We start from the raw sequence: 72,089 nt of genomic DNA, 5'->3' as shown, positions 1-72,089 counted from the left end.
AAAAAAAATAAAAAAAATAAAAATAATTAGCACGAGGTACTTATGGCATGATAGATTCATGTATCGGTGGTTCTGCCGGGCTCTCTTCACCTCTTCTTTGATACCGTATAACTTCCTAGTTGCCGTAACTTATTTTCATCAGTTTTCCCTCTACATTTGTGTAAACGTTGTTGTGATTAAAGGACAAGGAAGGGTTAAATCAGATTTCTTCCCCTTGCTAACATTTTGGTTTCAGTTTAAAGTAAGACCAAAAGGCATTTCTGCTTTACTCTTTGAAGTATATAAATCTATAACTCTAGAAGTTCTAGAGGCTAACAGCCGTGACCAGCTGTCGTATTTTGTTTGCCAGAATGACTAAGATGATGTGTAAGGTTGGGAAAGCTGTAAAATAATTATCACATATTGCTCCCAAACACCCACCTCATCTAGTATATTTTAGGTGTATTAAACGAGTCAGAAACAGTCGGAAACAAATACTGACTTGCCCACAATTCTCACTCTCTTCTGTTCACTGCTAAGTCTCAAGCTTCCATCTCCAGAACAAACCTCTTTGCTGAGTTCCAGACACTGGAGGACATCCCCAGACAAATGACTCAGGCTCCTTAGACCTTCTATGCTCCAACAATCTCACCGCCCCACACACACTGCCTTTCTTCCTGCAATCCACATCAGTCGAGTCAACAAAACCAGATCAGAGGTTAGTCTGGGTTCCTTTCTCTCCGATTCCTCACATCTACTCAGTCACTAAAGCCTGATGATTCTACCTCTTTCCTACCCATGTTCTTTTCTTTCCTCTCCACGTCCACAATGACTGCCTCAGCCAGTGTTTCCAAATGTCTGACACAATAATCTTCGTGATGCAGAAACAAGAAATCAGAATTTCCGAAAGCACGTTATTCTATAGTTTTTGTAACACCTTACTTAAGTGTTTTTTAAATAAAAAGATTGGCCACCATTAAAAACAATGTGTACTTTTTCTGTGATAGGGTTATAATAAACATTTGAGAGGTTTTCTGTAAGAAAAAGATATATTAATATACACTTAGTTATTACTATTATGAGCCAAAATATTGTGATCATATCACATCATTGTGTAGCATGAAAAATGACCTCTGCCTAACATAGACCCTTGATAATAATTAGAAGATAAAATAATTAGAATATAAAATTTAAAAAAGGGAACATTAACACAAAATAAATATCAATAAATGATTTTCTTTTGTTTTTATACTTGTTATTTACATTCCCCTTAGTTAACACACAGTGTAATACTAGTTTCAAGTGTAGAATGTAGTGATTCATCACTTACATACAACACCCAGTGCTCATCACGACAAGTGCCCTCCTTAATGCCCATCACCCATTTAGCCCATCCCCAGCCCACTTCCCTTCTAGTAACTCTCAGTTTCATCCCTATAGTTAAGAGTCTGTTTTATAGTTTGCTTCTCTCTCTCTCTTTTTTTTTCCACCTATGTTTACCTATTTTGTTTTTTAAATTCCACAGATGAGTGAAACCATATGGTATTTTCTTTCTCTGACTCACTCACTTATGTCACTTAGCATCATACTCTCTAGTTCCATCCATGTCATTGCAAATGGCAAGATTTATGGCTGAGTAATCTTCCATTGTGTATATATACCACATGGTCTTTGTCTAGTCATCAGTCGGACATTTGGGCTCTTTCTGTAATTTGGCTATTGTTGATAATACTGCTATAAACATCAGGGAGCATGTATCCCTTCAAATTAGTATTTTTGTTATCCCTTGGGTAAACACCCAGTAGTGTGATTACTGGATGACAGGATAGTTGTATTTTTAATTTCTTGAGGAAACTCCATACTGTTTTCCAGAGTGGCTGTACCAGTTTGCATTCCCACCAACAGTATAAGAGCGTTCCTATTTCTCTACATCCTCGCCAACACCTGTTGTTTCCTATTTGTTAATTTTAGCCACAAGCAATGATTTTATATCATTTATTTTAAAATCATTTTAAAAACTGAAATACAGTATCACAAATATTTAATATTTTAAAATTATTCTTAAAATTATAAATCATACATGCATGAATTTCCTTAAACAATAGTCTTTATCTTTGTTTTCTGATAAGCATTCCAGATGCATAAAAATGTCTTTTATTTTGTAATGAGGTTAGTTCAATTAGTTGGTTGAGGATGTGTTAAAAACATCTTGTAATTGGATGTTAGTGAACATGTTGCTTCCAATAAGTCATTTCCTTTTTTTAACAATGAAAATATTTTGTCTGCTTGCCTTGGTTTTTGCTTTGCCATTGAAATAGATATTGCTTTTTTACATTCGAATTTTAGATCCATTCGTGGTCTTTTATTAGAGCATTGTGTAACAACATTAATCTATTCTTCTCCTTGTATTTTTTTTTTTTTGGTCAAAATACTTGCAAAGACCTATAGCTTCTGGTGAATATTTAAACACTAGAAATGCTAATGAGCATTTGGTAACATTCAAATAACATAGCATTTAGATCTTCTAACAATCTCAGCAGCATCCCACAGGATTGCATGCCCAAATTGCCCATTAGGGACGTATTTTGCTTCCAAGACCTGTTATTTCTTAGCACAGCACTGAGAATTTGTATAAAGTATACTATGTGCATAAACTTATTAATATTTATTTCATTTGCAAGACTGACATCATTATTAGCAGACAGGGCCACAGAAACAAACCTACACCATGTCAACCACCATAAGCAAGGCTGACTCATTGGATCGTGACTGCTTCTCTCTTACATGCCTCTGCTCCAGTACCCAGAATGTCAGCTTCGATACTTGACTCTGTGGCTCAGTGTTTCCTGCTCTTGTTTCTGACTTGATGTTAAGCGGATTTCTTTGAGCCATTAATGTCTCTATGTTAGTAGTTAAGCTCTAATTTTTATTGGCGAATTATAATACTTTCTCTCATTTTTCTGATTTCTCAATTGATTATTATTATTTTTAGGTCTAGGATTTAGAAAAACATGAAATTTTTAAAGTAATGTTAGGAAGGAATACCTACATGGAAACAGTAGTACAGATTCCCAATTTTACAGTCAAATATCACTTTTCTGGTCTCTGGCCTCTTGCCATGTATCCTCCATTCTCTCCAGTGCTTATTCTGTAAAATGGCATGTATTTGCCAAATTGCATTATGATTTTCAAGTATGTTTGTATTTCCCCCTTGATGACAAATTTCTTAAAAGCAGTTGACTGAGTCTTATTTAGTTCTTTATCTCTGATGTCTTACGATGAATTGACAGATTTTAGATTCTCAATAAATTCTTGATGAACTTAGATAAACTAACTTAAATGTATTTGAAATAGAAAGATAGTGAGGACTTCTGATTCTAGAAGTCTGATGGACTGAGACAACAAGACCCCTCCCCACTACAGATTCCTAGAAATTCTAGATAACATATAACTAAAACCTCTAAAACATTGCTGAGCTCAGAAGAAAAAAAAAACAAGGAAGTCTTTAGATACCACAGAGAAAGCTGACAAACAGAAAATCCAACAAAACCTGAGAGTTAGGGTTGTAAGTTAGAAGCAGAGATTGCAATGGCAGGGGTTGGGACAGGGTAGAAGTCAGTGGGTAGGGAGAGAACGGTCAGGGAGTCTGGAAGGATGGTGCAGTTTCAGACCAGGAATTAAGCTTAGGTTTTTATAACCAAGTAAAGAAAGAAGGCCATCTGTGAACGTGACAAGAGCTTACTGCTCTCAAGAATGCTGAGTGGAGGGGCACCTGGGTGACCTCGCCTCAGGTCATGATCTCATGGCTCACAATAGGCTCTGGGCTGACAGCTCACAGCCTGGAGCCTACTTTGGATTCTGTGTCTCCCTCTCTCTGTGCCCCTCCCCTGCTCACGCGCATGCTCTCTCTCTCTCAAAAAAACAAATGCATAAAAAAAAAAAAAGAAAAATTAAAAAAAAAAAGAATGCTGAGTGGAAGGAATATTTCTTTTACGAAAAATTAAAGGCCAAGCTTCCAACATGCACAAAACTGGGGTCTAAATGTTAACTGAATCATGTGGTTCAGGAATCCCAAGCCCGAGAAATTAACATAAAATTTGGACCTGGGCCAGTAATAGCTCTAATCCATTTGGCAAAGCAAATGAAGGGCCACTCTGGAGGGAGTACCTCCATAACTCAGGCTGTACAGGACTTACATAGAAAGTGCAATCCTACTAAAGATGAACTCATCACAATTAAAATTGCAAAACATATGCCAGGTCATATTTTCAGGTGCTCCTTTATTGGCAGAATGTATAGGAGTGTGTTCTGGAGGTAAGAGATGCAGGAATATAGAACATAAAATTAGGTCAGGCAGAATTTATTGATATTGGAGTGCTCACCTGGTATTTTAGATTTTCTATATTGACTCAAACACCTAGAAGTGGCACTTAATTTAAACCTGGACTCAACAATAGCGTATGGCATGGTTTCTTTCTTTCTTTTTCTTTTTTTTTTTTAAGATGTATTTATTTTTGATGCAGGGAGAGCACAAGCAGCACGGGGGGCAGAGAGCGAGGGGGACAAAAGATGTGAAGTGGACTCTGTGCTGACAGCAGCAAGCCCAATGCAGGGCTCCAACTCACAAACCCTGAACTGAAGTCGGACGCTCAACCGACAGAGCCACCCAGGCGCACTACAGTGAGGTTTCTTAAAGTTTAATATACAGAAAATCACCTGGAAATTTTGTTAAAATGCAGATTCTGATTCTGTAGGTCTGGGCTGGGCCTGGGATTATGCATTTAGACCAAGTTCTGATTCATGGATCATGGCATTTTTTTCATGTAGCAAAAACCTACAACCAATAACCTAGAGAAGATTCTCAGGAGGTGAGGATGTTGGAGTGGACTTATGAGCTCAGCCACTGTTTATCCCCCCAGGAGGCCCTAGGGGATATCCCCTTCATTAAAATATAATCACTGCATTACTCAGGAGAACACCGGAATTATTGAAACAAGTGTAGTCATGTGACATGGGCCAGAGACTATGGTTGCAGATGATGCAGTGGAACTGGTTCCCTTATTTTGGTAGAAATGATGGATCCTGGCATGGTAGAGATCTGGTGGTGGTGTTTAGCCAACAGAGACATGTTGGACCCATTGGGATAAAGGGCAACCTATATTTTTACTCATATGGATCTGTGTGATGGCAAATTAATCAAGCTTATGAAAGAATAGAATGGATAGTCAGTCTGCTATGGTGCTAACTGGAATATAGAAGTGGAACTATTCTAGGTCCGGTGGGCAACATGATTCACGATACTCTAGTGGGGTTTCAAAGCCTCCTACCTAATTCTCAGACATAGCTCATTCAAAAAGACTTGGGGTCTCTCGATTGAGGAGAAAATCGAGGCCCTTTAATGCTGTCACATGTATATACTGTGACTGTTTCTCCAAATCATTTCCTGAGAAGCTGGTACCCATTCACTAGGGTGATCGTTCACTGGTGAAAGATGAATATGCAGAACTTCTAGGTGTTCTTAGATATTGGCTTCAAGCTGATTCTAATTACTGGAGTTCAAAATGCCTCCAGAGCTCACTGTTAAGACTGGAGACTTATGGATGTGACGTGATAGATGGAGTTCTGACTCAGGCTCAGCTCATGATAGGTCCAATGAAATAAAGAGCCCAACTGATAGTGATTTCTCCAACCCCTGAATGTATCGTGGAACTCAGACCTGCTTAGTGACTCATAAAATCTCCACATTAGTTATCTGATCTGTGGACTGACAGCTAATAGGATGCAGTGGGCCAAAAAAGAAATCATTGGAACTGCCCTTCCGTAAGGGAATTTGAGATGTATTTCTCCCATTAAGGACGTTTAAGTGCAGGAGGTAGTGATTCCTATACCATCCACCTTTAATGCTTATGTTTGGATGGTGAAAAAGTTATGTGGGTCTTTGAGAATGAAGCTTAATCATCTGGCAACTCCAATCTAAGTTGCTGTCCTGATGCATTTACTGGAGAAAGTAGAGGGATCTCCTGACATCTGGTATGTAGCTTGGATCTAGCAGATATTTTCTATTCAATTCCCATCAATAAAGGTCAGAAGCAGCTTACATTCATGTGGCAGGATCAGCAGTACACTTTCACTGTCTTTTCTGAGTCCTGCTCTCTGTCATAATATAGTATGAAGGGATCTTGAGCATTTTGATATTCCACAGAGTATTACTTTGGCTATTACAGTGATGATATTAGGCTAACTGGATCTGGTGAACAGGAAATATCAGGTATTTTAAATGTCCTAATAAAACACATACATGCCATAAGATGGGAGATAAACCCCATGAAACTTCAGGACACAACAAAGCCAGTTTACAAAAAAAAAAAAAAAAAAAAAAAAAAAGTCATTGGCCTAGCTAATGGTGTAATATCCTCTTCTAAAGTGAGACAAATGGCTATATCTTGCACTGCCTACCATGCAGAAAGAGGCATATTACTTGATTGACCTCTTTAGGTTTTGGAAGCAAACACTTCACTGAAGTGTTAGATTTGGGGCTCAGTCAGTAGAGTATGCAACTCTTGATTTCAGGGTTATGAGTATGAGCCCCATGCTGGGTACAGAGATTACTTAAAAAATGAAATCTCAAAAAAATGCAGGGCAACTTAGTGTACCACGGGATCTATTCCCAAATAATTTATAAAGATGTCAGTTCTGAATAAGTCCCAGACGAAGAAACTCTAAAAGAGAACCAGATGACGGTGCAAGTTTCTCTGCTGCTTAGATCTTATGACCTAGCTGTTCCAATAGTAGTCCGTGTCTTTGGTAGATAGAGATGCTTATGGAGATTTGAGTAAGACCCAATGAGAGAATCATGGCATAGAACCCTGAGAATTTAAAGTAAGGCTGTTTATTTTCTGCTAATAATGACAAAAAACAGTAATTGGTTTGCTAGAATGCTCTGGTAGAGAAACTGAGTGCCTGACCATGAGACAAGAAGTAACTATGTGATCTAAAACACTCACCATAAGCTGGGTATTGTTTGATCCACTAAATCATAAAATTGGATATGTACAGTGTGTTAAATGGAAGTGGTGGTTCTGGAATGCACAAATAAATTACATGAACAGGTGGCTTCAGCTCCCATGGTATCTCCTCCTACTCCTTTGCTGCCATACCCTCAACCCATAGCTACAACCTCATGCAGTATTTTTTTTTGGATGACCAATTAACAAAATAATCACAGGCCCAAACCTTATTTGTTGTTGTGGCATTAGTGTCAATACACTTTCCAATGAGAGAAAATATTTTACAGTGAAGGGAAAGAGGCAACAAGCTCATGGCCTCAGATTTCAAAGGCCTTACCTCATGGCTCATCAACTACAAGTTTGGTAGAATGATGAAATGGCCTGCTAATGGGTCACTTATGAAACCAATTGGGGACAACGTTTTGTAAGGCTAGGATGTCCTACAGCATGACCAGGTCATGTCCAAGGGCGTGACCAGAAAGCACTGTATAGTGCCATAAATAACCTACTTAAGACTTTTTGCTTTCTATCTATGCATCATTAGGCTTAATGGGAGTGAGATCATAATGCCCAATGTAGAAATATTTTCACCATGAAAAATGGTTAAGTTGAAAGCTGAGACTTCCCACTGGCCACTTGGGGCCTTTCAGGTCTAAGAGGAGAGTCACTCTACTGGCTGGAATAAATGCTTTGAATTAGCAAAGGAAAATGTTTTTTTTTTCTTCTGTATAATGGGGACAAGGAAGACTATGTCTGGAACTCAGGGTATTCACTAGGGTGATCTTCAGTATTTCCACGCACAGACATATTGGTCATGCGAGATGTGGTAACCCAATAAAAATAGTAGTATTTAGGACAGAACAAAGAGTAAAGACCTTATATTTGCGGAAACATGGTTTGTGGGAGAAGGGAGAATCAAACATGGAATAAGGGAAGGTAAATAAGACCCCTGTATTACTGGGTTTTATTTGGAGTTATCAGTATATACTGTGTGTGGGGGGGAAGTATGTGTGTGTGTTAACTCTGTCTTCTGAAAGTACTGAGAAGCAGTGGCATCAGAGGTTAACAGTGAGTATGCTTAACATCCATCTCGCGGTTTCTAACTATCATTCCTCACTAAAAGAAGTTGCAGTTGTGTAAGGAAACGTGAGAGGGTCCCTACCTGGAGCAAAAGGAAAGCACAAGGGGAACCCAACACATCTATTGTGCCATTAAGCAAGGAAGTGCTCACAGATTAGTGGTGTATGTCCAAAGGACACAGGACATACACCTGTCATCTGTCATACACCTTGACATCTGTCAAGGAAGGAGATCCCAGTGATCACTCTTGGGAAAACTGGAGCATCAGAAAGATGGAAATGATACAACAAATGGAATAAAATAATTTACAAGTTAACAGTTTTTTTTTTTTTTTTTGAAGGAGAGATTGAGAAAGAAGTATAGGAAAAGGGAGTGCTTTTCTTTATAAAGGAATACCGGCTGGTAAATTCTGAGACAGTGGTGTTTCAAACTCAGGAAATTGTGGAGCTTTCTCCACGTAATAAGGCTATAAAAAAACCACACAGCTAACATCCTACTTAATGATGAATTCATAACTAGATTTTCCTTAAGATCGGGCAAGGCAAAGACTTCGCTTTCATCACTTCTATTCAGCCTTGTACCAGAGATCCTAGCCATTGCAATAATACAATAAAAATAAATAAAAGGTACCAAATAGGAAAGGAAGAGGTAAAACTGTCCCTGTTTACTCATAATATGACTGTTTACAAAGAAAACTCAATGAAATCTAGAAAACAATTTCCTAGAGCTAATAAGTGAATTTAGCGAAGTCTAATATGCAGAAATCAGTTTTAGCAAACCAGTGGCAGGTAACATTTTTAAATGGTTTCATTTATAGCAACAAAAAAGAGCCTGAAATATTTAGGAACAAATATAACAAAAGCTGAAAGAAACTAAAGAAAACGAACATGCAAATGGAAAGGCTTACTGTGTTCATGTACCGTAAGGCTCAGTATTGTCACTATGATTGTCAATACACAATACAATTCTCCCCAAATAGACCTCCAGAGTCAACACAATCTCAATTAAAATCCCAGCAGGCTATTGTGTATAAACTGGCAAACTGGTTCTAAATTTTATATGAAAATAACAAAGGGCCTAGGATAACCAAAGCAATGTTTAAAATGAACAAAATTAGAAGACTTACACCACCTCATTTTAAGACTTACCATAAACCTTCAAAAATCAAGCTAGTTTGGTATTGGGAAAATGGTATATAATTCTATTGATTTTCAACACAAGTACAAAGGAGATTCACTGGGGAAAAGAAAGTCTTTTAAAGAAATGATGCTGTACTAAACTGGGGTGCTGGCTGGCTCAGTTGGAAGAGGATGCAACTCTTGGTCTCAGGTCATGAGTTAGAGCCCCACGTTGGGTGTGGAGATTATTTAAATAAATAAAACCTAAAAAAAAAAAAAAAAGAGAGCGAGAAAGAAGGATGCCTAGGTAGCTCAGTCATTGAGTGCCTGACTCTTGATTTCGGCTCAGGTCATGAACTTGTGGTTCATGAGTCCGAGCCCCGCATCAGGCTCTGTCCTGACAGTGCAAAGCCTGCTTGGTATTCTCTATTTCCTGCTCTCTGCCCTTCCCCCGCTGGCTCGCGCACTCTCGCTCTGTCTCGGTCTCTTAAAAATAAACATAATTTTAAAAATTAAAAAAGAGAAATGATGGTGTAACAACTGAATATTCACACGAGAAAAAATGAGCACCAACTGTTACTTCTCACCATACGTGAAAAGAAAGTTTAAATGTACTATATATCTAAATACAAAACCTAAAACTAAAAACTTTCTAAGAGAAAACATATGAGAAAATCTTTGTAAACTTAGCTCAGGCAATGTTTAAAATTTTTTCTTTCTTACATTTATTTATTTTTTAGAGATAGAGCACAGTGGGGGAGGGGCAGAGAGAGAGGGAGACACAGAATCCGAAGCAGGCTCCAGGCTCCGAGCTGCCAGCACAGAGCCTGATGCGGGGCTTGAACCCACAAACGCTGAGACCATGACCTGAGCCCAAGTCAGCTGCTTGACCGACTGAGCCGCCCAGGTGCTCCTCAGGCAAATATTTTAGATACTAAAGGATAGGATACTAAAGACACACAGCATAAAAAAAAAAATCGATCAATTGGACTTTACAAAAAAAACAAACAAACTTACTTTTTGAAAGAGCAAACAAAACACAAGCCAGACTAGGAGAAAATATTTACATTATATATATATATGACAAAGTACCTATATTCAGAATATAAAATGAAATCTTGAAATCTGGTAAGATAGAAGCAAGGTGAGAAAAAAAGTGAAAGATTTGATCAGTGTCTTCACAAAAGAAGATATATGACTGGGCAATAATCACACGCAAAGATACTCAACACCATGACTCCTCAGGGAAATGCAGATTAAAGTCACCATTACATATGAGCACACACCTATCCACAATGGAGAGTACTGACCGTCCCCACCACGTAGGGGGTGCAGTGGAGCTACTGGAACTTTTTCACACACCACTGCCAGTGATGTAAAATGGCACATCCATACTGGAAAACAGTTTGCAGATTTTTAAAAGTGTAAACATATACCTACCGTATGGCCCAGTCATTCCATTCCGAGGTATTTTCCCAAGGGATATAACAACTTATGATACGACAAAGGCTTGTACCAGAATATTTTCAACAGCTTTGTCTGCAATAGCTCCAAACTGGAAACGACCCAAATGCTCATCTACAGATGAACAGATAAGTAACTTGTGGTACAGTACACAAGAGAATAATGCCCAGCAATAAAAAGGAACAATGATGAATCGCTAAGTCATTATGCTAAACGAAAGAAGCCAGGCAAAAAACGAGTGTCTAGGGCATGATTCCATTTATGTATAACTTTGGACAAAGCCAACAAATCTGTAGTGACAGAAAGCACATCAGTAGTTGCCTGGGGTATGGAAAATGAGGAAACTTTTTGGGGTGATGAAATGCTCATATCTTATTGTGGTGATGGCTTCATCAGGGTACACACAGGCCAAAGGTCACCAAAGTATAATGTCAGCTAGCAAAGAATGCCAGCTGACAAATATAGAAGGAATGACAGAATCACAAAATCACTATTTTGTAACTCCTTCATGTAATGCCTGTGTAACTCCTTACACAGGCAAGGAACACCAGTCAATGCTCAAATAACTGAGTGAGAGAGATTTACTTGGTCTCAAGGTATCAATACACAGATTACTTTTTAGTTAGAAAGGAGGAAACATGCCTTTACAATGGAGCACATTGAAGGATGCTAACTTAACCACGGAGTCAAGCCTGGCATTACTCGCAGATATAAACCATCTCCTACATGGTCTCCTTACCCAGAATGTTTAAGATGAATGGCATAATGGAGAAACAGATAAATCTAGAACGTGGAACTTATTGTAGGCCCACAGGTCTGGACTCTATACAGAATTCAATCTAATGGAGAACAGAAGGAAATGCTAAGGAATACCTAGGTGGATGGAAATTAAAGAGATATACAGCCAGATTCAATACACAAATTTTGAATGGATCCTAAATCAAAGGTGAAAAACCACCTTGGAAAATTTGAATATCACAAGATATTATTGAATTAACGCTGATTTTCCTAGCTGTGGTAATGGCACAGTTGTATGAAAAATGTTTTTTGGAAATGTGTGTTGAAATATTTAGGAGTGAAGTGTCATGTCGAGTGTGATATAGATATATGTGCACATACACGCATACCGAACATGAATTTAACAAGACTTTTTAATAGTTGGTGAATCTGAGTTGGGGGGTATAGTGGCGTTCATGGCATATTAAACATTTTCAAAAGAAAAACAACAAAATAAATTTATTCAATAATTCCAATCACCACCAGCAGCTGATGTTATTTGAAAAGGACACAACTTAAATGTAATGACACAGAAAGGTTAGAAGTAAAGGAAGGAAAAAGATAATTAGGCATAAACTAATTTTTTATAGTTGTCATGTAGCTTCCTTAATGTCATCCAAAATAATTTTTTTTTCAATGAAAAAGTAATATTAGTCATGAAGTCAATACACAATAATAGAGAAAGCAGTTCTCCAGGAAGATGAAACCATTTAAAATTTTTTTTAATGTTTATTTTTGAGAGAGAGAGACAGATAGACAGACAGGCAAACAGACAGAGAGTATGAGCAAGGGAGGGGCAGACAGAGAGGGAGACACAGAATCCGAAGCAGGCCCCAGGCTCTGAGCTGTCCCCACAGAGCCCGATGCGGGGCTCCCACCCACGAACTATGAGCTCATGACCTGAGCCGAAGTCCGATGCTTAACCGCCTGGGCCACCCAGGAGCCCCAAGACAAAACCATTTTAAACGTGTAGGTGTTTGCTAAAGGAAACACTATTTGCTCCTAGTTTCCATAAGGAGAGGTCATGCTCCCTCTCTGTCACCTGACTCACAGCCCTCAGGAGTAACTTGTCTGACTGCCACAAGGGCACTGATAGATGGCACATGTAGTTCACTTTGCCCTTGCCTTCTCCCTCTTGGAAGCGAGCTGTCCTCAGGGGCTCTGCTCCTCTTAGAGGGGGTTGCCCTGGCCTATAGCTTCCTGCTTCTTTTGGGGTTTGTGTGCAGGCCCTTTTGGTTCTCAAATCAAGATATGTCTTGCAATGACGGTGATACTTTGTCCTTTGTCTTTATTTCTTGTTTTTTCTCAATATAATTGGACTCAGGTAGGAAAGAGGGTGTTATTTATTGGAGACTGCCTCAAAAACCCCAATGGCACACAATCACATAGCCTTAAATTTATACAAAAGGAGCAAAAATGAACAGAACTATGAGGAAAAATCGAGAAATCCATAGTCATGTTGGAAAGCTTAGAACGATATAGGTAATAAGTTTGATCTAAATGAAGAATACAGAACTTGGTTCCCAATAATTAGAGAACATACATTCTTTCAAGAATTCTAGAATATTTATAAAATTTTATCATGTACTAGGCCACAAAGCAAGTTGCTATAAATTTAAAAAATAAAATTTAGGTATTTTTAGTTTTTTTTTAATGTTTTACTTTATTTTTGAGAGAAAAAGAGACAGAACATGAGTGGGGAAAGGGCAGAGAGACAGAGGGAGACACAGAATCCAAAGCAGGCTCCAGGCTTTGAGCTGTCAGTACAGAGCCAGACGTGGGGCTCGAACTCACAAACCATGAGATCATGACCTGAGCTGAAGCCGGACACTTAACCTACTGAGCCACCCAGACACCCCTAAAACATCCAGTTTATTTAATTAGACCAGATTCTCCAAGCTCAATGTAATTAAGTATGGAGCTAATAACTACAAAACCGACAAACGTCACTATTCCTTTGCATCTGGACAACTGAAACACACTTCTAATTAATCCACAGTTCACACAAATCATAATGGTGTTAGAAAATATTTATAACAACAGCAGTGAAAACAACAGCAGCCAAACCTGTGAGGCCCGGATAGGCAATAACTAAAGGAAAATGTGTCACAAGACTGAAAATCAAGAGTTAACTGGACAGTTCAAGAAGTTGAAAAGTAAAAAAAAAAAAAAAAAAGTAAAAAAAAAAAAAAAGAAAAAAGAAGTTGAAAAGTAAAATTGAGGCAACCCCTCCTCCCTTCCAATCGGATATTCTGATGGAGTTCCTAAGGTGACCCTATTAATGTGGAAGGACAAAGGGCCAAGGATAGCTTTGACAATTTTAAAGAAGTACAGGAGGGTAAATGGAGTCTACCAAACAGAAAGATGAAAGATCAAAGCTCCACATAACTGAAACGGTGTCATATTGGTGCAGCGATAGATAGATGCGCCAGGGGTCATCAGGCTATGGCGTGTGTACCAAATCCAGCTCACTGCCTATTTTGGAAATAAAGTTTTCTTGGAGCACATCCCCACTCGCTCGTTCCTTCTACACTACAACAGCAAGGTGGAGTAACGTGACAGAGACTCTAGGGCTCACAAACCATAAAATATTAACTACCTGGCTCTTTACAGAAAAAATTTGCTGACCCTTGAAATAGGCCAATGGAATAAAGACCAATGACAAATGGCATTTCAATATAATTGTGAAAGGGTGAAATATGCAATTAGTGGATTTGGATCAATCGATTATACATATGGTAAAAAATAAAAGTAAATCTCTTCTTTACACATTAGCAAAAATATATATATATAGTAGACAGATTAAAGACCTAAATATGAAAAGTAAAGCTCTCAAAGTTTTAGATAAAAATGTATGCAATATCTCCTGAACTTGTGATGGAGAAGAAATCTGTTAATACACAAAAAGCTCCAACTGTAAAGGAAAAGATTGATAAATCTGATTATATTAAAAGTGAAATCTTTTGTACAATGAAAGCTTCATATACCAAGTTAAAAGACCAGTCACATGCAGGGAAGAGAGATTCACAACGCATATAGCAGAAAAAAAAGGTTAGTTTCCAGAATATATAAAGGATTATAAATCAGGGGCACCTGGGTGGCTGGGTGGTTGGTTGAGCATCAGACTTCAGCTCAGGTCGACCTCATGGTCTGTGAGTTCAAGCCCCACCTAGGCTCACTGCTTTCAGTACAAAGCCTGCTTTGGATCTTCTGTCCCCCTTTCTCTCTGCCCCTCTCCTGCTCATGCTCCCCCCCTCTCTCTCAAAAATAAATAAAGCATTAAAAAAGAGAGAATTAAAAATCATTAAGAAAAAGACAACAGAAAAACAGACAAAGGATACTTCTGAATGGAATTAACAGAAGAGGAATCCTAGGTGGGTTACAAAAAGATTTTTACCTCGTTAGTAACCAGGAAAATGAAAATAACAGTAAGATATTATTTCATCAGTTAGATTACACTGAGTGTTGACAAGATGTAGGGAAATGAGGTTTTATTCATTGTTGGTGATAGTATGTATCAGTGTGACCGGTTAGGAGAATAACTTAGTGATACTTGGTAAAGGTGAAGACGCACAACCCTGTGACATCCCCTTTCTAGGAATCTCCTTTTGAGAGCTGCTTGCACAAGGGCCCAAGGAAACACGACAAGCATGTCCAGGGCAGCTTCATTAAGAACAGAAAAAATTAGGGGCACCTGGGTGGCTCAGTCAGTTGAGCGTCTGACTTTGGCTCAGGTCATGATCTCATGGTTTGTGAGTTCGAGCCCCGCATCAGGCTCTGTGCTGACAGCTTGGAGCCTGGAGCCTGCTTCAGATTCTGTCTCCCTCTCTCTCTGCCCCTTCTCTGCTCATGCTGTGTCTCTCTATGTCTCAAAAATAAATAAACATTAAAGAAAAATTACTGAGGATTCAAAAAAATTACTGGGCATTCAAAGGATTTTGTGTTTATGTGGAATACATATATTGATATTTATTACATTCAAAATTGAAACTAAGAATGTGTAATATTTTGTTAACTGTTTAAAAATAATAATAAACCCATTACACATTAACATAAATAACATATCTGTATTGTCCAAGAAAGAAATGTTTGGTTTAATAGTAGATAGCTGGGTTTTCATATCTGCATCCAATTTTTTGCAATATGTTGTCTTGGTTGAAGTATATGAAGGAAATCTTGCTTGACACAGATATGTAGTTGGGAAGGGAGAAGTATTTTAATAGCCTTTTCATATAATCATGGATATACTTTGATGCTACACTAAAATTTGGTAAGTGGTAGTTTCTTAAAAGTTAGTTGCAATGTTAATGCTTAGGTTTTAATGTAACCTAAAGCCATGTTAATGCTTCAGACTGTTAACGTTAAAACCCATTGGTCCATCTTGCACCTGAACAGTTCTTTTTTTTTAAACTTATGTGGATTTTGTAACATTAACCATTAGCCACTTGGAAAATATTGATCACCAAGTTATGCAAATCTTCCAAATGTTGCCACATCTCACGATAGAAGATCCAAGACAGGCCCCAAACATTTGTTAATATCACCACCAATCACATCAGAAAAGTCATTAAGTACTGGGATGCTGTCATGCTTATAGTGGCAAAGGCATATTTTAAAAAATTCTACTTTTGCTTGAAAGATCAAATCTTACTGTAGGCAACAAACACTGTTAGATGTTTTCCTTAAAGCGGTAGGCTCACTTAATTTTTAAGAACACGCCTGCCCAATACCCAAGCCTGAATAACCAGAGTTCGTCCAGCAGTCATGCTTTCAGGTAAAAATGGTGGTATGTGGGGGGAAAGGGCTAGTTTAGCTTGCAACTCAAATGATCACACAATGCTTTTCCCTGAGACAGCCATCATCCTTTGCTATGCAGCAGAATTGCTTTATGTGTACTTTTCATGTTAACACACAGAATATTTTTAGGAGATGCTTATTTAAGGACTGAGATTTAATCAAGTTAATAATTTGCACTGCTTCATCGGGGCATTCAGCAAAACGCTTTCTTACTTTGAGTGCACAGTGTGAAGAGCACAACCGCTAGTACATAGTAGTGTTTGATTCCATGGTCCTAATTTGTGCTAAGGCACCTGCTGTTTTTCTCACCATTGCTTTTGTCCCGTCAGTGCAAATGTCAACACAATGGAAAGGGTAAATAATACCTTACTATGATGAAAATCGTTTTGACCTTGTGCACCTCCTGACACTGTCTTCAGGTCTTATATTTTGAGAATTGCTGCTAGAGGAAAGGGTGGGACATGGCCAAATTTGCAATTCAGTAGGACTGTTCTGACAGCAGCATGGATGATGAGCTAGTTAGGATCCATCTGGGGGCAAGGACTATGGTAGTGTTCCAGGAAAGATGATGAAGGCCAATCGACTAGGACAGAGGCTAGAGGCATAGAGAGCATAGGGATATGAAAAATCCTGAGTCCATGACAACTCTAGGCTTCCATGATTGTATGGCAGGATTCACTAAGATGGGAAACTCAGGAGAAGAAGCTGTGCTTGGGGGCACAGTTCACAGAGTTCAGCGTTAGTTATGTTGATATTGAGGTGCCGTCCATGGGGAGATGTCTGGAGGGAACTGATTATACGGACATTGAGATATACATTTGAGAACTAAGATCAGAGAAAAGGATCCAACCTTGGAGGATACGTCTAAAGGCTAGAATACTACCAACCTAATTTTAGGCTTTAATGAGCGGGTAGAGAAAGAGGAATCCACAGAGAAGACTGAGGAGGAATGATATAAAAGATGGGAGAACCGTAGATTAGTGTCATAGAAAGCAAGAGACTGCTTCCAGAAGGCAACGAAGGCAAATGCTACAGAGACCTAAGAATTAAAAGGAGTCCACTAACACGTAAGCTCCAAGAAACGCTTTACAGCACCATATCCTACAGCCTGCAACAGTGCCTGGTTCAGAGGAGATGGATAATGAAATCTCACTGAATGAATAAATGAAGGTATTGGATATGGCCATTGAAGGGTGGTTCTGTGATAAAATCCTGGCAGCTGGGTATGGAAAAGTAAATGAAAGGAGGGGGTGAACTTGGTTAGCCAAGGAAAGGAAGAGATGAAGAGCTTGGAACTGTCACAGGGTAAGGGAGGGCTTACATTGAGTTCAATTTTTCTTTTTTAGGATGAAAGACTTCTGAGTGCGTTTTTTAAGCTCTGGGGAAAGGGACCATTTGAAAGGGAAATGCTGACAATCATGATGCATTCAAAACCTTTTATTCACAACTCCCTGTCTTCCTGCAACCTCTTTGGATCCCAGAGTCATAAACAGCTTGAAGAAATACATTCTCCTTGATACAAGGAGCAAATTGGTGGTTGTACTATCACCCACGAGGAAGTCACTGCTGAGAAATTATGCCCCCTAATGTGTACTTTCTTCCTAGCACCAGACTAATTTCTCCCATCCTTCACAGCCCGGGCCTCTCATGCATTACTGGATTTCAAGGCATTCCACCCAAGATGACGTGCCAATATCTATCATGAGGAGTCCAGCCACGGGAACTACTTCCAGTTTCTCAGGAGTGCCTTCTTCCCTCTTATCTCCAAGCCTCTTCATCCCCTCCATCTCAACTGGCTAATCACACTAGAGTTCCCAGTGTGGACACCCTCCCCTGTGCCTCCTCTATCATGGCACTCATCACACTAGATTGTAAATGCCTATTTGTAATCCCTGCTTCCCCCACTAGGCTAGGAGCTCTGTGAAAGTAGGTGTGCCTTGTTCTCTGCGTATCCCAGTACCTAAGACATAGGAAGGCTTACTCAAAGTGCAGTGCCATGAATGAACGGACAAATGCATATATTCCTTATCCTTTTTCGTCCTGATTCTCTTCGTGAGGAAAGAAGACCCAGGCAAAGCAGCAGACCTGAAGCCAGAATCCTAAGAGTCACTTTAGGAAATATGCAGTGTCTCTCTAGAATCTAATCATTAGCTGCAGACTTAAGCTGCAAGCAGCCTGCAGACTTGGAGGCAGTGAAGACTACATCATAATAACCGTCTATTAAACTTCAAAGGGAGAAAAATTAAAAACATGAATAGAGCTAATTGCTGGCTGCCACAAATTGGTTCCTGGGCATTATAAATGGTTTAATAGTTGGTCTAGATACCATTGCGATAGGTCGGTGCCATATATAAAGACAAACACAGAGAGATGCAGAGATAACTAACAGAGCCTGTGACCTCACCCAGTGGCAGCCCCATAGCCTAAAGGGAAGAATTTTACCACTTCTGTGTGTTTGGCATAATTATCTGACACGAAGTAGCCAAAAACGACTCTCTTGTTTAACAATTAAATTACCTAAAGACACCCAGTCTAGGTGAAACAAACGACACAATTACTGTCCTGGGCTGAGAGTCAGGATGCCTGGGGTCAGATCGGGCTCTGAAGCAACCAGCTGTGTGCCCACAGGCCAGTCGCCTGTCTCTACTACTCAATGTGCTTGTTATAATTCTTAGGACCATACATTCACTTATTCATTTATTCAATTTGTTCACTTATTAATTTATTAAGCACCTGCTGCATTCCTGGCACAATGCTGGGTACTGGGGATATCCAGAGGAATAAGACGAAATCCCTGACATTATCACAGTCATACATACAAAGGTATGCAGAGAAACCAAAAGAACACAATATGACAATGATGTTGTATATACAGGTGCTACAGGGGACAAGGGAGGAATGCACAGGCGCTTCAGGGGGACAGGGGAGGTCTGCAGGAGGGACAGCAGAGGTCTGCACAGGCGCTGTGTGTGGGGGGGGGGGACAAGGAAGGTCTGCACAGGCACTGTGGTGGGGGACAGGGGAGGTCTGCACAGGTGCTGTGGGGGGTACAGGGGAGGTCTGCATAGGCGCTAAAGGGGGGGACAGGGGAGGTCTGCACAGGCGCTGCAGGGTGGGGGGGGGGGACATGGGACATCTGTACAGGCGCTGCAGGGAAGGGGGACAGGGGAGGTCTGCACAGGCGCTGCGCGGGGGACAGGGGAGAGGGTGATTGAAACTTTGCCAGGAGAAAACTGTTGAAGTCTTGAAGGGGAGAGATCTTTGAACTGGGCTTTAAATGATTAGGAGTTTGTCAAGTTAAGAAGCAAGCAAACCCACTGAAAATTACAGGCACAGTGTAGCAGAGATACATGAAAAAGAAATGTTTAGGAAACTGAGTGTTCTGGGGTGTAGTTAGACCATTGGGAGCCTACTGGGGTCAGCTAACTCTCGGGGAGGGGTCTGGGCATTCTCCTGCAGGCTATCAGGCAGTTCTCAAAACTCAGGGTGTGCCAGTATGATCTTGGAGGCTTGTTAAAACACAGACTGCTGGGTCCCTCTCCCAGAGGGATCTGGGGCAGATGGAGAGGATATGGGGCAGGGCCTGATGATCTGCATTCCGAACAAGCTTTCAGGTACCAAAACCGCTGCTAGTCCTGGGGGCACCCTTTGGGAAGTAGTGTATTAGGGAGCCTGCTCTTCTTTTTTTTTTTTAAGTTTATTTATTTTGAGAGAGAGAGACAGAGAGAGAGCAGGGGAGGGGGCAGGGAGAGAATCCCAAGGAGGCTCCACACTGTTAGTACAGAGCCCAACCCAGGGCTCAAACCCACGAACAGTGAGATCATGACCTGAGCTGAAACCAAGAGTCTGATGCTTAACGACGGAGCCACCAGGCGCCCAGAGAGCCTGCCCTTCTGATGCTTGTATGAGCAGTTGGCTCTACACAGAGCAGGTTGGAAGGAGACAGGCTGAGAGCAGAAAGACAACTAGGAGGCTTGTAGGGCTCTTAGAAATAAAACTTCTGTCAACTTTCATAATTCAAGAGACTCCAGTGCATCGTAAGCCCTTGTGTTTACTTCTTTTACCAGCTTGTTACTGGGGCCTGACATTTTTACCACTGGAGCTTTCTTCATTTGGATTCTGAAATGCTTCCCATTTCAACACAAATACCTCTGGAAGGGGCAACACATGAAATTGCTATCAGCCATTTACAATATAGTGTTGATTTAACTATGGGATCCTTTCTACACCTGAGTCAGATGAGATGCTGATCATTTTTAATGCCCTGGGAGGGTACTTCCGCTCCAATGCTGGTTGCGTCGCACCCTAATGGTGGGACACTACCCAAGCCACTTCACCTCCCTGAACCTCAGTCTCAGTTTCTTCCTTGGTGAAACAGAGATCATAACAACACCTGCCACACAGTGTTTTTTTGTTCGTTTTTGTTTTTTCTGATGATTGCATTGAGAGAATGCATAAGAGCTCTTGGAAAATATCAAGTGTCAAACAGAAGTACTAAAAGATATGTGCATGCACACACACATATATACACAGACATATCTCTTAGTGCTTCTTTTAGCATACTGAAAACTCTAGAAGATTCTTAATGGATCCAAGAGATTTGTTAAGCCTCTTGGTTGTTGCTCTGTGTGTGCACATGTGTGTGTATCAGAGAGAAAGAAAGTGGGGAGGTGGGGAGTGAGACAGCATATGTCAAAGTGGAAGGAGGAGGCTGATATTATTTCCATTTTTACCTTTGGGCTTCTGGTCTTGTTTCCAACAGCATTTTAGAAGATTTCTACATTAAAACAGATTAGGACTCAGAAGTTTTATAGTTGGCGATTTCTCCTTGCTATCAAAAATTCTTCCTGGGGTCTTTAAGGGACTTTCTGGGCTCTCTGTGGAATATTCACAATTTTCCACAAGCCCAGGAATGGTCAGTATTGATGAGGCTCAGACTGAATGCATCTAATACTTTTAAACAAATTCATGTCTAGCCAGTTCTACAAAACCTTTCCTTAACCTTGGTGTCATTCTCTACCTCCAGGGTACTGACAGGCCAGGTTTAAAGAATGCGTTTTACTAAATATGATTGAAGTTTTCCTTTACTCAGGGAGGGCTGCACAGAGGATGTAACATGTTATTCCGGAGTGTGTTGGCAGGCGCGCCCTGGAACTGCAAGCTATCGGCTTACCCACAAGTGAACAATTACCCCGGTGGCGTGGTTAATCACACCAGCTTCACCATGGTGAAAGGAAAACAACCCCCTTGTCCCAAGGAAAAGAAAGGAGACATCTACCAATTTGTAAGAGGATAATTTCCTAATTACCCCATGAAGGCTGTTATTTCTGGTGGGTCCTTCAATCAGGTTGGGAAGGGTGAAATCTGATCCTTCCTTTAGTGATGAGAAATGTTATTGCAGGATTAGGTTTTCAAACAGTGTCTCCCCCTACAGCCAAATGAAGGACTACTCATCTCCTCCGTGTGAGCTGTGGAGGCAGCCGCGGTGGGTAGTGGAAGGTCCCCAAGTGGAAAGGCCAGGGCCTGGCACGCCTCAGGTTGGTCGCAACTGGATGGTTTAATTACTTGGAACACCTCCCTCCTGAGTGTGAGGAGGCCCCAGCCGAAGACATGACTCATAGCCCAGAACCTCTGAAGGTTTTAGAAATGAAGCCTGCCTCCGTTTTCAACAACCATTAAATTCCCCTCAAGGCATCTGGTGAAAAAAGAAGGGGTGTTCTGGTAGTGATTATCAAACCATAACCAATCCCCAGCCGTACACAGAATACACCCAGATTGTTGCCTACTATTCAGGAAAAGAAACTAACATTTCGGTAAAGTAGATTATGTGTTCCAGAGCTTTTCCTTCTAGTGTCTTGACTTTTTGCAACAACTGTGCGGCAAATGTAACAGCTACTATTTGAAAGTGGGGAAACTGAAGCTACAAGTCGAAATTCCCTAATGAAGGAGCTAAGCGTGTGAGTGCCCGGTCTCACCGGATCATACCTTATGCTTCCAGAAGGGGGAGGCTGCCTCGGTAGGTCTCTACAGGCTGAGCCCTGCTCCTCTGTTTTCCCGTACTCCACTCTCAGTCAGCTGTGGCAACAGGCAGGAGACCCGGGAAACCGGACGGTCTAGGGGAGAGTGTGTAAGGGTAGGAGCAGGGAAGAAAATGTGGTAGGACCTGCATGTGGGGAAGGGCTGGGAGAGCTGGGGCTGGTACCAAGAAGAGCCAAGTAGGTGAAATGTGGCTTCGTTCTCCACTCTCTCGGGTTCCAGAACGGCCTCCCTCCACTCCTGGGATCCACTCATTAACTCAACAACTATTACTAAGCACCTTCTCCGTAGCAGGGACCCTAACAGGCCCTGGGAGTATAGCAATGAACAATCAAACACAAATCCTCCCTCAAGGAGCTTACAATCTAGGGGTTTCCATCCAGTGGCTTCAGGTCTTCTTTTTAGGCCATTTGGAATTCTCTGTTCGGGGTCCCCTTCGGATTTCTGTTCACAAGCACACGGCACACACACCCGGACACAAATGGCTCATCTCTGCACACGCATACACACGCTATCTCGAGCGCACTCACACGCACACGCCCTGCCCCGCTTTGCAGCCCCCCCTCCCATGCTCACGCCGGCACACGCACGGACAACGTGTACACGCACGCTCTGGCCCCCACCCCCCTGCAATCTCCCTCTCACGCCGAGTGTCAGCGCGCAGGTGCCTGCGGTGTGACAGACGGCAGGCGCCCAGAGCCCAGAGGACGGTCTCGCGGCCCCTGCCGTGGCAGCGCTCGCGGACGTTGCTAGAGTCCCGCGTGGTTACACCAGCCGACTTCCTCCCCCCGCCCAAGCAGGGCCAGGTGCCCTCGGGCCCCCCGGACCGCCTGTGGCGACCTCTGGGGACCCCGGGCTCACCCCTGCGCAGGCCCTGGCCTCCTTGCACTGTGACTCTCTCAGCGTTAATTACTGCGGGGCCAGGCCTGACTGGAGGGGAGAGGGAAGGCGCGCTCAGAAGCGGTGGGGCTTGGGCAACACACAGGTGGAAAACAATTACCGAGCTCTTTGAAAACGGCCCCAGCCCTGGGTCTGTGGCAGAAACTTGGACTCGGTGGCCTGAAACCAGGACGAGGAGCAGTGTCGGGAGGTGCGGGCTTGTCCCTCGGGGCTGATCCACTGAATGCTCTTTCTCCCAAGGCATTTCAGTGTGTTGTTTATTTCCAGCCCTAGCAACTGCCTGCCGCGGCTTCTACTCGAAACAAACTACAAACTCGGCCGCTACCGTAAGGCTGCGCAGATGACCCGGCAATCATGCCTTTCCCAGGCTCGGGCTTTCGCGGGAGCTCCCAATCTGGGGCAGCTCTCAACCAAGCCGCTTTGTTTTCTTAGGTCAGTGAGCACTTTTGAGAAGTTCTCCCAAGGTCATTTCCACTTTCGTGTCCTCTCAAGGAGGAGAAAGGAGAGTGGCAAGACAGGAGGAGGGTTCCTCCCTCCCCCGAAGGACAGCTTGCTCCATTCAGAAAGCCCTAGCTCCAAAGGGCCCCTGTCAAGTTGGAGGGCCTCTATCAGGATCCCACAAGGTCAGGGTGCAGTCTGCTTTGCAGTTAGGTAGGTTCCAGGCGATGTCCTCCTGCAGCCCCTATGGCTCCATGTCAACAGCAAGGGACTCACACAAACCTGGTTCACCCTCCTCTGTAGGGCGGGAGTGAGTTCCAAGAGGAGAGAACAATGTCTTTATCCTCTGCCAGGAACTTAGTTGAGGTAGAGAGAGAAAGCAACTCCCGCTGGTCTGTGCAAAGAGAGATGGGCACCAGCTCGTGGGAGAGCATGGAAGGCATTTATTCTCCAGCGAGCTGGGAGAGTTGGGAGCTACTGACCCTGGAGTTTGAGCGGAGAATTATTCTCCTTACCTGTCTGTTAGCTCTCATCCCTGGGAACCTCCACACATGTCCCTTGGAATTCTCAGAGACTTTTCAACAGCTCTTGTCATCCCCATTTTACAGAGGAGGAGAGTGAGCTTCAGAGGGGTTTAAGCAGCTTGCCAAAGTTCATAGCTAGCTATAAATGGAGGAGGCAAAATAGAAGCAACGGGGCCAGCTTCAACTAGCTTTGTGACCAATAGGATTTCATTTTTCTGGTTCTTGCAAAGCGGTGGGTAGGTTTGGGAGTAAGGATGGACTCCATCTGCTCCAGTCATGCCAGTTTCGCCTCTGCTCTGTAGACAGTCCTTGTTCTTTTCGACCTTGTAGATTTCTCTGGCCTTGTTTCCCAACTTGGACTGCTTTCTACCAGTAGAACTCCTACACATGCATCAAGGCCCAGGTAAGGAACCTATTCCTGCTTGACCCTTTCCTGTCCCATCTAGCTTTTGTCTGTTGCCTTTTATACTGCAACATTTACATTCTGTGCCATATAATCTAACCCCTCATCATATCACCGTCTTGTATAGTTTCAGTTTCATTGGTCTTATTTCATCAGCCAGACTGCTCTCCATAAGGGCCGGGACCATGGCATAGACCCTTCCCTGATGCTAGGCACAAAGTTGTCCTAAGTAACTCTTGTTTGGCTAATTGATCAGACACATTTGAAATGGGCCCAGTGTGGGCCAAGGAGCTTTTGCTCCAAGCCCTTGAAGGGTGGTATTTTGGGGATCGTGGCCATTAAATTGTTAGCAGCAACTGCCCCTCACTGGGTGGCTTGCCTGCCTGGTTCCTCCAGATTGTCAGGGAGGATCGCAGCTGGATTACCTGAGAAAGAGAGACAGAGCGCAATTATATTCTCTGTTCACACAAAGACATCCAAGGGCTGCTTAGACCAGGCTCTGCTTCTTTAACGCCTATGGCATGTGGTGAGGGAGGATTACTAAATGAAATGCAAGCAGCTAGACACAGGACTTAAAAGATCTGATCTAAAATTGAAGTGGAACAAACAAAACAAGAAGGCGAAGGATTGCTTTTTGGAGTAGTTCTGTGTTTTGTGTTGAAGGTTTTGAGACCCTTCGAGCACATCTTCGGAGGCCAAGTTTCTTTTCCTTTTATCCTGTCAGCGTGTGTGACTGCTCATCCCTGATCTTTGCAGCTTACAGCATGTGTTCGCATCCATCATCTCATTTATTCCTCACAAAACTTTAAGAGGAAATAATAGTAACAACAAGAAAAATGTTTACAAAGTACCTATATTTATTAAAAAAATTTTTTTTAATGTTTATTTTTGAGAGAGAGACAGAGTGTGAGTGGGGGAGGGGCAGAGAGAAAGGGAGACAGAATCTGGAGCAGGCTCCAGGGTCTGAGCAAGCTGTCAGCACAGAACCTGACTTGGGGCCCGAACCCACAAACTGCAAGATCATGACCTGAGCGGAAGTTAGACGCTCAACCAACTGAGCCACCCAGGTGCCCCGATACCTATGTTTATTTAATAACTACTATATAGTAGGCACCATTCTAAGGGCTTTATATATATTAATTTGTTACTCATTTTACAGATGGAGAAACTGAGGCACTGAGGGTAATGATTTCAGACCCTTACAGTCTTCCAAGTGGTAAAGCCTGCCCTTGAAGCCAGCTCTCCCGATCTACCACTTGGCAGAGAGAGGGACAACTATCAGGCCCCCTTGCCTCGTGCCTGAGGCTTCATCCGGTGCTCATTTCACTCAGTACTTCTAGGAAATTCTCTCATGCTGGCCTGTAGGAGAGCCCCAGCTTCATTCTTAGGGGAGGTGCACTTGCTGGAGTTGGTGTCCTGGGCTCAAGGGCAGAGAGACCAGAGAACCGGACTTAGAACCGGTGATTCCCCTGCCACTTGCTAGCCAGCTGTGAACCTGGTCAGTTCGCTGAACCTTTCCAAGCTAAAATGTCTTTGTCTGCAGGTTAGGAATGATAATCCCAAACTACTTGACAGGGTTGTTGTGAGGATCCAATGAAATAGCATAAAGAAAAAGCACTTGTAATCAATTTCCCCTCCTGTCCCATTTCTGCTGGACAGATGCAGGGTTTACTTGTGGTGGATTGATACGCTGTCCTCCTGAATGGAAGGAGGTGGGGTGGAGGGGACTCTGGGAAAGGAACACGTGCTCTGGTGACCATCTGTGGAGAAGGCCTGTGTTCAGACTGGGAGTGGGAACTCCAAAAGTAGGTCTTGGGTGGGAGAGAGAGCTCTAGAACCTCAACGTCTTTCTCTTCAGCCTGGGCCCCGAGGACCCTAGACAGACTGGAGACAGGTGGGGCTGGGCCGCGAGGCCTCCCTCCCTATAGTGGGCCACAAGGGGCACAGGTTCGTCTGGCTTTATGTCTTGTTTGTTATTCCCCCTTGAGTTACACCTCATTACCAAGCTCCCACCTGCCTCATCTGCACCACTGAGGGGAGCAGTGGCCCCGGGTCTGGGCCTCATGCTGGCCAGCCCAGTGTGATGCCAGCCATTATGTGGTGGTGGGAATGTCCCAAGGCAGAGGTGAATCAAGATTCTTTAGCAATGAGAACTCTCCTGAAAGAGAGAGATGCACTGAATGAGGAAACTAACATTAAAGCCCTGCTCTGCCCGGCAAGTCGCTTTGTGGGCAGCTTCTCACTAAGCTTGACGGTAACCTGCAGGGTGGGTGTCTGAGGAAACTCAGCCTTGCAGAGGTCAGCCAGCTTGCCCCAGGCACCCTGCGTGTGTATGGCTGAGCCAGGATCCAAAGCAAGGTCTGCGGGACTCACACGCCCCTGCCCTCCACACACTGCGCTGAGTGCTCAGGACAGCTTTGCCTTCTGTGGCTCTTTGTTTCTGATTGAGACAAGGGGGGCAATGTTTACTTCATTGGCTGGGATGGTGAGATCTTTATCATGCTCAGAAAACACGTATTAAATCCCTAATGGTGTGTGGCATGGAGGAAAGCACGGAATAACTTCGGATGCAGAAATAGTTAAGTCAAGTACCCAGGCAGGCTCTCTGCCCTCTGGGAACAAAGGCTCTCAGGCATGTGAAGACGGCACAATGGCTCAAACCGCCCAGGTCACGGCTGCCATTCTCTGAGGCCAGTACGACTCCCACCACAGCCACAGATGGCACCCCTCCCAGGGCAAAGGTGTGCCCTGGCTGACTGGGGGGTGGGAGTGTTTTCACAAAACCATCCCCACTTCTGAGAAGTGCTTCTGAGAGCTTAATTAAGGGTTTGGAGGCAGATAGAGGTGGGTTTGAAGCCTTCTTATTAGCTGTGTAACCTTGCACAGGTTCCTTAGCTTCTCTAAGTGGCAGTTTCTCATCTATGGAATTGGACTGATGGGCCTACCATTCTGTTAAATGAGATAATATATGTAAAACCACTTAGCACAATTTTCCAACGTATGGCAAGTTCTCAATCATTAGTAGCTATTACTATAGTGGTTAGGTAGGTGGCTCACACTCAAAAATAGATTTTAGGGACGAGGGAAAGGATTGTGGGGAGGAGAAGGGGGACTTTGGATTGCACAGCAGAGGGACACCCCTTTACTACCCCCACAGCTTTATAGCTGTTGCAAGGCAGCAAGGCCCTGTGTGTCTTACCCGCCTCTTCTCCTGAGACGGCCAGGAGGCTTTGGCCTTTCTGGAGCAGTCCCTCAAATGTCTGTCTCTTAGTCAGTGATTGTTCTTTAGTTTTTATTCCATGGAAGGCTTTCCTCAGGCACAAGGCACAAAGGGAACTTGAAATGCAGCATGCCCGAGTATCTACTGAACTGTATACGTTAGGAATTCAATAAAGGCAACCAATTGGGATATCTGGGGCTCCTGTCTCCCCAGACCCACAGAAGGGGCTGCTGTCCTGACCATAATTGCCTGTAGAGTTAAAGAGTCATAAACTGCATCGGGTAAGGCATCTGGGGTGCCAAGGGGCTGCCATGGAAGGTGGAATGTTCCAAGATGTTCTTTTCAGCCTGTGAGAGTCCCCAGAATGCACACCCAGAGCTGGACGGTGGGGGGAAGAAGGGAGTGAGCAAGGACACACGCTGCAAAAAATCTTTTGTTTCTTCCTGGCAGAGGCCCTGTACAACACTGGCTTCGTGCTTAATGGCCTGTCCGGGGGGGAAAAACCCACAGAACCAAGGGAGAAAAAGATTAAACTCATAATAAAACCAAACCCAAACATCACCACCCTCCCCATCCTCCTACCCAACCCTTACTTTATACTGTGAGCTGTCTGCCAGCCAGTTCCCCTCCCAGGCAAATAATATTTATTCCATGAGGCCCTGACACACCGGGCCAGAACAAGACAATGCTTGATTGTTTCTTCCTTCCCCCTGCGGCAAACGATGGGTTGGAGCAAAAGACGTGAAAAGGGAAAGGAGCAATATTGATGTTCTTCTCATGGGACCTGGCTCTGTGAGCTGTCAAAACAAGCCTGAGATAAGGGCGGGGGATGGGGGCGGCTCGGGGATTAGTGCTGCTACTCCCTGACCTGCTCGGAAAGTTTCGCTCTTTCACCAAAGTTCCTGGCAGCTGTGACCACTTACATGGCTTTTGCTTCCATTAACCAGAAGAGTCATTAAGTCATGGAGCTTAATGAGGCTCTAAAGGGGCCCAATCGTCATTCCGCTGTGGAAAGTGCCAATTCATTGCTTGTAGGTAAAAACCCTGGAGATCGTGACTAAGTCAGAGGTGAGCTTTTCTAGCATTAGGGATTGACAGCTGACCCTAATGTGACCCCATGCTAAAAAATCAGCTTGTGTGAGTCAGAGGCTCCAGCACTTTGACCCGTCAGAAGATGGAAGGTGGTGACCACTCAGAATGGCTTGGATCGCTGCTTTTCCCGGGGTTCTCGGCTGGTGTTAAGTCCTGAAAGGTCCAGGAAGATCTCTTATCATTATGGATATCCATCAGTCAGGTGCTTGCTGAAGGCTGATACAGTTTGTATTGTCCCAATCAAAGTTTAGTCCCTCCTGGATCAGGCAGTCGCCACCGTGGGCTAGGACTAGGGAGCTGGTTCCTCTTTCCTTCCTTGAAATTAGGGATTTTGTCCACTTTTTTCCCTGAGCAGTGCCTGGCACGGTGCTTGTAGAATATTTTCAGGAAAGAGAGAGGCAAACAAAAACCTCAGGACTCACCTCTTTTATCCTCCCTTGGGTGGGAGTGGCTAAACCAGCCAGGGTGCGGACACCATGACTGCTCAGGAAAGCAAAATGAGGACTTGGAATGGAGTACTCGTCCGCGATTCAAAGCCTTCATTTATTCTAACGCACTTTATTCTCACAATTACGTGAAGTGAGGCAGAGAGGTATTACCATCCCCAGTTTGCAGATGAGGAACCCCAGGTTCAGGAATGTTCACTAACACCTAAGCAAGTAACAGACCCCAGGACTTCTGATCTTGCACTCTTTCCATGTTCACTCCAGGAGCTCCCTCTCTCTCTCTCTCGCTCTCTCTCTCTCTCGTAGGTGGCTAGAGGGCAGGCACTGTTGAACTCAAGAACTTAGCTTCTAACCTGGTGGTTGCCCCTTTTCACTTGTCAGGACCCAGCCAGACTGCCGCTCTCGTGCACAGAGGCCCGGCCTTGGAACAGAATCAAGAGAAAGATGAAAAGAACCTGACTCTTGGCCTATTTCACTGAAGTCAGAAAGTGGTTTGCAGAATGAAAAAGGTTGGGGCTGATGCCTTTCTCAACAAGGAAGTGTTTTCCTTCCTTAAACGCATCTTCTCAGCAACTTCCCTCTTGTCTCTTGGGTCTGAGCGGGAGGGATTGACCTGCACCTGCACAGAGACCATGAGCAAAAAGATTGGGAACTAGAGCAGGACATTTGCCAAAGCGAGGGGGGAGGTGGGATTTGAAGGAGGAGTAGCAGCTCCCAGGAACACTTGGCTTCCTGTAACTCCAGGGGGGGAATGTGCAGCCTCATGGCTGCCCAGGGGTTGGCCGGCGTGCTAGAAACGCTACCCCTTAGAGGAATTGCGATGGGCTCCATGAGCCAGGCTGGAAAACCTGGGATAACTGACAGTCTGGCTCATCCCGTGTGGGATTACTCAGCCCATAAAAGTCGTATTTATTTGTTAAGGGAGAGGCAGATCCACGTCCCCTCTGTTGACACCTGGACTGCAGAGAAGAGGGAGCTGTACCTCCTTCGCTCCTCCCAGCACCCTGGATGGGGTGCTCCCTGCCAGGCCAATGTGGTTGCTGGGAAGAACACTTGGTGGGTGAGCGATGTGAGAGCCTCCCGCTGGCAGCTGCCACCTCTGCTGAGAGCCAGTTGTCACTCAGTGGAGTGCGAGGCCCGGGCAAGAAGCCTGAGAACACTGTTCCAGACACGTTTCTTTTTGTTTTTTTGTTTTTTAGAGATACCTACCCCAGACTGGGCCTGACCTTACCAGTGAGACCAGCTTCACCAGCCCCTAGAAGCCAGATCTCCAAGCGCCTCCCTGAAATGTACCACCAATTCTTTCCATGGCTGAGTTAATTTTGGGTCCAAGACCAAATGAGTAGAAAGTTTAGGAGGTTCTACGTGTTAGATTACAGGTCTGAGCTGTGCACCTCTGGTTTCTTTATGCCATTTCAGTTCAGATAGCAGGAAAGTGCAGGGGAAGGCCAGCTACTATTTGAGGTGGTGATTTACTTAGTGTCAAGGTGCTGCAAAAGAACATGTAATTATTGTATGAACTTTCAACATTTAGAAAGAACACAGGGTCAATGCTTAAGATACACGGGCTCCAGTCCTCGCTCTGGCATGAGCCCACTGTGTGACCTTGAGCAGTGAGTTAGTCTTTCTGGATCTCCATTTTTTCACCAGGAAACAAAAGAAATTGGATTGATGCTCTCCCAGGGCTTCTTCCAACTCCAATATTTTACAATCATACAATCACTATTCTCAATACTAATGTCCTTATTGACAAAGACAATGCTACTTATACACCTGAGGTAGGATGTGCATTTTGAGTTGTTTTCTGCTCTGCTGTTGGATCTGCGGTGTCCCACCTCCGCCCGGGCCCTATTCCCCTCGTCTGTCATAGTTCCCATGAGAGAGGGCTTGCCCATGGCCTCTGCTGTCCTCCAGAGTCCCTCAGAAGGTTCCACCCAATGGCCACAATAGGGCTAGGAGGCCTGGGTCTCAATTCCAATCTCAGGAACTGATTTGCTGGTTGGCTGCAGGCAAGACTTGGCTTCTCTGAGCCTCATCCACCCAGTGGGATAATCCACCCTGGGAAAGCACTTTGGTATGCTTCAGTGGAAGAAGCCAGAGGAACATGAAGCAGCCTCGCTGTAGAGGCTGAGTATCTAAATCCCAGAGCCTTTGGGAGCCAGTGGCCCTTTACTAATGGGTGGCACACTCAGCGGAACTTTGTTACAATTTCCCAGTTTGCATGGACCAAGGCCTCCTGGCAGATGATGGGTAAATTGTTTCCATGCACTGTGGACTTGGATCAAGACACCTTCTTTTTGAATTAATTCTAAGCCTGGTTTTGAAGCATCTTACTGGGATTGTGAATGGCTTTGAAATGCATTTCAGTGAGCTCTTCATAACCTCACTCATCAGGCCTTGAGGAACTGTGCTTCCTTCAACCAGCTCAGCTCGGCTGCCATGCTAGAGGCTGCTGAGTCATACAGGCAAGGCCCGTTACCTGCCAAACGTGGCTTTCCCTGACCCACCTTTCCGGTATAATGAACTTACAGGATTAATCTGAGAGCTCCTTCCTTCTTTTCTTTATTTTTAATGTTTATTTATTTTTGAGAGAGAGAGAGAGAGGGAGAGACAGAGTGTAAACGGGGGAGGGGAAGAGAGAGAGGGAGACACAGAATCCGAAGCAGGCTTCAGACTCTGAGCTGTCAGCACTGAGCCTGATGCGGGGCTCAAACCCATGGACGGCAAGATCATGACTTGAGCTGAAGTTGGACGCTTAACCGACTGAGCCATCCAGGCGCCCGTGAGTGCTCCTTCATTCCATCCTCATTTTCCCCTTCCCATCCTCCCAGCTCCGCCCCACCCCCAGCTTCTGAACCTCAGGTGGGGGCCCCTAAACTAAGGAGGGAGAGCAGTCAGTTCAGACTCCAAGACTTTATATGGTGAAATGATTTATCACTTCCAGGAGAGGCACAATATGGTTCATAATCTTTTATAGTAATCAGTCAATAAGGATGTTGCATCAAGGAACTATTTAAATATCCTTTAAATCTCTGGAGATTAGTGCCAGAGTCTTGATCTTTCTGTGAATATTTACACAGTGGCTAACAGTCCCTAGGTATGATAGAGCATACATCAGAAGACATGACTCTGTTCTCAGGAAGATAAGACATCCATGCATAACACTATATATAAATTAGTGAGAACACATGCAAATGTCTAATCATGCATTACAAACTTGGGATGAATTCTAGAAGAATGCAATAGGAAACTGCAACATCAATACCATAAATAATAACATTAGAATGGAGATGGTCGATTCATGTTGGAGTTGATTGGGGCTGATTTTTTTCTGTTAACAAGGCACGTGATTTCCCTTGAGAATCTCTTAATAGCAACAAAGATATAGACATCTTTCCCCCTTTACATCTTGATAGTATAGAAAAATATAGTGAGCTTTGGGGTCAGTCAGATTACATTATAATCCCTAGTTTTCAATTCATTAACTGAGAGCAGACTGAGAACAAATTACTTCTGTGAGTTTTAGTTTCCTTAACTATAAAATGAGAATATAATACCTACCTTATGGGTAGGTAAAGTTCAATGTAAATATGTGTATAAATGTAAGTTGCCTGGGATGATATTTGGCATAGAGTGGACAGTTAATAATAGCAAGTAGTATAATTAGCAGTACTCATAGTAGGGGAGGTGGTAGTGACAGGTGCAATAGGTCTCCTAACGGTGGAAATGGGAGGAACTGACTTCCGGCCCTTCTCTCCTTGCCCTCAATCCTGTCAGTAGATGGAAACAGGTTTGTTGATGACCCACCGCATTGGTCCATATTGGGTTCATGTGTTCATTTAATACTTTTTTGTGGAGTGCCTTGTAAGTTCCAAGCAATAAACTCTCTGCCCTCATGGAGCCTATGTGTTAGTGACTTTGAGAAAAAACCCTCTGTATCACTCTGGATTAAATACAGCTCTTTCAGATTTCCCATTTTTATTGCTTTAAGTTACAATCCATTCTCTGGTACAACCTGCTCCAGGTAAGAATAAACTGAGGCAACACAGCCCTCCATAGACACACACCAGCCACTAGTGATTTTCTTCTATTGTCATGAACTAGCCAAAGTTTTTCTTCTTCTTCTTCTTCTTCTTCTTCTTCTTCTTCTTCTTCTTCTTCTCCTTCATTTCATTTTTTAAAATTTATTTATTTATTTTGAGGGAGAAAGAGAGAAGGAAAGAGAGAATCCCAAGCAGGCTCCGCACTGTCAGCACAGAGCCTGATGTGGGGCTTGAAGTCATGGAGTGGGAGATTATGACCTGAACCAAAATCGAGAGTTGGACGCTTAACTTACTGAGCCACCCAGGTGCCCCCTTTTTCATTTTAAAGAGAGAAAGAGAGTGCACGAGTGGGGGAGAAGGGCAAAGGGAGAGAGAGAGAGAGAGAGAGAGAGAGAGAGAGAGAGAATCCCAAGCCAGTTCCTTGTTCAGCATGGAGCCTGACACAGGGCTCCAACCCACAACCCAGGGATCGTGACCTGAGCCGAAATCAAGAGTCAGACGCCCAACTAACTAAGGCACCCAGGTGCCCCCAAGATTTTTCTTCTTAAGCTATTTTTATTTTTTTCTCACAGTGGAAGGAATGTTCCCCTGATTAAGTATGGTATGAATTCAGACCTCTCTTCCTAGTATTTGGGATTTGGAGTAGACTGAGAATCACTGCCACTTTGGGCTGAAGTTGTCATGTGACTCAGTGCCTTGTTTTCCTCTTTTACAGTAGAGGTAGGGGAAGGGAAAGGTGCTCAGCAAGGAGAAAAAAAATCTAGAAACTTCAGAGGTAGATAGTGTGAAGGAGGTCAGGGGACAGAGACAGAAAGGTAGACCTGTAGAGCCTGGGCTCCACTAGAAGTCCCTGCTCTCCTTGAAATAGATCATGAAGTAATTTAATAAAAAAAAAAAAAAATTAACAGTTTTCAAAAAAACTATGTAGTTGCAGGTAATCACAGCCAGGTGTTCCTTTCCTCAGGTCTCAAGTATGAACGCTGTCCCCCGGATGTCAGTGCGAGTTTAGGGAAACTGTAGTCCTGTCAAGGGCGGACAGTGATGAGATCGCGGGAACTTTGTGTGACACCAGTGTGAACCCTTCACCTAGAACTCAACTCCACCTCAGGGATTTCTGAGCTGTCGAAGAAAGTTTGATGACTTTTCTTGCTTAATCAGGTCCTGTTAAGCTCCCTTGAGGCTAAATGGGGAAGAAGGGGTGGTGAATTTTGTGTCTATCTGTGAGAATGTACCATTTCCAAAAGCAACAACCCTTCTTCCAAATAAATGTGTAACCAAAGAAAAAAGGTCGTCTGCTTTATAAAAATGAGGGCAAAGGATACTCTTCTGAGTATTCTCTTCCAATAAAAATACTGACCCCTCCTTTACAGAAATTCTAGGATCTCCGTGGCCTAGCAGAGTAACGATATACACAGTTTATTTTTACTTAAAAAAATTTTTTTTAAGTTTATTTATTTTAATATTTTTATTTATTTTTGAGAGAGAGAGGGAGAGAGTGAGCGGGGGAGGAGCAGAGAGAGGGAGACACAGAATCCAAAGCAGGCTCCAGGCTCTGAGCTGTCAGCACAGAGCCCGATGCAGGGCTCCCACCCACAAATTGTGAGCTCATGACCTGAGCTGAATTCCGACGCTTAACTGTGAGCTCATGACCTGAACTGAAGTCCGACGCTTAACTGATGCCCCTATTTATTTATTTATTTTAGAGAGAGTATAAGTGAGGGAGGGGTAGAGAGAGAAGGGGACAGAAGATTCAAAGTAAGCTCTGTGTGGACATTACAGAGCCCAGTGCGGGGCTCGAACTCATGAACCATGAGATCATGACCTAAGCCTAAGTTGGACGCTTAACCAACTGAGCCACCCGGGTGCCCCTACACAGTAATTTAAATATATGTGTGAAATCAAATTAGGTTTCACTGGTTCTCCCATCTCATTTCTTTGTCATCTGTCATTTATTTCTAGTATGCAGTGAGAGTTGCTAGGCACCCAGAAAAAATCTGTCCCAATGCCCATAATATAGCAGCTTCTGTTTCTCTGACTTGGTATTCACAAGAACGTCAGAATAGGAAACGCATCTTTAACTGAGTCCCAATAATTAAGGATTTAGCGAGCTCTTTATGTTTTACCAACTCTTAAGTCACAGTCTACTACTCATTCATCAGCACATTTTCTATGGGGTGTTAATTGCTGCTCTTCCCACAGTTACGTTTTTCTAGGAAAAAAAAAGTTCAATATCGGATAACTTTAATCAGGCAAAGAATACCTCAATCCCTTAACCCTATTTATTCCAAGGAAAGCTGCAAATTAGCAGAACAATAATGTTATTGTATAAAAATTAAGCCAATTATACCACCCCCCCCCCCCACCACCAAAAGGAATAGTATCCCATCATATATAGAGGCATTAGCGGGTAGTGATTAAGGTCCTGGAGTCAGACAGATCTGGGTAGGGCGCCCTGCTTTGAACCAGTAACTATTCATGGGAACTTGACCAAGTGACCTGACTCCTCCACAGGGCATTGTACAACATACATTGAATAAAACAACATGGCACAGTGTTTACATGAGACATAGTGCTCAGTCACTTAAAAGAAAGTTATTTTGATGGTCATGATTACAGCTAACACTGATATGAGCAGCCAAGCTGCAGATATTTACAGGCTAACAGGGATTTACACAGCTACACTTTAAGAATTTCTGCTGTAGGGAAAGATAAAAATATTAGCTCCCATCACAAAAGACCATATATTGTATGATTCCATTTATATGAACTGTCCAGAGCATAGAGACAGAAAGTAGATTAGTGGTTGCCTAGGGCTGGGTAGTGCATAATGGGGGGTTATAGGGAGTGACGGCTAACAGATACAGAGTTTCTTTTACAGTGATAACAATTTTCTGAAATTAATTGTGGTGATGGTTGTACAACTCTGAATATACTAAAACCCACTGATCGAAGAATTGAAGTGGGTGAATTGTATAGGATGTGAATTATATCTCAATAAACATGCTATAAAAATATATTAGCTCTCGTTGTTCAGTTAATCCTTATAATAGCCCATGGTTTTTAGTTCCCACAGTCAAGAAAAATGGGATTAAGATATGGTAATGGTAAGCAACATCTGGCTTATACAATGCATGTGATGGGCCCAGGATTTCCTCTTTTTTGATTGATTGATGAGATCTTAGGTTCACATAATTGGATTAATCATAATCATTGGTTCATTATCCCCACTTGTCCCTTGAAGGCCATCTTTTATTTTACCTTATTTATGTATTATGCACACTAAATAATATAATAAACACTTCTGGACCGACTGCCCAAACCAAGGCTAGAATATTACCAATAACATATAGTTCCTATTCTGTTTCCTTCCAGAGACAAACACTACCCTGAACATTGTGCTTAGCATTTCCTTATTTCCTTGCCTCTTTTTAAAAGTTTCTTTCTTTCTTTCTTTCTTTCTTTCTTTCTTTCTTTCTTTCTTTCCTTTCTTTCCTTTATTTTCACAGCAGCATATGTGCCTAAATGGTGTATTATTTAGCTTGGATTAGTTTCAACTTAATTTTGAATAGTTTTCAAACTTTGTAACAAGTCTGTTATGTTGGATGTGATCTTCTGGGACTTGCATTTTTTTGATTCAACATGATGCTGGAAAGAGTACCCCTGCGGCTTGTTGGTTTTCAGGCTGCAGAACATTCCATTTTATAAGTATACCACAATTTATCTATGCACTCTCCTTTCAAGGAGTATTTAGGTTGTTCCCAGTTTTTTGCTATTTTGATAAGTTCAACTGTGGTAATTTTTATGTACGTGTCTCGTGGTGTACATGAGCCGAATTGTCTCGAGTATATACTTACAGAAATTGGATACATACGTAATACATTTGCTGGTATGCAAGCATCCAACTTCACAAGATAACGCTAAATGGTTTTCTGATTTCTCTCCCACCAGCAATGTGTATGAAACCCTGTTGATATCCAACACTTGGTATTGTTAGACTTCTTAGATTTGTTAAATCAAATGGGTGTGAACTGGCATTTCATGGTAATGAATTGTAATCCACCTCTTCCTGAAGATTGATGAGGTAACTCTGTATTAATTTATATGCTTCTTTAAAAAAAAATATATGAGGGGCGCCTGGGTGGCGCAGTCGGTTGAGCGTCCGACTTCAGCCAGGTCATGGTCTCGCGGTCTGTGGGTTCGAGCCCCGCGTCAGGCTCTGGGCTGATGGCTCAGAGCCTGGAGCCTGTTTCCGATTCTGTGTCTCCCTCTCTCTCTGCTCCTCCCCCGTTCATGCTCTGTCTCTCTCTGTCCCAAAAATAAATAAACGTTGAAAAAAAAAAATTTAAAAAAAAATAAAAAAAAAATATATGAGACTCCACTTTTGCTTAAAATTTGAAGCAAATCAAAATATTCCTTTATTTTAATTTCATTAAGTCCTCCATAGACACAGCCTGCACTGACTGGTTCCATATATGTTTCTTACTTTGTGAAATCCTCCCTTGTGGTTTTTGCCCATTTTTAAATTGAGTTGAGTTTTTTCTTACTTGTAGGAGTGAAACTAATCTTTTGTTGGCTATGTGTATCTCCAATATTGTCTTCACATTTGTAGCTTATATTTTGAGCTATTGGAGACTTTGCAAACAGAAATTCTTAGTTTTAATATAGTCATATTTATGTATCTTGTCGTTCATAATTAGCAATGTTTGTGTCCAGCTGAAGAAATCAGTACCTATCCCAAAGTCATAAAGATATTCGCTTATGAATGTCTTCTGAAAATTTTCCAGTTTTGCATTGACATTTGTATTCTTTTTTTTTTTTTTTTTTCAACGTTTATTTATTTTTGGGACAGAGAGAGACAGAGCATGAACAGGGGAGGGGCAGAGAGAGAGAGGGAGACACAGAATCGGAAACAGGCTCCAGGCTCCCAGCCATCAGCCCAGAGCCTGACGCAGGGCTCGAACTCCCAGACTGCGAGATCGTGACCTGGCTGAAGTCGGACGCTTAACCGACTGCGCCACCCAGGCGCCCCTGACATTTGTATTCTTAATCCATTTGGTGTTGATTTATAATGGTGTGAGACAGGGATCCATTTTCAATTATTTCCAAGTAAAAGCACCACCTTTTTCTAGTGAGGGGAGGATAATTGAAACCTAGGTCTATCCAACTTGAAAGCCTGTGCTTTCAATTACTATTGTTGCTTGCTGTTTTAAGGAAATAATAGCATGGCTTGGGCTGCTTAATAAACACATGCTAGGGGCACCTGGCAGTTGGTTGAATGTTCAAACTTTGGCTCAGGTCGTGATCTCATGGTTTGTGAGTTCGAGCCCCGCATGGGGTCTATGCAGACAGCACAGAGCTTTCTTGGGATTCTCTCTCTGTACCTCCCCCACTTATGCTCCTTCTCTCAAAATAAATAAACTTAAAAAAATCTTACTAACGAACACACTAGAAACCGAGAGAGAAGAGGAATATGGCAGTTTCTAGCCTCTGTCTACTGCACATTATTGAGAACTGAGGGCCCTATTGGGTCCTTGTTTTCAAATGATTTCTTCCCCTTCTAAGTTTCGTGATAACATATCCTGGTTTCTCTTTTGCCATTGGCAGGTCCACAAAGGGGTCCCCGTGATGAGCTCTGGGTTCTACTTCTTTATTGCATGTTTCTTTCATTTCCTGGAGTTTATAGTGACACTGTACAGAAGAGTATAGGCTAAGAGCCAGACAGATCTGGTATTAGGCCTCAGTTCTACCATATAGCAACCTTGGGGAAATTAAACCCTTCCTGAACCTCACTTTCTTCCCTCTGTGTCCCCACTCAAAATGCAGGTCCTCAGTAGAAAAGGGACTTAGCTCACTCATTCATTCCTATTAGAAGTTGGGGCACAGGAGACTATTGTGGCCAACCCTACCAGGGCCACTGGCATTGTGGAAGGGTAGCTCCCCAAAGAGCTGACAAAAATGACAGATGTCCTCTACAGCCTCCTAGGATATGATACTGTCTTGTCTTTTTTTCCCCTCTACTTGGCTGGAGGATTCTTGTCACTTTAGCTGGCCTGTGAGCTCCTGGTGGGCAGCTGTCGTGCCTCAACAGCGCTGTGTACAAAGCAGAACCTTAATCGGTGATTTTTCAATGACTGGGTGAGAGAAAGAGTCCCTGTTCTCAGGGTCTTGTACTTAAGAACTAGCCTTTTGGTTTTGTTTGAATTTGGTTTCCCAGTAAAAACAAAAACAAAAACCAAAAGCCAGCCATCAAAACAGAGAGGAGAGAAAGGCCTTTCTCCACATGCTTTCCCAGGTGCCTAGAGCTGGCTTTGAGAAGCTTGGGTGTGACAGACAAACTCCCACTCCATCCCTAATTGATCACCACCACCTGGCGGGAATGTTTACTGCTTGAGCCTCTTATCCCTGGGCAGAAGCGTTCTCTAGGTCAGCAAACACAGCAGGAGGAAAAGGGAAAAACTACCTTCACAGCACACAGCACCACCTTTAACTCTACAACCGATGCAACTCTATATATAGCCTCGTAATTAATCAACAAACGAGGAGGTATAAGAACATCCCTGGGTCCTGTTGCTGCCCGGGGCACTTTGTATTGTCACCGCGTACATTTTTCATCCAAGCTAAATAGAGCACTGGGCGGGGTGCTGTTTCTTGCACTATTTACAGGCCCCTGGGATTTTTCCTTATCCCAAAGGACTGAAGGGAACAGGCTGACTTCGGCAATTTCTGTGGTGAGGTCATAGGTGCTAGCAGGGTTACCGGAGCCTGGGAGGTTGCACCCAAGGCCACTAAGCTTTAAAGACAGGGCTGGGGTTAGAGAGAAAGAGAGGCAGAAAGGGGGAATTTGTTTCGACAAATTCTAGAAGTCATTAAAAAATGTTTTTGCTAAGTTTCCAATGATGTTTCTCAACAGAGCACATTTTTACAGTCTTCCAAATGTTGGAAAGACGCAACAAATGAAAACAATCAGGTGACATCTACAGTCAAAAACAAGCCGAAATTGATCTTAATTATTGAACTACCGCAGGCTAACGAGTTTGAATGATCTGCATATGCTAGAATCTAAATCAACCTTCCTCTCTCTTTCATAGAAAAGTCCAGAACTTGCCGATCGGGGAACTGGGCTAACATCTCAGATGCACCACCTGCTACTTATGTGGTCCTGGGCCAGTAGCTTAAGCTGTCAGTGCCTGACTGTGGTCGTCTGTAAAATGGGGGCCACCAGGCCTGGCTCTCTCACAGGTTTGTGCAGAGATTCAAAATGAGTTCATGTGAATAAGTGCTCCTTGAGAAGCAGGGATGGCCCTGGACATTCATACCTCACGGTGGGGTCCAGGGGACTCCAATGCACACAACCATTCACATCTTTACTCTTCCAGTCCTTTATTTTTACTCCTTCTTCAAATGTCTTGCTCTTCACTTCTCACCATGTGTGTCTTTTTCAGATTCCTTTCTCTCATTCTCGACCTTGATGAGGATTTCCCAAAGATGTTTCATGGACCACTAGTTCCCCAAAAGGCCCACAACCGAAGGAGGTTCTAAGGACCTTTTGATTTCTCACAATCAGCTTGAGAAATAATGAACACTAAAACCTCCTTTCAGAAAGTCACAAATTCTCACTAGAGCTTTGACAAGTCTTGCAGGAAGGGAGCTTGTCTGCCTTTGCTGTCTAATTAGTTAGCGATTTCCTAATCAGCTTGACCACAAACCCATTTTTCAACTGCCGATTAATAACCTGCTCCCCCACAAATGCAGCGTGGGAAACGCCCTGGATGATTCTGATGCTATAATGATGATGCCCATGGATTGAATGCTTACTACATGTCAGGCTTGGTAGTCGTTGTCCATAAATACTTAACTCCCAAACGCTCCAATGAGATGGGTGCCTTACACCTAGCTAGAAAGTGAGACTGACCAAAACATCAACCTGCCTACTTCTGTTTTACAAATAAGAACAAGACTCACAAGGAGGGTGAGTGTCTTACCCAAAGATGTAGAGCTAGTAGGTGGTGGAGTTGGCCATGACCTAGGCCTTACACCCAGATCTAACTTGAAAGGCCCTACCTAATCACTGCACGTGTGGGCCTGTGGTCTGTGGGCCTGACCTGATGTAGGGAATTTGGACCAGAGAGGCTACTGAGGCATGGCCTCTGATCCAGAGTCCACGTGGCAGAAGATGGAATTGGGTCAGTGGGCAGCCAACCCAGTGGATGGCCCATAGCAACCCTGGAACCCATGAAATGGGACAGCCACACTCTCTCACTGGACAGATAGGAAACCTCAACTCAAGAAGTAGAGTGGCTTTGACCAGTGTGGTTTGGCCAGATTGCAGCCATGTTGAAGCCTGGAATGCTCCAGAATCTGTCCTTGAGACAGGTCTAACCTCACCCTCCTCTCTCTGGGGCTGTCCTCCATATTCATGGTACTCAGAGCTGCTTAGGTTGCCTGGCTGCTTCTCACTAATTGAAACCTCAGGGTGCTGTTGTGGTGCCTGTTGCTATAAACACTTTGCCAATTTGCATAAGTATGTGACATTATAAAAGTTCCTCAAAGATCTTATCCACATTGCTGGTGTGCAGCCCAAATGAAAAGTCAGGTAGAAAGACAATGTGTGTGTTATTTTAAAAAAAAAAAAAAAAAAGGAAAGATGTTTTCTTGTTTTTTGTTCCCTGTGCAGAAGGGCAAGAAATGGAAAGTGTATCCAATCCAGAGGCAGTGCCTGTAGCTTGCTTTGTTTTGTTTTGAAATTGTTTGAGAAGTATTTTTCTTGTACCTCCTAAATGGTCTGTCAAATTTGAAAAGCCAGAATGGGACTGTTAAGATTATATAAATGAATTTATGTTTTGGAACACCAGGTTCTTCGCAAGGCGGAAAGGAACGTCAGAGATCGCCAGGTCAAGCCGTGTTATTTCACAGGGCCCGGGACCTGGACAAGATAGTCCCCGGCCAGCAGCCCACGGAGCTGCGCACCCCTGACTTCCACCCCAGGGTTCCCTCACCTTCCCAAAGTGTGGGTCCAGAGTGGACCTCCAAAGGCTCACCCTCGTTTTCAACAGAATGAAACTGGATTAGATGCAACAAGACAGCATCCGTCCCAAGCTTCAGAGACTAGACTGAGCGAGCTCCCCTCAGCCCTAAAGACCTCTGTGACCTCTCCCACTGATAGTGCCAGCCAGTCCTGAGGCACCAGCCCCCCAGTCAGGAGGGTTCCTCACTACAATCTCTGAACCTCTAGGACTCCTCTCTCAGATGGGCACTGTTACCCTGCTTTTCAGCTGTGGGAATGAAGGCTGAGATTTTAATGTCCCTCAGTCACACAGCTAGGAAGCGAGACTGATGAATGCCTGAGCTGGCCAACCGGGCCCTCCAAGTTTCCTGGGCTTCGTGGGGTTGCTGGGAAGATTAAGCAGGACGACATAAACAAAGGGCTCATACGGCACCTTGCACACAGTGGGTGCTTCCAAAACGTTACGTCCCATCCCTACTGTCTTTTCGAGCCCTTTTTCACCTTCATTTACATCCAGTAGAAACAGAGTCTATAGTACGCAGCTTTATTAACTCCTAATTCACCTCAAATCGCCTTTTCTTCAGAGGGACTTTATAACCCAATTAATTTACTTCAGTAGCCACCAAACACTCCCAGATGTGCTCAAACTCACACTTGAAGGGTTGGAAGATGGTGCTTTGCCACCAAGAGGCCACGAAGCTGTGTTAAATCATCTGAACATTTAAAATTTCCAGGAAGGAATGTTCACCTTATCCCATCTCTTAGCCAGGAATGAAAATGCGCATCTTATCTCTCTATCTCAGGCAACCTCACTTGAACAAAGTGCTCGTTAGAGCTGCCTGGCTCCCACCAACTGGGCTCCCTAGACATACTTTCAGAGGCCTCTTATTGAGCAGTTAAGCAGCACAACTCAGAGTGTAAGGCTGGCTGAATACAGCGGGGTGGAGAGGGAGCAAGGAACGAAGAGACGGAACAGGCCAAGGGCTTGGGCCAGGAAGAGGTTGCTCCACGAGAGGGGGGGCCTGTGTCTCTCCACTGGTTCTGTTGGGCTTCCGACATCTCATGCCAAGCAGGAGAGCAGATTTGTTCTGCCGCTCGATGCTAACGTCACCAGAGCCAAATGACAATGGTGCCAATCTATCAGGAAAACCAGATTCCTGCTCCCCCATCCTGACGTCCGCCCCACAGTTACCTCCAGGGCAGGACACCACAGTCTGGAGGACCAGTGTCCAGAGGTGAAGGGGAGGACACCCGGCGGGGGTGGGGAACAGTTGCAGCCATAGGACCACAGAGGTGGTGTCAAGGCTCCTGGAAGGAAGGAGACAGGGAAGGGAGGAAACCAGTGTTTATTGAACACATACTATGTGCCAAGAACTTGACACGTACAATCTTATTTAATCCCCACAGAAATCCTGTAGGGTAGGAATTATTATCTGCTTTGTACCAGTGAGGAAGCAGAGGATCAGCAAGGTTAGGTAACTTGCCTGGGGTCACATGACTACTGGGGTGGAGCCAGAATTTGAATGCATGTCCTTTGGATTCTAAACCCTATGTTCTTTCCACTAGCGCTAGCACCCTACGCGATCAGTTGCAAAGTGCTGACTCTGCCATTTGTCAATGTTACCTTGTGAACTTGAGCAGCTGCTTCATTTCTCAGCCTGCTGACCTGCCAAACGGGGATAAGTCCAGTACCTACCTCACAGAGTGGTTGTAAGGATGAAGTGAGGTCTGTATATAAAGTGCTTAGAACAATGCTCGGCGTGTCGCTAGAGTTCTATTCAAGTCAGTCAGCCATTGCATTTACTTTTGCTACCGATACTGCTGTTCCTACTATCTTGGCAAAGTCACCCTTCCACTCTGTGCCTCGGTTTTCTCATCTGTGAAATGAGTCGGTTGGACTGGATGATGCCTCATCTTTCCAATAAAAATAAATGAAAATTTATTTCCAGCAATAAAATTCCATTACTGTGATGGGCATTTAGTTTTCCCTGTTGGCTAGTCCAGGTTGATCTACCCAACCCACCTCCCTGTCGGAAGTCCCTGGTGGGTGCTCAGTTCTCACCACCATGCTGGCGCCCCGCTTGTTTTCGTTGCGGCCAAACTCCTCCGAGCCTTCACTCCTACCCTTCACCCCTCCTTGATCACCCTTGTGTTTCCTCTGCCAATTTAAATTCTATCCTTCTTTCAAGGCCCAGATTAAAACTCATCCCTTCCATGCAACCATCTCTGGCAAACCGCACCCTGTGATGACTTTCCCTTCACTTAAAATTCCCTCAGCTATTATGTCCATAATCTGAGTCACGCTGATCCCAAATGGTTTATATTGTCTCATTTAAGTCTGTTTGATTTACCCAATTCCCTCAAAGTAAACTCCCCCAGGGCAAGTTTGCTTTCTACTTTGGTGTAGCCTCAGTCGTGCTGGCACAGTCCTGGGTGCGTGGTTGGTGAAGGAAGGGGCCCACTGATGTGTGGGTCATTCCTTCCTCCACCAGTGGGTGAGCTCCGCTGCGGGAGAGGGGACTTCTGCAGGACCCTTAGGACTGGAGGCAGGGAGGTAGCCCCTCTGCCTGTAGGGGAAGGGGAGGCTTCTGAAGGAGAGGAGCTCCTGGATGAGCGAGAGTTCCCCAAGAGAGCGAGAAGGCCTAGTATCCTCAGGTTTGTTCAGATGGATTAAAGGGCATATTTCAGAGGAGAGAAACAGATCGGGGACAGTGGTAGGAACTGAAGTTGGAAATGTAGTTTTCAGTTGTCCTGCGGCATTAGATATTTATTCCCAAGTGCTAAGGACCATGTCAAAACAAGGATATGAAAAGCTATATAAAGAGGTTTTTTTATTTGGTACTAAAATACCTTCTTTTGGGTGGCTCAGTCAGTTAAGCGTCCGACTTCGGCTCAGGTCATGAGCTCACAGCCCGTGAGTTGGAACCCCATGTCGGGCTCTGTGCTGACAGCTCAGAGCCTGGAGCCTGCTTTGGATTCTGTGTCTCCCTCGTTCTCTGCCCCTTCCCTGCTCACACTGTGTGTGTGTCTTTCTCAAAAATAAATAAACATTTAAAAAAAATTAAAATACCTTCTTTTAAGGGGCACCTGCGTGGCTTAGTCAGTTAAGCGTCCGACTTCACCTCAGGTCATGATCTCATGGTTTGTAGGTTCAACCCCCTCATCAGATCCTCTGTCCCCTTCTCTCTCTGCCCCTCCTTTGCTTGTTCTCTCTCTTTCTCTCTCAAATTAAAAAAATCAAAATCAAAAAAATCAAAAACTTAAAGTACCTTTCAAAAAAAGAAATCCTAGTGATGATAATTGCTTGTTTTTCATTTCCTTTAGTTTTGTGTTAGCATCTTTACTTGGCAAAATAAAGATTTGCCAATGCTATGCCAGAAGGAAAGCTTTCCAGTCCAAATTCTTGGACCTACTGCTGGAGAATCATTGACACATACGGGCTCAGAGAGCAAGCACAATTGTGATGTAACTCAGGAGGACAAGCAACGATCTAGAACTTCTAAATGATTTCTGCCAATGACTAGCAGATATGGCCTATGCTTACAATGCAGGCGTTAGGGAAGAAGAAGAGGAGAGGAGTTTGATTTGTTTTGATGGCTTTAATCCCTGTTCCCTTTTGTCAGAGGTGTGAACTCTTGGAAAGGCCTCCTCTGTGTCTCCTCTTTGTGCTTCTTCCTACTGCGGGCAGTTTACATCTGCTGCCCCTCCCTGCCAGGGAGGGAATGGAATGTGTCCTTTCTCTGCGTGCAACTTTGACTTTATCACCAATCTTCCTGTCTTTCAAAGCCACGGCTGTCAACTGTGATTTCTCATCTCCAGGTGCGAAGGAAATTGCCCCTTGTAAGTGTTTGCACGTCTCAGTCCCCCACCCCCCAGGGTTACCTCCAGTGCCTGTCAGGTGAATTTGCACTAATGAGATTAAAGTAGGTGTGTTGGAACTTTCAAACGTTTTTTGCCCAGATCGCTCCAAAATTCCTGAGGTAAGAACTTGCCCAAATCGACGGTAGTAATTTCAAATCTTGAACTGTCCCTTGCAGGGTAGTTCAGTCACCGTGTGGCAATAGGAGCGCAGTTGAGGGGGCCCTAGGAGCAAAGGGGTGCGGAGAGGGTGGGGCTGTGGCTGGGGCTGGTCTCTCAGGTGGAAAAGGTATTTCAGCTCCTCTATGGCAACTTCCAGTTTGTTCAATAAGTGCTTATTCTAGTTGGGATTTACTCCACAGATGGTTTGCCCCAGGACCCACGGCTGTTTGGGTTGAAAAAATAAGCGATTGTAACAGAAGGAAGAGGGGTTTCCAGAGGGCAAGGGAGAAGTCCTAACCAGGAGACAGGGGGAGTGATCAGGGATGATGACAGAGGAGAGGGCCTCAAGGCTGCTTCAGGAGATGTGGGCAGGGGTACTGAGTGGGCCTAGAGGCTGGGAAGGATGGGGAGAATGAGAATTCACTGTTGCTGAAGCCATCATCACAACTTAGAAGAAGAAACTAAGGCTTGGGGAATCAGCGGAGACCTGAATTCGTGTCTTTGCTCCACTGTGTGACTTTGGGCAAGTTATGCCACACTCCTGGGCCTCAGTTTCCTCAGAGTAAAGTGAGCGCATGGCACCATGGAGGTTCCTTCCAGCTCTGAGGTCTTATTCTGAGATTCTAAGCAAAAATGCTTTCCATGTTTGCTCCTTCCTGTGATGTGGGCTCCCTGGCCTGGGTTTGAGGTAGAGAAAGGTGGCAGGAGGACTGAGTCAGCTGGAGGCAGCAGTGACCATGCTGTAAACACATTGATGATGGCCCACCAGAAAACTAAGCACAGCCCGAGGTGACAGATGACATTCTGCAAACCAGTGCTTTAGAACACGGGTGCTACCTACCCAGAGGTAGCCCCACATGCTTGACATTTGAGCAGGTGGAATTCAGGCAGCTGAGTTAGCTAGACAAGGGTCTTTCCCATCATACACATATATATGCACACCAGCTTTATGCCCACCTCTGGGTCTTTGTTCTAGTCTCTTATTTATGGACTCCTTCCATTTCTCCTTCAACCTTTCCCAATTACACTCATAGACAAAGGCTCTAACTCCTCCAGGATCCAGTTTCTTGTGTCGATTGCCATTGCTAATGGAGCAGAGATAAATTGTAGGCCTCCCTATATCGTTTCCTGTGCCACAGAATGACCTTGTTTAGGTAAATGATCTTTCATTGTCTTCTAGAGTGGCAAGACATTGGGTAAAAATCAGAAGGAAATTCTGACACATGCTACCATATGGATAAAACTTGAAGACATTAAGCTAAGTGAAATAAGCCAGTCAGAAAAAAGACAAATATTGTATGATTTCCCTCGTATGAAGTACCTACAGTAGTCAATTCATAGAGACAGAAAGTATAATTGAGCTTTCTAGAACCTAGGAGGGGGGGATGGGGAGTTCGTGTTCCATGGGTACGAAATATCAGTTTGGGAAGATGAAAAATTTCTGGAGATGGATGATGGTGGTAGTTGCAAACAATGTGAATATATTTAATGCCACAGAACTGTAGGCTTTAACATGTTTACAATGGTGATTTTTTTTCATATGTGTATTTCACCACACACACACACAGACACACACACACACATACACGCACATACAAAAGTAGAGGACTAAATCCCTGCGCAATGGAACCTGGTTTTGTCCTCCACTGGGCTTCTTCAGCCAGGCTCTCAAGTTCTAGAAGCCTACTCACCTTTTGTTTATTGAAGTATCACCAGGTCTGGTGAGTTTCTATTTGCATAGTTAATAGGATATGTTGACACTTGACTTGATTTTGAATTTTTGATTCTTTTTTGTATGTTGGCCATCACTCAGTTCTTGATACCTATCATCCCACACCACAGTGCCTTGCTCATCAGCATATAAAGGAGGTAAGTGACTCAGTGATTAAGAAACTCAAATTAAGAGCAGGTGGATCTGGAGGGTGAAGGAAGAGGACAGAGATAGTTGGAGTTGATAGGAATGCAAAGCTGTGCTCTAATGGCTACGAAAGGGAAAGAGAACGGTGGGGGGAAATGATACAATAATAGGAGTTCAGTTTTCCTATGTCAGTGGGGGAGCACAGCTTGTCAGAGGCTGTCCGTTCTAAATATGAATGCCTCATATGAGCCATCCACAACACTGAAATTCTGTCAAAACCAAAGTTCACCGAGACCCCTGGAAAATGAAGCTATCTTATCTCTTCTACTCCCTGTCTCTGGTTCCTGTCAATCTCTGTCACTTCTCCTCATCCCTTTCCACTGGCATCAGAAGCTTGAGTGCCAGGGGCACCCTGCTAATTAGTTACCCTTGGCCTGTGAGCACAAGTGTGCCTTTGTCAAGATTTCCATGCCTGGGGGAAAGAATCAGTTTTTGGCTCTGATGACATCCCTGTTGGTTCAGGTTCCAAAAGTCTCTCTGCCTCGGACTTTTCTGGAGCATCGCAAAATGCTGCCACTATTTCGTTTAGCATTTATTAGACACCTACCTTGGAGCAAGAAGTGACCTTGGAAGTCATCTAATCCAGTGCTTCCTCAAACGTCCAAGTGCACGTGAACCATAAGGTGATCATGTTAAGAGGAAGCTTCTGACTCAGTAGGTCTTTGGCCGGGCGGGGTCCCGATTCTGAATTTCTAACATATTTTCTCGGGTGATGCTGATGCTACAAATCCCTGAGCCATACTTGAAGTAACAAGAATCTGGTCCAGTGATTCTTGGCCCTTACTACACATTAGTATCACCTGTGAGCTTTTGAAAACTATGACAGCCTGGTCTTCATTCCCAGATATTATCATCTAATATTGGTCTGAGGACAGCCAGTCTTTATTTGTCTAGAAAGGAGAATCACGTGAAGAATAGCAACTACTGAAAACTATAGCTCTTTTCAAATACCTTGATTTTATATCTTTCCTATGGAAACTATCGGAAACAAATCCCACCTTCACTGCCCTACCCATCCCTCCGGTTGACCTGGGATTTAATTTCCTGTTGTGAGATTATTAACTGTTATAATATAATAATGAAAAATAATATTGAATATGTACTATATGATACACATCATTATAAGTACTTTATATTTAAATTACACAATACCCTATGAGGTAGATACTATCATTATCACCCTCATCTTTTTTTATAAAGGTGAAAACGAAGCACAGAGAGGTAAAGCAACTTGCTATAAGTCACAGGGCCAGTGAGTGATACAGCCAGAGTTGGAACTCTGGTTCCAATTGGAAGTCTGTTTCCAGAGCCAACTCTCTTAACCGTCACATCATTTAGCCTCCCCCTGCAATGCCATGGATAGGAGCAATGCTGGGCAAAGGTGAAGGAAATATGCTGTTTTTGATTAAAAACTTTTTTTTACATTTATTTATTTACTTTTGAGAGAGAGAGAGAGAGGGAGACAGAGCACAAGTGGGGGATGGGCAGAGAGAGAAGACACAGAATCTGAAGAAGGTTCCAGGCTCTGAGCTGTCAGCACAGAGCCCAAAGCAGGGCTCAAACTCACAAACCACGAGATCGTGACCTGAGCCGAAGTCGGACGCTCAACCGACTGAGCCACCCAGGCACCCCTGATTAAAAACTTTTTTATTGATATGCTGTTTTTTTCAGTCTGAGTTTTTGTTGCTTTTATGGATCAAGTTCATGTCACTTTGAAAAATCAACAGTGAGGGGCGCCTGGATGGCTCCGTTAGTTAAGAATCCAACTCTTGACTTCAGCTCAGGTTATGATCTCACGGTTTGTGAGATGGAGCCTCACGTGGGGATCTGTGCTGACAGGGCGGAGCCTGCTAGGGATTCTCTCTCTCTCTCTCTCTCTCTCTGCCCCTCCCCCACCCACCTTCTCCCTCTCAAAATAAATAAATAAATAAATAAACATTTAAAAAAATCAATATGATACAAAGCTGTATGTGTGTCTTTCCTATTTTCCATGCCATCTCTCCACTCAGCAGCCCTTTGCACGGAGCGCAGTAGGAATATTTACTCTTCACGAATGGGGCCTGACCCAGGTGCAGGATGACATTCTGACAAGGATTTCAAGCTGCATCTTCCCCTCTTATGGGGTTTGAAGAATCCCACAGGTTTCGATCTAACAAGGCTTATTTCTTGAGTGGTCGCCAACATAATCAGGCTCATTCATGCCAATGATCCTTTAGCATATACCTCTCCAGAAACATTCCCCTTTGATTATAAAACAGCCCAGCACAGACGCATCTCAGATTCTGAGTTGGATGGTTTAGTTGCTAGAAATGCCAGAAGGTCTTGCTATTAACGGATAGTCTGCTCTTGTAACACCATTACACAATGTGGGATCCGATAGAGTAAGAAAAATCTCCAAACTATTTTTAGTCTAAACAAAGCATCATGAGATGCCCCCAAATCCGACATACTGTAAGATCAAACCCAATCAGTTTGGCAACTTGCTATTGGTTAGGATGTTATGTATTATTATGGTTCTCCTTTGGTGCAAATGACCAAGAACTGACTGGACTAGTCTCAAGCCAATGAGATCTAACTGGCCAGAGAGAGGAATAGTGGCAGATTTACAGGGTTCAAGCCAAATAGTTTCAGAGAATTCAGAGTTAGAAGTTTCATGAGACCTTATCGGGCCCTCTTTCAAATGTCTGACCGGTCTTTAGATCATCCCCCTATAAACAGGTGTCCAAACTCTGCTTAAGCATCTCTGGTGTCAGAGAACTCATTACCTTACAAGGTGGTCGATTCTGTTGTCAGAGAGTTCGTATTGTTAAAGTTCTTACTTAGAATGAGTTCAAACCATGTCAATGTGACTTCTGCAAATGGGTCCTAGTTCTGCTCTTCAGAGTCACACACACACACACACACACACACACACACACACAAGCTGGTTCATCTTCTATTTAACAGCTTTGCTCTAAGCAATTTCAAAGTTATTACATCCTCCTCTACCTTCTTTTCCTCCAAGTGAAGTATTATTTCTTATTTCTTCTTATTTCTTATTTCTTATGTCATGGTCCCCATGACCATGACAAGCCTTTCACCACCTGGCCTCTCTCCTCTGAGCACCCACCATGCTGCTGAGGTCAGTTAAAAGCCCACTTCCCTCCATTGTGGCATGTGATGGACTGCTACCTCATTTTCCCTGGACACCCACTTTCTATTCATGATATATATCCAAGAGCATGCAAACCAAGGACACTGAGCTTGTGGTCAGCCCCAGCAACCCAAGCCCACAGCTTCCTTCTGGGCCTCCTGACATTCCCAAGCAGAGAAGGGAAGGGGACAAACTGGTGTTTATTCTTTTTAAAAAAAAATTTCTTTAATGTTTATTTCTGAGACAGAAAGAGACAGAGCATGAGTGGGGGAGGGGCAGAAAGAGAGGGAGACAACAGAATCAGAAGCAGGCTTCAGGCTCTGGGCTCAAGCTCACAAACTGCGAGATCATGACCTGAGCCAAAGTTGGTCGCTCAACCGACTGAGACACCCAGGCGTCCCTATTCTTTACCTCCTCCCATAGGCTGGTCTTGGCTGGGATGCAACACCAACGGATGACATCCAATAGACTTTGTGACTGGCACTTTTTCTGTGTAGCCTCATCATGGGGCTCTGAGTCAGTAGCTGGACCTCTTTACCAGCAGAGCCCTCAGGAGACCCAGCAAATGTCCAGGCATTCAGAGGCCTCTTTGCTCTGCTCCCTGACACCGACGAGACAGAATCGGTTCTCTGGTCCACCCCCTTCTCTTTTTCCAACAAAGCCCAGGTCAGACAGACTAATGGCTCCTGCCAGAATCTCCCAGGGGGCCACCTTTTTGTTACTTATTTGTCTTCATCAAAATTTCAAAGATCTGTGTGGTTCTATATGTTATCTGTCTCATACTTAAGGAGACAGGCAGATTCCTTTGGAAGCATCTGAGCAAATAGCTGGGCTCAGAATGAGCCATAGCTTCTTTCAAAATCTTTCTACCACCTTCCATGCTGGGTCTTCTTGCTGTGCTATGGCCACCAGGACCTGCTCCGGGCATATCATACTATATCTCTGTGCTCAGGGCGGCTAATTGCACAAGAGAGGCAGTGGGCATTGCTCACTGGGCTTGGATGTCCATGCCTCAAGGCAAGAGTGGTCCGTCAACTACTCTGAGTTGCTCACGGCTCTTCATTGCCCCGAAGCCCTTGAATTAAGTGAAGGGGATAGATAATAAATACATGAAAAAAAAATGTCCAGTATCATTAGATATTAGGGAAATGTAAATCATAACCAAAATTATATACCACTTCACACCCACTAGGATTTATTTTTGAGACAGAGAGAATGAGTGGGAGAGGGTCAGAGAGAGAGGGAGACACAGAATCTGAAACAGGCTCCAGGCTCTGAGCTGTCAGCACAGAGCCCAATGCGGGGCTCAAACCCACGAACTGTGAGATCGTGACCTGAGCTGAAGTCGGACGCTTAGCCGACTGAGCCACCCAGGCGCCCCAAGAAACAGACTCTTAACTATAAAGAATGAACTGATGGTTACTGAGGGGGATGAGGGAAATAGGGGATGGGAGTTAAAGAGTACATTTCTCATGATGAATAAAATAAAATAAAATGATTTTTAAAAGGAAAGAAATGATGCTGGTTATTCATATGCAAAAGAAGGAAGTTGGGCGTCTACCTCTTTGTGACCTTGGATTAGTCAATGCTTCCTTAGATCTGACACCAAAAGCACAAGCAACAAAAGAAAAAAAATAGACAAACTGGACTTCACCAAAATTAAAAGCTTTTGTGCTTCAAAGAATACCATCAAGAAAGTGAAAAGACAACCCACACAATGGGAGGAAATATTTATATATCATATATCTCATAAGGGACTTCTATATGGATTATATAAAGAATTCATACGCATCAGTTGTAGACAACCAAATTTAAAATTGGGCAAAGGATCTGAACAGGCATTTCTCCAAGACAAATATACAAATAAGCACATGAAAAGATGTTCCACATTAAGGAAATGGAAACCAAAACTATAAGGAGATACCACTTCACACTCACTAGGATGGCTAAAATTAAAAAAGCAAATGACAGCAAGTGTTGGAGAGAATGTGGAGAAATTGAACCCTTATACATTGTTAGTGGAAATGTAAAGGGATACGGCTGCTTTGGAAAACAATCTGGCAGTTGTTCAAAATGTGAAACAGAGTTACCATCTGATCTAGTAATTCCACTCTTAGGCATACACCCAAGGAAATAAAAATGCCTGTTTGCACAAACATGTGTACGTGAAAGTTTACAGCAGCATCATTCATAATAGCCAAAAGGTGGGAACAACCCAAATGTTCATAGATTAATGAGTGGATGAGTAAAACGCAGTATGATCGTCCAATGGAATATTATTTGTGCATAAAAGGGATGAAGTACTGATACATGGCTCTCAACATGGATGAACCTTAAGAACATTATTTGAGGTGAACACACCCAGTCACAAAATACAACAGATTAAACGATTACATTCCCATGAAATGTCCAGAATAGGAAAATCTACAGAGACAGAAAGTAGGTTTGTGGTTGCTTGCAGCTGGAGGGCATGGACAAATAGGGAGGTGACAGCGAAAGGGTACGGGGATTTCTTTTTGAGATGAGTGATGCCTGTGTCTGTGACTCTATCAAAAGGCATTGACTTGTATCCTTTCAGTGGAGGGATTGTGTGGTATGTGACATAGATCACACATATATCAATAAAGCTGTTCAAAACAAAACATATAACAAATTATTATAAGACTTAAAACAAGTCAATAATCATTGAGGTAACAATTTGCTGGGTCTGCTTGAGGCTGGCTTTGTGACACTGAGCTGGATGACTTCTGCTCCCTTTCATTCCCCTGCCTCCGGTCTCTTTTCCCTTGGCTGTTGTAACTTGCACACATGTTCACTGAAGTTTTCCTAAGGCATGAGTCTGATCATACCACTTCCGTGTCTCAAACCATCAGTGGCTCCCTGCTACCGAATAAAAGACAACATCTGCCCCTACCTTTTGTCCCCATGCAACCCCCCTGTTGGGCTCACTGTCTTCCTAGCAGCCACTTTCCAGAGGACAAACGAGGCCACTCACCTTTCTCCACACCGAAGGACGGCATCCCTGCCTCCAGGTCTGATCTCACATGGGTCTCAGGGACTGAGAATCTACCCACCCTCCACAGGCCTGCTGGGTGCCCAGGACCAGCACTTAGCCTCTCTGGTCTTGCTTCCGTTTGCCAGTAAAATCATGGGATTGAACTATCCACATTTTCCGAGGAAACAGAATTCCTTGGGATGCTCATCACGGTTTTTCAAAAGAGGATGGCATGGTCAAATGAGTTCAGGAAACCCTGGGTTGAACAGACTTCCTTCCCACAGGACTTTTCAGAGCCTTTAATTTGCTAATGGGCATTGTGGATCACCAAGAGTTGGATATGATTTGCAACCTTTCCCAGGATTTTAAAACTATGCACATACACACATATACTCCCTACACACGTACACACACACACACACACACACACACACACCCACCCCCCCACACACACAAACACACCCACCCACCCACACACACATACACACACACACACACACACACACACAAACACACCCCCATTCACCCACACACACACATACACATATACACACACACACACAAACACACCCACCCACCCACACACACACACACATACACACACACACACACATACACACACACACACACCCCCATTCACCCTCCCACCCCCCGACACACTTTAAAGGAATATCTTGCCCTATACAACACACCCAGGAAATGCTGAACTAGTCTTTCAGGCTCCTTCTGGATCCAAAAAATAAGAATGAAACAAAAGTTACTATCTAAAAATTGCCACCTCACATGAGACCTTTCCTAACCCCTCTGCTTTAAAGCCATCTGACCCTGCTCGGTTTTCCCATGACACCTTACATATCTCTAATGGAATACTCACCTCGTTATACTTTATGAAGTGAAAAAAATCCCTTTGGATCTGTGGTCAGCATGCTGTAGTGAAAAAAAAAAATACAGGCCATGAAACTACACAAAGAAAGTAGGTTTCTGCCTGCTACAGCTTTGGGCAAGTTAAAACCTCAGTTTCCTCATCCTAAATATGGGACTACTGATAACTTACCTGGAGAATTGGGGGGCAGGAGGGAAGCCAAAAGACACAAAACCCTCAGCACCTGGCACCTGGGGGACATGCACTAACTGGAAACTGTCATCGTTATTATTACCTTTGAGTGGATTTGTTTTCTGACTCATATGACTCCTTGAGGGGCTCCGCACCCCAGGCACCTGTGTCCCCTCCCAGTGCCTATGCATTTCCTAACACAGAGTGTGACTTTTAGGAACATTGAATGAAATTAATTTTATTGAAGTGAATTAACTGTGGGCTTCTTCACGAAGAAAAGCAGAATTTCTGCCTTCCACCCAGGCTGCTGGATTTAGGGTCCTGGCGCTTTTCTGTTGGGTAATCTCATGCAGGCCTGTGCAGCGCCCACATTTGCTTTTTATTGAGGGTTAGAATTCCTTCTAGGCCTATGCTCAGCAGCTCAAAGAGAGGATACAAAGGTAGGACACAAGGCAAAGGAATGAAGGCAGCAAAATTTATAGAAAGATACCTTTTCTTTTTTCCCTAGGAGTTTCCTAAATTCTACTTTTGGTGCCAGTCAGCGAGAATAAGGGAACGGACACGTCAGCTAGGGTGGGAACGGTGGAGAGTCTGCGGTGACAGGTTCCTTGCAGACATGGCTCACATGGGTTGTTCAAACTAGCCAGTGTTCTCTGGTGATTTCTCACGGACTAACAGTTAAGAAGGACATGACGAAACCACATGCAGTATGGGTCTTGAAGCATACGCAGTTTATAGGGGACAAGGCTTAAATTCACAAAATGACTATAGAATAGGAAAATTCATCATTGGGCTGGCTTTCCTTGATTCCTTTGGTTCAGGTAACTTCCTTTGTTCCCTGCACCCAAGCCATCTTTACCTCCCCCGTCATGCTTGCAATTCTCTGTTTAATTTGTCTTCCACCCCCCCGTCCCATGAGATAGGAATTACGTTCCCCCCATCACCAGAAGGGAGAACTTCAGAGAGGGGCTGAGTTGGTGTAGAAGAAAGGAGAAGGTGTTCCAGGGGGAGCACAGCAGGAGCAAATAAATGTGCAGAGGAAGGAGTGGATGAGGTCTGTCACTGCCTAGGATGGGGGCCCTGGCTTAATGTGTGCCTACTGGGGTCAATGATGGAGGCATTTCATCAACATTATTAGGAGGAGGAGGAGAGGGAGGAGCAGGGAAATAGCAAATGGGTGGAGGGTGTTCCATTCACACTCCTCTTTGTCTTTTTTCCTTTAAAAAATTTGAAAACATTTTTAATGTTTATTTATTTTTAAGAAAGAGAGAGCGAGGGAGAGAGACAGAGCACAGGTGGGAGAGGGGCAGAGAGAGAGACACATGTGGAATCCAAAGCAAGCTTCAGGCTCTGAGCTGCCAGCACAGAGCCCACGGTGGGACTCAAACCCACTAACTCTGAGTTCATGACCTGAGCCAAAGTCAGAAGCTTAACCTACTGAGCCACCCAAGCACCCCGTCTCGTCTCTTTCTATCACACCCCATTTCTCCACCTCTAGGCCACTATGGGGTCCCACCGTGGCCCAACACCAGGAGTCCAGCTCAATGTGTGGCTCTTGCTCATGGGACTTCAGTCTGAGACTGGCCTGGTGCGGTGGAGGAAGCCACAGCAGACTGTCTGGTGGGCTTGGTGTCTTCATACTGCCGGCATGTGGAGGACTGGTAGAGTAATTGGTCTTGCGACAGGAGAACCTCATGGCAAGAAAATGGGAAAGGCCATCCGCTTGGCTAGTGGGGACTCACACCCCACAGAGGAAGCTCCCATTTCTGTAGACTTCCTCCATCTGTGACTCAGCGTTCTGGCCTACAACTGAGAAGCTCACCTGTGCTTTGTCCAAAATAGCCATTGCTGCCTCGCCGCAATGGGTGTGGGGCACCCTGGGCAAAGGCAGCGGTTCTCCTAACCGCCATCACTGGCCAGGTGCCTGCCCGCCCTTGGGAGAATTATAGACTTCGGTCCTGTGCCTGGAGCAGTGAAGCACTCAATAAATGTGACTATTATTAATAATAATCTCATCATTATTGGTGCAGACAAGTCTAGAAAAAAAAAGATGTTACAGGTTTAGGGCAGATAACTTTTGTTCAGTTTTTATTTCCTGATGCAAGATCTCTGGACAAGAGTCTTTAATTCACTCCCAGAGCATCTCAGTAACACCTGTTGCCCATGTCCCAGTTTTCCCATGGGACAACGCATGGGCTCCAGGTGTTTCCCTGCTTGTGCAGTGAGGTTTATACCACAGCAGAGGAAGCTCAAAATTATGTGACTCAGCTCATATGAGGAATTTGGAAAAGGAGAGGAGGAGAGGGAAAGGAAGGGGCGAAGAGGTGGGGGGCGGGGGGAAGGGGAGGAGAAGAGTGAGCCCTTTGCTCTGGAATATAAACAAGTTCTCTCTGGGAGAAGGGAAGGTATCTAGGCCCATTCCCCCTAGAATGTAAGAAACGGTTCTGGAGGAGATAAGCCCTTAAATGTCCCCAGAACAATTCACTAAGGCATGTTTGGCCATTCAATCATCCATCAACCCAGGGTACTAGTAGTCTTTGCTCAGAAAGCATGGCCTACACAGAAACATGAAGACGTTCATGGAGGATTGTCTCTCAACCACTTTCTCTGAGCCACTAGCAGCATGAATTTTGAATTCCTACTCCCTAACACCCACATGTGTATGGCTGTGTGCATATATCTGTGCACAAGTGTGTAGTTTGTGTGCAAATACATGCTGGTCTTTGCGCCTGTGGGTGTATATATTTTGTGGGGAACTTGTTTATGTGCAATGCCTGGAGAGGTGTCAAGTTTTCTCTATAGAAAAGGGGTAAGTTGAGCATATGAAATACAGGCTGTGAAAAGCATTAGGAGCACAGAGGCTGGGAGGGAGGTTTTGCTGGAGGAGGATTCCAGAAACCTACCTTCAACACAACGAATTGCATGACTTTGTGTAGCCCCTTCTCTGTACGTCAGTCCCCATCTCTCTGAAATGTGGTTGATTGTATCTACACTGCCTGTCCCACACAGGTTCATGAAATTCCAAGTAAGATGAGACATGGGAAAACACCTTGAACAGTATGAAACCCATACAATCAAATTCAAGTTTTGCCAACAAACTCTGGTAAAAATTTACATAAAGTGCACAGCACAGGATCTGACACACAGTAGTTGCTCTATAAATATCACTTCTTCTGTCACCCTCTGCACATAGTAGATACCAATGATATTGGATGGATGGATGGATGGATGGACGGATAGATGGATGGACAGATGGATGGATGGATCAATGGATCGATGGGTGGGTGGATGGAGGCCTTTGTCAGTGCTTCTCCCTCAAAATTACATTCAAGCTTTGCACAGAGCATTTGGCTGCTATAGCTGTGGGAAGGGGGGGAAACCCCCCCCCTCCCCAGCTCAGTTTTCTGAACTACTGCATAATCTACCATCTCACAGAGGGACACCACAGTACCAAGAGACAGCGTGATGGGGCAGTTAGGGTGGATTTTCCTTCCAAAATAATAATAGTAATTAGAGGATAAAAGAACAGTATAGGTTGTTTGAGTTGAAAGTCGCCCAAGGGTTGTTTCTTGCGTGTACTAGGCCTGGGATACAGACACTCTCTGCAGTCCAGAGGTTAAGTCTAGTGAGGAAGACAGACATTAAACAAGGGACCCCAGCGAAGGTTGGCAGGATAACTCAATGAGGTTTTATTTCAGCCTGGTATCCCTTACTCCTGGGGAAGTTTCTGTTGCTGAGTCAAAAGCAGACCCTTTCCACTCCCTGTCTACTATTTTCCAAAAGGTGAAGGAAATCCTTGGGTGACTCAGATGGAACATGGGGAAAGGATCAGAGTGTGAGATGGGGAGGGGTCACCAAACTGGGAAGCTGATAGAATTCTGTGAGAACGGCAAGTAGAGGAGAGCTGGGAAGTAGGAGAGCTTTAGAAGCAAATGGCTTCAGGATATACTAGGGAGGTTCGGGGACTCACGGCCTCCACAGAGATTCATGGGTTCAGTCATGGTGCAGAAGCTACAGGACTATCTGTCGTCAAAGACCGTGTGAACTTATATAAAGACAGCAGTGGCAGTGTTGGGCAGGCAAAATGACATCCATCCCCCAAAGATATCCATGTTCTAATCCCCAGAACTGTAACTATGTTACTTTACATGGCAAAAGGGACTTTGCAGACAAGATTCAATTAAGGACTTTGAGATAGGGAGATTTTCATGGATTATCCAGGTGAGCCCAAGGTAACCAGGGTCCTTAAAACTAAAAGACCCAGGCAGCTGAGTCATAGAGACAGAGAGAGTTGAAGATGCTGTGCTGCTGACTTTGAAGATGGAGGACAGGACCCTCCCAGGGCTGAGGAATGTAGGTGCTGACAAAGCATAGACACTGATTTCACCCTAGAGCTTCCAGAAAGAATGAAGCATGCAGACACCTTGATTTTAGCCTACTGAGACCCATTTTAGATGACTGACTTCCAGAACTGGAAAATAACCATTTGTGTCCTAAGTGACTACATTGTGGTAATTTGCCACAGCACTCCTGGGGGGGGGGGTCATAGTGTGAGAACTTCCCTCTTGACCTCTGACCCTGAGTCATAATTGCTTATGAATCGACAATTACTGAGAACTTTCTATGTACCAGGCAGAACATAGTTTTTAAATTTTTTTAATGTTTATTTATTTTTGAGAGAGAAAGAGAGAGACAGAGTATGAGTGGGGCAGAGGCAGAGAGAGCGGGAGACAGAATCTGAAGTAGACTCCAGGCTCCGAACTGTCAGCACAGAGCCCCACACAGGGCTGGAACTCACAGACTGTGAGATCATGACTTGAGCCAAAGTTAGTCACTTAACTAACTGAGCCACGCTGGTGCCCCATATAGTTTTTAAAAAATGCTGTCTTGACCCAGTTTTGAGGCCCTGATTAGAAGCTAGCCAGTTCCCCTTCTTGAGTAGTCAACTGAGTCTACACCCGCAACCACCTCTTCTATCAGGCTCTCACACTCCAGACCACCCTACAGCTACCCTAATTGCCCAGGGCCACATACTAGGGGAACTCTTATGCCTCAGAGCCCTGTGAAATTATTCGAACCACCCAATCCTAAGCCTGCTTGCCCTGCCCTGCCTGTTCTTTTCCTCAGAAGCCACAATTTATTATTCTATTATTCTAAGGGACCTGCCCATATTTCCCACCTCTCTGTCTCAGGACCCACCCTGGTGCTTCCCTGAGTGGCCCTGCATGGTGTGCTGTGTTCTCGACGGAGAGCTGCGAGTCCAACACTTTAAAATTCTTTCCAATTTCTCTGTCTTGGTCTGTATCTGGCCTCACCCTACCTTACGCCAGGTATTGTGGTAAAAACACCAGGCAGTGTCCTAAAGCCTTCTACAAACATTTACTCATTTAATCTTCCCCACAAGCCTACAAAGAAGATATTTGTCATGCAAAGTGGGGATAATTATAGTAAATAGGTAATAATGAGAAGCAACGTGCCCAAGATTACATAGCTTGAAAGTGGCAGAGCTGGAATTCAAACCCAAATAACCAGGCTTCAGAAACTAGGCTTGTCACCACACACTGTGCTGCCCACAGTGACAGAGATGGCATTTGCCACCATCCTAACAGGACCAGGTGCTCAAAACTGATCTGACCAATAAGTGCTCAAGGGTTGGGGCTGGAGGTACCAATCTGGCAGGATGTCCACTTTGAGACAGGTCAATTCGCCAACAATGTTTAGCCTTGGGAGGAGGGAGCAGAGAATATTCTGAAGACACTTTGTTTCTGCTACGCTGCAGCAGGAGTTAGAGCAGGTCCCCTCCCCCGCAGCAGTGATGATGTCAGGGGAAACATAGCTAGTCCTGTCTTAAGTCTGGGCCACCCCCCAAGCAGAGCCTGAAACCAAAGCTGGCTTGCAAGTACTTGGGAATGTGATTCCAGTAAGCATTGGTCTATTTGTGCATTTTTCCATTGTCTGTCTCTAATTAGGTCTATCTTCAACACACTGGTTCTCTCTTGAACTGTGTTTAATCTGATTTTTGAACAATTGATGTCATAATTTCAATGATTGTATTTTCAGTTTTAGGATTCTATTTGAGATTTCTTTTCTATTTGATACTTTTAAAGATTCTGTTTCTCTGGTAAGATTTTTTGTTTTGTCATCTATTTTCTTGGATATGGTCATAGGTATTTAAACATCTATGCCAGATAATTCCTATCTGGATCACCTATGCATACGTTTCCATTTTCTGGTTTTTCCGTTGGTTCTATTTCTTCATATGCCTGGTAAGCATTTATTGAATATTATATATTATCCATATAATATTGTAGAGGTTCTGAATATGTTTCCTCACTCTGGAGAAGATTCACTTTATCTTCTGGAAGACAACTGGGAATCAAATCTCCTCAGTCTAACATGAATCAGGTTGACTTGAGACACATTTGCAGTCTTTGTAAGACTCTATCTCCAGCTGGTTTGCTCTCACTCCTCGAGTGTAGACCTTCAGAGGTCCCCACTGAGAAGACAAGGTGTTTTCTAGGACCTCCCCACCCCCATCCTTGAGGGGATACTGAACTCCAATTTTTGTCCCATATACTGAGACACCTGTAAAAGCTTTGCCATGCATGTTGTCCTCTTCCACTTGACTTCTTAGTCTCTTGCTTTGCACAGATTAATTAGTAAAGACCTCAGATATCAGTGTGGGGTGTCAGACTCACTTCTCTCCAGGGTCTTAGGCCTCAAGTCCTGGCCACCTTGGAGACACTTCCATTTGTATCTTTTCACTTTGTGAGGTTGCCTCAAGATCTTCTGATTCTCTACCTCTTAGCAGTATCCCCTCTACCCAGCTTCTTCACCTCTTGTTCCACACCAATAATCGACAAAGGCCCAGTGTGTAGAAAGTTGGGTTCAACTCAATAAGCTTCCCCCCTTTATAGGATGTGGCCCCTCAAGTCCTAGCTGCTTGCCAGATCCTAGTGTCTTCAGGGAGAAAATCTGCAAGGAGAGAGAGAGGGACAGAGAGAGAGAATCTGCATTTTGCCTGGCTTTTATAGTTGTTATTAGCAGGTGTGGTGGCCTGCTACAAGCTACTCCATCATAGCTGGAAATGAATGTGCTGACTCTTAAAGACTTCTAAAACTACTTTACTGAGTTGGTCTCAGTGGCCTTCAGGGTCTTTCCAGGTCTCATCACTCTGAATTCAAACGTTGTCCTCCCATTTCAGGCCCTTCTTAGCCTCTCTGGAACCACCCTCCTCAGTCATCGAGAGCAGCATGCCTGGTTGTTGGGCTCCTCCAGGAAGCCTCTGAATCATCACTCAGAACTCTGTGTGGCCTCTTACTCTGCCCACCAAACTTTTCTCCCTCCCTCACTGACACCATATTCCTTGCCATTTCCAGAGTCATGCCCTTAACACTTATGCATGATAGTTATGTCCTCACAGGGGTCATCATGGCCCCTTTATCCACCCAGTGTTCCCCCTTTAACATCAACCCTCACCTCAAGCTCAAATGTAGACATTGCTGACATCTTCTATTCTTTCTTAGACATTTGGGGACAAGGAGACAGCTTCCATTTCCCTATTACCATCAGCACGAGTTTTCAGGCTTTCCTGGGGATTCCTGGGTTACTCAAATCTCACTGCTGTTCCTCTTGTCAGCCTCCCCGCCAGGTAACCTACCAATCAACATCCCTTCATTTGGCTTTCCACTTTAATCTCACCCTTCTACCTTGTAACATGTTGTCCTGGAAAAGTATGATTTTAGAGACAGACAGAGTAGAATTTGAATCATATCTGCACCATTTACTTGGGAACTCACCCAGTGTGTTTTTGAGTTCACCATCACAGATGATAAAATGAAGGTAGCAGATTCTTTTTTTTTTTATGGTTGTTTATTTATTTTGAGAGAGAGAGAGACAGACAGACAGACAGAACACGAGCAGGGAATGGGCAGAGAGGGAGAGAGAGAATCCCAAGCAGTCTCCACACTCTCCATGCAGGCGTGGGGCTCGAACCCACAAACCGTGAGATCATGACCTGAGCCTGAATCAAGAGTTGGATGCTCAACTGACTGAGCCACCCAGGTGCTCCCAAGGTAGTGGATTCTGCCTCACATAAATGTTGTAGGGACTAAATGATATCGTCTTCCAAAGCACCAAGCCAGAGCCTGATTATTTTCTTCCCTCTACATATGCTAATACCCTGTTCATTTTGCCAGGACCCCCTCCCTCCTTCACCTCCTTCTTCTCTCCTTTCATTCCTTTATTCCTACTACCCATTAGGGTTTATTGGAAAGGACCCAGGTTCTAGCCTCTTCTTTGCCACTAACCTAGTAACAGAACCTTGAGCAAATCACTTGCTCTTTCTGAGCTTCAGTTTCTTCATCTATAAAAGAAGGCCCTGCAGGAGATGACCTCTAGGCTCCTGTTCTCCTGAGACATGCGGTGATGTAAAGCAGTTCTGAAATTCCATCTCTTTCACAGAGACTTTTCAACTGTTGAGAATAGTGGCAATTCTTTCTCCTTTACTCACATTCCACTGCCTTGTTTGAACATGTCTCTACTGTTTTATTTTTGGTCTTTACACTAAAAACATTTATCTGTAAGGATTTATGTCAGAATGGCTGGGGGCAGGGTGATGAAATTATTTCTGCGTGTTGATAGGGAGAGTCTTAACTCTGCAAGAACAAAAATGTTGCCCTCAAGGGGGAAAAGCTATCTTCTGTGGAGGTTGTGTTCTCTTCATTCCCACCCTCAAAAGAGCCTGATGGAAATGCTTGGCTGAGTTCATGACAAGTAAGCAACAATCAGTCAATCTTCCTCCCTCCCTCCCTTCCTCCCTTCTATCCTTCCTTCCATCCATCCTTCCTTCCTTCCTTCCTTTTCTCCCTTCCCTTCCTTCCTTCCTTCCTTCCTTCCTTCCTTTTCTCTCCTTCCTTCCTTCCTTCCTTCCTTCCTTCCTTCCTTCCTTCCTTCTTTTCTCAGTGTAGGCACACAAGAAATACACAAAAGCATTTTACCAAAATTCAATCTGTACATTCAAGTCAATCTATTTACATGCTCATGCATTCTTTCTTTTATTTAACAAACTGTTTTTGAACATGTATTATGTGTGAGACACTGTGTGAGTTTTAAGATTGTAAACATGAACAAGACATAATTCCTGCCTTCCAGGAACTCACTGTCTATTTAACTAACTCATTTAACAAATATCTTATTACAGTGTGTCACTCTGGGTTCTCTGGAAGCAGTCAGTAAGACAGAGTTTGGAGTGTGAGATTCTTGTTAAGGATGGAAATCCGTTAAGGGGGCAGGAGGAAAGCACAATTGGGCAGAAGCAAAAGTTGAACATGACACAGGCCTGACAGAACCTCAGGACCCAAATGTAAACTCTGGAACAGTCACACCACAATGGCCCAAATGCAAGTCTTTATGCCCCTGTGTACAGTTTCCTAAAACAAAGCACAACAATAGAAATTTATTCCGTCGCAGTTCTGGAGGCCTGAAATCTGACATCAAGGTGTCTTCAAGGCAGGCCCCCTCCAAAGGTGCTAGGGGAAGATTCCTTCCTTGTCTCTTCCAGCTCCTGGTGACTCCAGGTGCTCCTTGACTTGTGACTGCACCATCCAATCTCTTTCTCTGTCTCCACAGGACCTCTCCTCCGTGTGTCCAAGTCTCTAATCTCCTTCTGCCTTTTTCTTATATGGACATCTGTCACTGGATTTGGGGTGCACTCTAAATCCAAAATGATCTCATTGAGACCCTTAATTTAATTAAATTCACAAAGACTTTTTTTTCCAGCTAAGTTCTCACTGACAAGTTCAGGGGTTTAGGACATGGACGCATCTTTTGGGGCCCACCATTCAATCCTCTACACCCTACCCCACTCAGTCATCTAATAGAGACTGCCCCCTAAAGGATTCAGCCTTCGGAGATGCTGCTCTTGGTAACTGAGGCAGACCCTAAAGTTGCTGACAGCTGGAGGCTGTCTGTTGGCTGTGTTCTCCACAGATGGGCAGCAAAGTCTTCCTTGAAGGAGGTCTGTGTGGTATATCTTGTCTACTACACGTAGCCAAGCCCCATGCTAGAATCAAGATGAAGTGGCGATAACATCAGAGTTCCTGTCCTTACTACACTTGCAGTGTGGCAAGGGAAGACAAATATTAATCACACAACCCCACAACTCCAGGCGAAAGCACTTCAGTGGCCAGCGCTGCCAAGAAGAGGTACATGTTACCATAAGAAAATGTGGAGGGGAGACCCTATAGGGCATGATGTGAGAGTGGAGAACAATGTTTAGGACAGAGACAAAAGCTTGAACAAAGGTTGGGTCATGTGCCTTCAAGGAAGTGAAGGGAAGCCAGTGAAGCTAGAGACAGAGAGTGAAGACGGACAAGGTGTGGCATGAGATTGGGGAGGCGGGTGCTGTGGGGAATGTGACCTCTAGCCTTAGAACAACACAACTCTATTGAAGAGTTTCAAGAAAGAGTATGATGGCAAGGCAAGAACTGGGAAGTGACCAGACTAATTTGCGTTTGAAGGCGAGATACCTAATGCCATGACAGCAGTGCAGAGAACAGATTCCAGAAGAGAGGCAGTCATTGTAGCAAACCAGCCAGGAGTTTATGGGACCTCAGCTAATGGATGATAATAGCGGTGATGGAAAGAAACCAATGGATTCCAGAGCAATTTAATCAATATTTAACTGGATTTGGTGATGGACTGGGCATAGAAGTAAGGGAGGGAAAGATGTTCAGGATGAATTCCAGGTTTCTGCAAGTGGATAAAGAGTGTTGATCCTCACTGAAACAGGGAGTGTTAGAAAGACCAGGTGTGAACGAGCATGGAATGTTCAAGAAGCTGGGAAGGGTTGTTCCATGTGTGGTGTAAGGGGAGACCAAGTGTTCAGAGATAGGCTAAGCGCTCTCTCCTGCCTCCCCCTACCCCATTGCTGAGTGCAAACTGTTGCCTCACCATCTTCATGTACAAATCTTCCCTTTTGAGATTTTTCTTCTTGAGTATGCAATATTATTGCCCTGTCTTATCATTGACAGGTACTGAATCACCTCTTGGACCCTCCCCACATTTGGTGAGGATTTTGGTTTGTGGCCCAGACTTTCTATTTTATGTTATGCTGTCATTCTTGGTGACTTCTGTTATTTACGTAGATATTGGGATATCACTGACTCTACTTTGCCTCAGTCACTCACCCCTACTCACCTTGTCCTTCTCAGCCCCCAAACTGTACCATATCGGATCTTAAACATCATATCCCACTGTCTGAATACAATCTTCTATCCTTCCAGCTTGCTTGAAATTTCCTCCTATAACTGTTGTTCTTTGTCCCTTCATCTTTTCCTTGTCAGCCATCCCTGGCCTCACTTTCTTCCTTTCCAGCTTACATCGAGTAGGGTATCTCCATATTGCACTGCCTTCTCTGAGCATAACCTTGAATTTTGTGTCTTAGTCTCCACATTTACTAGAAATTTCAAATCCCTTCCAGGTTTCTCCTTCTTTATGTTAGGCAAAGCCCAAACCAGGATTAATCCTAACTGTGCCTCCTTCCTCCTCGACTTCTTCCAGGCTACTCACACTGCTGAAGAAAGTTATCAGGCTTTCTCCAGCTAGACTCCAACCTCAGCTTAGCCCTCAGACCCCTAGACTATTCTTTGGAGTAGTCTGGGTGTGGGTCACCAGCAAATATGGTAGTTGTGACACGTACATGGATGAGGCTGCCCAAGGAAAATGGGAAACAGGATGGAAGAAACAGTTTGAGGCATGAATGAGTAATGAAGTGGAGACCTTAAGCAGGAATGCTTATTCAAAAATTTGATAGAAGAGGGAAGGAAACGGGGCACCTGGGTGGCTCAGTCAGTTGAGCGTCCGACTTTGGCTCATGTCATGATCTCACTGCTCCTGAGTTCGAGCCCTGCGTCAGGCTCTGGGCTGACAGCTCAGAGCCTGGAGCCTGCTTCGGATTCTGTGTCTCCCTCTCTCTCTGCCCCTCCCCCACTCATGCTCTGTCTGTCTCTCTCTCAAAAACAAATAAACATTAAAAAAATTAAAAGCAAAAAGAAAAGGGAAGGACAAAAAAAGGAAGGTAGGTTTGGTACTTTGTAGGATAGGAGAGATGAGAATGTATGTATATGTTCAGAAGAAAGAGCTAATTAAGGGGGAGAGGTTGAGGTTATAGGAGAGGGGATGATTTCAAATGTCCAAGAAGAAAGGAGTCATGAAGCAAACAATGGACCTCAACTTAGCGGAATATTTTATACATACAGAAAGGAGACACACAAAACTGTTATGCTGTATGATCACAACTACGTAAGCAGTGTGTCCATCGGCATAAGGTTTGGACAGGAATAAAGAAAAATAAAGAGCACTTATATCAATGGAGCAGATTTATTGATTGATTGATTTACTTATTTATTTATTTATTCATTCATTTATTTTCTTTTTAAATTCAGATTATTATTAGTGAAAAAAATTTAATAATAAGAAATGCCTTTTGAAAAAGATGAATAGGTCCATTCTGCATCATTTCACATAGGGCCAGAAATTCCAACCGTATAATGTGGACACAGATGAATCTGGGTTCATGGCTTGCTTTGCGACTTGCTTTGTTAGTCATTTAAAACATCTAAGCCTTGGTTTGCTTAAATATGTAAAATGAGGATAATAATAATTCTTCTTTCATAATTGTGGGGATTAAATGAGATAAAACATATTCTTATGGTCTGTGGCATATAGTAAGTGCTTAATAAATGTTACTGATGATTATCATTGTCGTTAGCCCCACCAATGCTGAGTCAGATGCTCTGTCTTCAGATGTCTTCACAGCAATCACAGCACAGCATAGTGGAATGAGGAAAGGTGTTGGAACTGGACATACCTTCCAGTTTTGTCTCTGATTTAGCTTAATAAATTTAAATGAGTTAGTTAACTTCTGAGACTTGATTTCCACATCTTTTAAAAAAGAATATCTACCTTTTAAAACCAAAATCAAAATTCTTAATCTATTTTACAAGATCTGGGCAATGCTTGTCTCTCCAGCCTCACCTTTTCTCTCGTCCCTGTACCGCTACAACCCAAACTGACTCCTCCCATTCACCGTTCGGATCTGTTTCCTCATTTCCTGCCATCTGTGGGGTTACTTCCAGTTTCTTTGTTTTCTCCCCATCACTCCACTGATTTGTAAATTATATGCTCTAATTCTATTAGTGTTTTATGTAGATATAATGTTTTAGCTACCATCAGTACCTTTTCATATTACATTGGTCATTGTTGCCCAGTATTTTAGTTTTACTGCTTTAATACCCCACTTAATGAACTATCATTATTTTTCCTGTTTAGCAGTCAATGCATGTATTTACCTACAGGCTTATCAATTTCTTTGCTCAATATTTCTTCTGATATTTTTTTTTTACCTTCTGATACCTTTTTGATTTAGTTTCTTCATATATATATATATATATATATACACACACACACACACGTATATATATATAATTTATGTATTTTTATTTAATTTATATAATTATATTTATGTAATTTAATAGTTCATCCAGCAAGTTTCTGTTTATGATAAAATCTCAGTTTTCAATTATCCAAAATGTCTTAATTTCACTGCCATTACTATGTGATACTTTAACTGGGTATTGGATTTTAGGTTTATGATGTTAATCCCTTATCACTTTGAAGATAGTATTCTATTGCCAGTGGTTAGTATTGTAAGTCAGCTGTCAGTCTACATGCCATTTCTCTGATGGTATCTTATCTTTCTCTATGTTTAAAAACATTTGTCTATGTCTTTCTGGTTAAAAAAATTTTTTCTCCATCTTAAAAATATTCTTTGTCTTTGTAGTTTACACTTGATCTTAGCCAAAAGGCCAAGAAGCGATTGTCTTTGTAGTTTAATTACATTGTACAATTGTACAATTACAAAAGTACAATTATAGTTTAATTACATTTTCTTTATCATGCCAAGTACTCAGTATGCTCCCTATATCTGAGGATTCATTTCTTTATTGATTCTAGGAAATTGTCTTTGAACATTCTTTCTTCCCTATTTTCTCAATTCTTTCATTTTAAAACCATAATAGATATAACTTCACATTCTCAGTCTATTCTCTGTTAGTCTCATTTCCCATTTTCCATTTTTTATCTTTCTGAACTTCATTTTCTTTAATTTTTTTGACCTTATCTTCCAGTTTATTAATTCTCTCTTCAGCAGCCTCTAATTTAATTTGTTTTAATCTGAATGACTAAATTTTTTTCTAAAAATTTTATTTAGTTTTTTCTCACAATTATATATTTATTAAAGCATTTTTGTCCCATTTTTTCAATCCTCATTTTGTGTCTTTAATAATTTTAAACATATTTATCTTGTGGGCTTTTTCAACTCATTCCATTACTGATGTTCTTAAAGGTCTAATTTTGTTAGGTATTATTTGTTTTTTTTAATGCTCCTGATAACTTGCTTTTACTGTGTTTGGTAATGTTAAATTGTGGGCTTATCTTGATAATGATTTATTTGTGGCTTTATTTGTGGAAATTTGTGGAAGCCTGAATTATATCTATATTTATGTAGATGTGAAAGGAAGGATCTGTGTCCCTCCAGGGAATTTTTGCTTTTGCCTAAGATATCAGCATAGTACCATCTTTAATATTACTTTCTCCCCAAAGTCATGTATATTTAAACCCCAAATTCTTTGAAGTTCTGTAATTATGAAGTTTCAGGGGGTACTTACTCCCTGCCACCAGAACCCAGACTAAGACAAATAAATGTTCTCATCTCCCTTTACCTGCTGGCAGATTTTTTTTTAAACTATCATTTTTTACTAATACTGTGAGTGTCCTGGATTACATGATGGTTGCAGTTTTAACGACTCACCTTTGGGGAAGTCCTAAAGGTCTTTCTTCTTGAACTAGTGTAAGTATTTCAATCTAAGCTCCACAGTTACTGAGATAACGGTGTTCTTTATAACCCCTGTACCCTACTCACATCACATGCCCCAGACACTGTCAGTTTATACTTTCCAACCTTTTTTTTTTACTTTATTTTTTGGTTTGAGGAGCTGGGGATTTTTATCTAATTCTATACAAGCTCAACTATATATTTAAAAGGATTTTTACTATATTTTGTCAGTAGTTCTCTTTAATAACCCTAACTCTATTGTAGTTAATCAATTAATTAATAATTTAACTTTTATTTTGTGTTTCTGCTCCCCACTGGATCCTAAACTCTTTAAGGGCAAGGATTATATATATTTGGCTTAATAATAAACCTTGAGGGCCCCACACAGTGCTTGACACATAGTACGTCACAAATAAATATGTGTAGAATGGATGGAGTTGTTGTGAGATTTAAATGAGAGATTGTGTGGAATCAGCATATAATATTATGTGTACAGTTACTAGGAGGTATTTGTTCATTGTGTCTTTTACTTTCTTCTTCATTTACATGGATTCTCACTTCTGGAAAAGTAAAAAAGCTTCAGTGAAGCCACCTTATCTTATTGTGAGCCAGCAATTTCCCTACCACTCTCATAAGCCAGTTTAATATGGAACAGCCCCAGATATGGAGGTTTAAATCCTACTCCTCACACTTGGGTGCACTTATATTTTTTGAAATGCATTGTGGGGAAGGTTTGGATGAAAGACAGAGATGGGTATTTGATCCTACTGAGCTAGTCCCTTTATCCTATATGCCAACATATTTTCTTCTGGTCTTTCTCTTCACCGATCTGCTGCATTCTCCAGCACCCACGTGGGCTCTTATTGGACTAGCACAGAACTAAGCCCAAAAAGACCAAAGATCCAAGTTCTGTCACTGACAGGCTATGTGGTCTTAGGCAGTTCACTTAACATTCTTATAATTTGTTCCTAACAAGGAAAATTAAAAATTTGGGCTTCACTGAAAAATCTTCCTTGATATGAATATGACTTACTATAAAATTGCTTGCTTGTCAGACTATCTTCCACCTTCCGTCATTAGCAAAGCAGTATGCTTTCTTTCTCTAAGTTGCTTGTCTACCTTCTGTTCCTCGCTATGCCAGTTTCCTTCCTCCTTCCAATCCATACCTTCACCACTGGTTTATCCCCAGTTATAACAGATAAGCTACTTGAGGGTGGAGTAATATCTGTCTAGAATCTACAGATTAATAAATGATTATCATTATTATCATAATAATTACACTTTATTTTCACCCTGATCCTTTGAGCTCAAGTTAATCCTGCCCTACCCTCTTAAATTGACAAGTAAAAAAATTGCTTGGAATCCCGTAATAGAGGGATTTGTATTTTCCAAGTGTCTCACTCCCTGTGACACCTTGTCAATATCCTCCCTAGTTTACCAAGGAGATGTCAGGGGCACAGATGAGGGAGGAAGATCTTCAAGAGCCTTGTAGGGATGCAGTGACTCCCTGCTTCCTCTCTGATTATGATAGCGATGAATGGCCTGGAAGGAGAATTTAACTGAGTTTTGGTAGTTCTAGGATTAGTTTTACTGGAATATCTTGGTGTCCTTAGGCAAATTGCTTCGCCTCTCAAAGTTTCATTGTCTTCATCTGTTATAAGAAGGGATTACCAAGGGATTGGTAAGCATGGACCTTAGAGTCACACAGATCACAATTTACATCTGGGCTCTGCTACTTTAGTGGC

This window comes from Lynx rufus, unplaced genomic scaffold (assembly GCF_022079265.1).
Source record: "Lynx rufus isolate CCGP_SWC_20201006 ecotype Redwood Valley unplaced genomic scaffold, mLynRuf1.p SCAF_9, whole genome shotgun sequence".
Taxonomy (NCBI): domain Eukaryota; kingdom Metazoa; phylum Chordata; class Mammalia; order Carnivora; family Felidae; genus Lynx; species Lynx rufus.
Note: the sequence above shows the minus strand (reverse complement) of the source record.